The sequence below is a fragment of the Esox lucius genome, chromosome 2 (genome assembly GCF_011004845.1).
Source record: "Esox lucius isolate fEsoLuc1 chromosome 2, fEsoLuc1.pri, whole genome shotgun sequence".
In the NCBI taxonomy this organism is placed as follows: Eukaryota; Metazoa; Chordata; class Actinopteri; order Esociformes; family Esocidae; genus Esox; species Esox lucius.
In genome coordinates this window covers 8791800-8863888 of record NC_047570.1, presented here as the reverse complement: position 1 = coordinate 8863888, position 72089 = coordinate 8791800, and the positions used below count along the sequence as shown (strand labels likewise).

The window sequence follows — 72089 nt, the reverse complement described above, 5'->3', positions numbered from 1 at the left end:
ATGCCCAGAACTCTCTCAACATGGAACATGACCAAAACATGTGAAGTAGATCTGCTCTGTCCATTCTACATCTGTCACAGATGGCATCCATGCCAGAGTATATTTTGGCCAGCTTAACCTTACTATAGTGCATACGGTGAAGAACTTTAAACTGAATCAGATTCAAACGTGCACAAGAAGAGGTCCGATTTCACGTGATTTCAGTAGCCCGTCTGGGAATTTGCAAAAGCATGTTGTAATGCGTAACAGCTATTTATTTGTACTGATGGATATAAAGTGTAACATCACATTTCAATGCTTTAATAACAATGACCTGGACTCCAGATTGACAAATAACACAGTAGATGGTGTGGGGATACTTTCCTTAATGTACATATTTCCTTAAAGTACACACTTTCATTTAGGCCTTTTGGGTGGGTATCGAGGAGTTATTAGGCAGGTCATTTCAGCTGAACCTGGCAACCTTGCACTGTTTTCTAACTTGCTTTGCCACAACTACCTGATAATCATATATTTTAGCAAAAAAGTGATGTTTACCAAGTTTTATAACTTCTTAATATATAATGCAGTCCGGTTAAGCATAATAACAACTGTATGAGCTTCTCAAAACTGTATGAGCTTCTGGAATCTTGTTGTCTCTACCAGATGCAGTAAAGCATATCTACAGCACTGTCAATCATTCCCCATATATCACTGTGGGAAGTGTGTTGTTTTCTTTGAATGCTGTATTTAGTTGTTGCTAAACATAGGAAGACCATACTGCTGAATGCAACACAAAAGCATAAATTCTTCTGCGGAAGATTTTTGTGTGTACCAATTAAATAACATTTGAGCTCCTTCTGATGCAGATCTTTTCAGTGTTACTGATGACCAAATCAATTATTTAACGGAAAGAACAACCTCCCTCGAATCAAAGAAGGGGAGGTGTTCTTAATGCTCTGGGGTTGTTTTGCTGCCTTTGGTAGATCAGCTGATTATCAAATAATTTTAAGTCCAATTAAACTAGGTCTTCATTGAAGGTTGTTGGTCTTACAACATGACATCACACTAATATCAACAATCTCTCAGGTAAGCATCAAAATAGGATCATTGACTGTTTTGCAAAAAGTTCAGTTGTGAATCACAGCCAACAACCTAGGCAAGAGCTAACTATAGTTACCAGAACACACTCCTGAAACTGACGAATTAGAGTAGAAAGCTGGTGAAAAGTGGGCCAAATATCAATTTTATGGTTATCAGTGCTTTACAGTGTTTACAGTCATCTTGGCCAAAGACTATGCAATCAAGTATCATACCAGCTCCATAGTGTAAGTGATTTTGTCCATTACATTATTCTTTATGTAATCAATTTAAATTGTAAACTTAAGTGACCAATCTAGAAATTATTCTGTAGGTGGATGCTAAGTGAATTGCAGCAACCACAGTTTACATTTAAACCAACCCTCATTGCTTGTTTTCTCATATTAACAGAAATTGAGTTCACTCTTTAGAATTGTATCAACCAGGAAATTACAGAGATTTTTCACTTGCCCCTGTGTGCCATTGTTCATCGATGTGCTTGAGGAGATGATCACATCTCATAGTGACACCAATTGAAGGGGGAGTGTGGTTGTTTTTTATTCATTTGACAACATAAGCCAGAACAAAGTCTGCATTTTAGGATGCACTTATGGATGAATAAATATTGTGAAACACTATAATTTCACTATTACGGCAGATGTATAATGAACATTTTATGATATTACAATGCAAAACCACAATATAATGCTCCATTAAATTTACAGAAATAAAATGTGTTCTGCAATGTTAAAAATCCAATAATACCTTATTTGAGTAAACATAGTGAATTTAAGAAAAGTATATTTCCCCAGAAGTGTATTACTAGAAACTTGCACTACATTAAATATGCAATGCTACCTTCCTACGCTTTCAACAAATCCAGATATTATCCAGCTTTTCTATTGCCTATAGTACCACAAGTTTCATTACATTTTCTTGCCCATCCATACGAAAAGACATTTAAAAGACTTGGCTATAATCTTGGAGGTGGGGCCGAACTGATAGAATGAACAAAGTAGTAACTAGGGGTGGCTTATGTTGGCTCATAGTGTGGAAAATCAATTTTACAAGGACAATAGCCATGAGTCATTGTCCAGTAGCTTTGAGCGTTCCCGGTCTTTCACTTGACCTTTAACCTCTGGACAGCCAAGAAATACTAGCGTCATTTACATCTCTTTTATGACATGTCACAGTCACCTAGGACTGGGCCTCCTCCCTATCTCACAGCAGCAGTGTTGACTAAGGCCTAAGGGGCCTTATCTATAATGGGCAATTTCTTTAAATCCTCCGCCCCCCACATGTTTGAGAATCAGATAAGTTAGATTAGTACCACGGCTCTACGTGGGGCTAGAGGAGCTCAGGGATATAGTCATTCATCATTTATCAGGGTACTACTTTATTATTAGCCTTTTGCTTCATGATTAATATCTACAACCCCTCATTAAACATGATCAAAATATCCCCACCTCTTTTCTGGGTAAAATAAGTGTAGCCAACAAATTTTCAGGCAACGCCAGGTGTGAATTTACAAATTAGCTTTACTCTCTTAAAGATCATCATTATAAACCATGTGCAGGAAGAACCATACCAGACCTCCAGATCAGAAGAACTGGGATCTGTGAGTTGTAAGCACCAGCAAAAGAAAGACTGTAGTCAGTTGGGATTTTGCTAATTGCCTATTGAGCAATTACCAAAGAACAACTTCTGAAGATGACTCATAACTTGAAGAAGAAGAGTGAGAAAAGAAAACCATAAACTGAAAATATATATGACATAAACTATCAAGGAGACAAAGGAGATTTTTATTCTATGCTGCTATGCTTCTTTATAACAATCTTTATGGAAATGTGCTCCTAAGCCAAGGTACCTCAGTTTCATTAAGGACAAACAAAGGTGTGTTGTTATGCATACTTAAATTGGTTTTTCATCTGTTATTCTTTGCTGTGGTTGTTTATAGTTTATTTTCTCTATCAGATATGGATCAACTTTGTAGCAAATTTAAAGGTGGCATATAAAATAACAATGAGTATTTTTAAAACAAGGTTTCTAAGCTTGGTCCTTGGGACATACAGCAATGTTTGTTCCTGTTCATACAGCTCCTTAACATCACTGAACTAATCATTAAACATACAGCTCTAAAAAAAATTATAAGACCACTGCACCTTATTCTTTCCTTTCCAAAAAAGTTGAAAAGGAAAGTTTTGAGTGACGAACAGAAGTGTTGAATTTGCAGTGGTTTCTTAATTTTAACCCTTCTGTTCCTTACTCAAAACCTTCCTTTTCAACTTTTTTGGAAAGGAAAGAAAAAGGTGCAGTGGTCTCTTTTCCGGAGCTGTATTTCTCTGCTGCTCAATTTGCTATATATGTATGTTAATATTTTATTAACATATCATTCCTGTACACAGTTCCAAAATCATCGTCAAGTTTGCAGACAACACCACAGTGGTAGGCCTGATCAGTGACAATGCAGAGTCAGCCTACAGGGAGGAGGTCAAGCGCCTGGCGGCATGGTGCACTGACAACAACCTGGCCCTCAATGCAAAGAAAACCAAGGAGCTCATTGTGGATTACAGGACGTCTAAAGTCTCCAGTCATGCCCCAGGTCTCATCAAAGGCACTGTGGTGGAGCGTGTGCCCAGCTTCAAATTCCTGGGTGTCCCCATCTCCGAGGACCTCTCCTGGACCCTCAACATCTCAACCCTGGTCAAAAAGGCCAGGCAGAGCCTGTACTGTTTGAAGAGGCTGAAGAAGGCCCATCTGCCACCGAAGATTCTTGTGAACTTTTACCGCTACACAATTAAGAGCATTCAGACCTACTGCGCCACAGTGTGGTTTGGCAGATGCTTTGTGGCCAACTAGGAGACCCTGCAATGGGTGGTGAAAACCACCCAGCACATCACTGGTGCCCAGCTCCCAGCCATCATAGACCTCCAGTGCAAGCGGTGTCTGCATGGGGCGCGCGGCATCATCAAGGACCTTTCACATCCATGTCACAAACTGTTCGCCTTCCTACCATGAGGCAGGCGGTACAGGTCTCTTCATTCCCACGCCAGAAGGCTCAGGTGCAGCTTATTTCCATCTCCTGTCACCCTACTTGACTCTGTGACCCATCACTAACCATACCCACCCGCCCACCGCTTAGTATTGTCTCTCAGGGACCTTGTTGCACTACTCTCTTTGTACTACTGGACTCTGACATTGCTTTGCAAAGTCTGATAAGGACGTTTTCAGTTGTTACATGTACATGTCTACCTTGGGAACCTCATTGCTGCTATCCCTGTATTTCAGTTGCACATGCTGACTTGCACCCTCAATTTGCCATTATTGCACATTGAGAATTGCCATTTGACTTCATTGCACGTCTTCAGTTGTTACATATACATGTCTACCTCGGAAACCTCATCGCTGCTTTCCTTGCATGTCAGTTGCACATGCTAAATGGCACCTTACATTTCGTTGTACGGTGCTTGTACAATGACAATAAAGTTGAATCTAATCTAATATCATACATGCCATCAAAATTGCAGCATTTCTGCATTTTACTTGTAGAAACCGGCCATCTATAAATCCTGGTTCTAACCAAACCATAATATCCAGATTTCATAGGAATTCCATAGAATTCATAGCAATTTTCTATCATCAGAAGCAGTAAGTCTCTAGCTACTGTAGCAAGAGCCGAAGACCATGTAAAAGTGGAAACTTCAAAAAGCAAGTGTCAGTCCTTACAAAGCCAAAGAAATTGTGTCAGCCTGTCCATCCTGCAATGTGGTTGCTGAGAGGAACAATGTCCGATGGTCAGGTTTGGGTAGGTAACTTTTTAAGTTATCTGTCCACATTTGTAATCAGTAACATAACTTTTTGACTACTCAAACTCAATAACATAATCTGATTACTTTTAGATTACTTTCATATAAAGGGGCATTGGGGGAAAAAATAGGCATAGCCTATAACTAATTGAACACCTTTTGCAGGATCAATCAATGTTAGAGTTTACATAGGTGGCCAAAAATGGAATTAGCATTTTACCTTATGGGTTGTGTACAGTGCCTTTGGAAAGGGTTTCTAAATCTTTGCTTTCTACTTCAATATGATTGGGGTACATCTCTACATTACACGCTAAAGGTCTGTCAGATAGTCATTCCAATGAATCCAATAACTCTAGATCTTCCAGAATCTGACTTTTTATCTGAACATAACCCAAAATCTAATGATGTGTTAGCATATTCTGTTATTTGTTTTATTCATGTTTTTAATTGCTTCAAAGCTTTTTTGAAAAATAAATGGCAATTACTCAAAAAGGGTATTGACATTGTTGTATCATCATCATCATCTTCCGCTTGTCCGGGGCCGGGTCGCAGGGGCAGCAGTCTAAGCAGAGATGCCCAGACTTCCCTCTCATTGTTGTATATTAAACAAATAGTAGATTTAATTTCCTTTTGTTACAATATGTCTTGGTTAGGCTATAGTTTACAGTGTTGTGCATATTATCGCTTCATTTTTTGCTTAATTCTTACTACGTAGATGTCGGATGCTATGTGACAGGAATTTAATTGTGCAGGATGACGCTTGATGTTTTCCGGTGCATTTGATAAATAAACCAAAACTTAAACCTTAAAATGTCTTACTATACCGAAAAAAACACATCAATTGATAATCCGTCTGTCAAGTCCCCCTTTGTTTAATTCTTTCCCACTTTTTTCATGTCAAAATAATGAATAATAATAGTAATTTCTACATATCGAGTTTTAAATAAGACTCACCAAAATAGGTTTTTGATTTATTTAAATTTTTAAATAGAAATACAAGTTCCCAACAAAACAATATTGGTAGTGTAAGTCCTATAGAAAATAATTATTAACAAAGAAATGTAAATACAATTGCATGTGGCCTCATTTTAAAGTTTAAATATAAATACAAAACTCCACCAAAACAATAACAGCTTTTTTTTTTTTATGCAAATACACTTATCATAAGAATTATGGAACAGGTAATCACGTAATCACAGTATAAAAAAAAGTCAATTAAACTTAAGGGGTATCAATCTACAGCATCCATATTAGGAACATTATCATTCCTCCCCAGAAACTCTGTTCTTCCTCCTACTCATTCATCACCCCTCAATTGGTCAAACGTCACCCCTCCCTTGGTCAAGTATCCGCTGTCGCCTTATCAAACATCACCCCGATTAAGCTTTAATCCTCCCCTTGTCAATCGTCAGTCCTCCTCTTGTCAATCATCAGTCCTCCCCTTGTCAATCGTCAGTCCTCCCCTTGTCAATCGTCAGCCCTCCCCTTGTCAATCGTCAGTCCTCCCCTTGTCAATCGTCAGCCCTCCCCTTGTCAATCTTCTGCCCTCCCCTTGTCAATCGTCAGTCCTCCCCTTGTCAATCGTCAGTCCTCCCCTCGTCAATCTTCAGTCCTCCCCTCGTCAATCGTCAGCCCTCCCCTTGTCAATCGTCAGTCCTCCCCTCGTCAATCGTCAGTCCTCCCCTCGTCAATCGTCAGTCCTCCCCTCGTCAATCATCAGTCCTCCCCTTGTCAATCGTCAGTCCTCCCCTTTTCAATCATCAGTCCTCCTCTTGTCAATCGTCAGCCCTCCTCCAGTCAAACATCAGCGATCCCCTCTCAGTAATCATCCTTTGGCAAAGTGCTTCCCAACACAACTTTTCTCCTCAAATGTTGTGGTGAATTCCATATAAAGTTTTATCTTGAAGGCAGTGCCATGTTACAGCTATATAACTAATTGTTGCCTAATCTATTAAACAATTCCTGTCTAAGTTGTTCGGTGCAACTCGTCCTGGCTGTGTTGATCGGTGCATTTGACAAATAAACCTTGAAACTTGTCATAATTATTTCACAAGTAATCCGTTACTCACCAACTCTGCCGACAGTCCCCTTCACTTTCTGCACATTTTGTTGTGTTATATACTGAATTTATTATTATATATATATATATATATATGTTGTATACATAAATATGTAGACCTTTTATTTAGCAATAAGGCAGAAATCCCAGCTTTGAGTTTTCCTGGGTATGTTTCTACCAGTGGCAAACTGTGACTGTTGGAAAAAGATCTGACATCATACATATGTAGATAAAGAACTCGGATGCTCAGGCCCAGCGCCAGGACCAAGTGCAGAAAATATATACTTTTGCCTATTTTTCTATAGAGTATTTAAAACTGAAACTGGGGGGCAGAAACTGCCCCTCGTGATAGGGGTGTGTACAGAGCGTGACTTGAGACCTTTCTTTTGCAGAGCTATGTAGGAGCAGTAATTCTATGATGACATGATGACTATGAGTCCAAGCTATGCCCCCGCCGTGGCTCACAGAAGCAGCACATGTACATAACGGTTGCAAATATAGATAGCAGTAACCACATTAAATGAAAATACAGTGAGTAGTTTCAAAGAAACATTTGCCAAAACAGTCACTCAAATAGTGGCTGAATAAATTCAACTACTCAAATTGTTTCAAGACCATGGATAGTATGTTGTCAGAGGAAAAAGTATTCGATGTCCAGCATGCAACAATAAAAACATGCACCACACCAAGAAATGTTATGTACCCAGTACTTCTAATTGCAACATCATTACCCTGGTTTTTACCACAACACAACCAGTGATCTAAAGTTGAAATTATTGTATACATTGCATTTAAAATGATATGAACAAAATACTGTAGCAACAAAAAGCAAGCTGTATATGAAAACGAAAAGTCCACTCACCATTATGATTATAATTTAAAAGTCCATTCTCCTGTCCTTTATTAAATGGGTAATGGCGGGTTCATGTAGCTTGTCTTTTAATTTTAAATCCGACAGAAGTTATATTTCAATTGAGATCTAAGCCATCCTTACACTCCGAAAAGCTAGCCAGCTAGCTAGGCTCAGGCGGGCTCAAGTGTGAGAAAACAAGATAAGGCTCATTATTGGCTCTGAATAGTTGATGTATACTTAGACCCTCTAGAGGGCCTTGAGGCATCATACAAATGTCCCACCCATTACAAGACAATTTGTGATAGGTTGATTCTACTGTCATTCCAAAATGCTGCTCTAATAGCTTGTCTGCATATGACGTCACTGCGTTGCTGTGGCGCGAAATGCAGATGGAGGGCAGGAAGTGATTTTCTACATAGGAAGCACTATCACAAACACAAAATGCCTATGTTCTTAAGGGGGAAAAATGTAAGAAATTTACAGAAAAACACTGGAAAAAATGGCTCGCAAACCTCCGTCCGTGGTTGAGAGGAGCCGAGTTGGATACTGCTCATGTGTGTGCAGTGACCACTTTCGTCAAAGGTAAGGTAATACAACTTATGCTGCTATGTTTATGTACCGTTATTAAAGTAATAGTTTTTTTTTTTTCTTTGTTTGAGTTTGTAACCCTGTAACTGAACAAATATGTGTAATGTTAGCAAGGCTCACTACAAAGTGTTTTGCAGGGTACAGCCTTGTTGCTATGGTGTTGTTTTGTTATGTTTTGGAATTAATACAGTTGAGAGTTGACGATTTTTTAAAGCAAGTCTCTTCCGGCTAAAATGAAAGCGATATATGATATATTTTTTTGCATGTAATCTATGGTATAGGTGGGACAGACACCTTTGTTCTGTGTATTACCTTGGAAAAATGTACCGTTACATATAGTCCATTATTCCAAGGTTATGTAAGGAACGTCAGTGTTTATCCATAATTTATTGTTAACTTGACACTGATATCAAGCGTAGTCAAAGCATGGGGATTCCAGTTGCATTTCAAAAAGACAACATTTGATATAGAAATATAAAATATAGATACAAACCCGATTCCAGAAAAGTTGGGACACTGTACAATTGTGACTAAAAACAGAATGCAATGATGTGGAAGTTTCAAACTTCAATATTTTATTCAGAATACAACATAGATGACATATCAAAAATGTATCACTTTAAGGGAAAAAAAATTGATTTAAAATTTCATGGCATCAACAAATATCTAAAAAGTTGGGACAAGGCCATGTTTACCACTGTATGGCATCCCCTCTTCTTTTTATAACAGACTGCAAACGTCTGGGGACTGAGGAGACAAGTTGCTCAAGTTTATGAATAGGAATGTTGTCCCAATCTTGTCTAATACAGGCTTCCAGTTGCTCAACTGTCTTCTTCGTCGCACCTTCCTCTTTATGATGCGCCAAATGTTTTCTATGGGTGAAAGATCTGGACTGCAGGCTGGCCATTTCAGTACCCGGATCTTTCTTCTATGCAGCCATGACATTGTAATTGATGCAGTATATGGTCTGGCATTGTCATGTTGGAAAATGCAAGGTCTTCCCTGAAAGAGACCACGTCTGGATGGGAGCATATGTTGTTCTAGAACTTGGATATAACTGTCAGCATTGATGGTGCCTTTCCAGATGTGTAGGCTGCCCATGCCACACACACTCATGCAACCCCATACCATCAGAAATGCAGGCTTCTGAACTGAGTGCTGATAACAACTTAGGTTGTCCTTGTTCTCTTTAGTCCGGATGACATGGCGTCCCAGTTTTCCAAAATGAACTTCAAATTTTGATTTGTCTGACCACAGAACACTTTTCCACTTTGCCACAGTCCATTTTAAATGATCCTTGGCCCAGAGAAAACGCCTGCGCTTTTGGATCCTGTTTAGATACAACTTATTTTTTGACCTATAGAGCTTTAGCCGGCAATGGCGAATGGCACGGTGGATTGTGTTCACCGACAATGTTTTCTGGAAGTATTCCTGAGCCCATGTTGTGATTTCCATTACAGTATCATACCTGTATGTGATGCAGTGCCGTCTGAGGGCCCGAAGATCACGGGCATCCAGTATGGTTTTCCGGCCTTGACCCTTACGCACAGAGATTGTTCCAGATTCTCTGAATCTTTGGATGATATTATGCACTGTAGATGATGATAACTTCAAACTCTTTGCAATTTGTCTCTGAGAAACTCCTTTCTGATATTGCTCCACTATTTTTCGCCGCAGCATTGGGGGAATTGGTGATCATCTGCCCATCTTGACTTCTGAGAGACACTGCCACTCTGAGAGGCTCTTTTTATACCCAATCATGTTGCCAATTGACATAATAAGTTGCAAATTGGTCCTCCAGCTGTTCCTTATATGTACATTTAACTTTTCCGGCCTCTTATTGCTACCTGTCCCAACTTTTTTGGAATGTGTAGCTCTCATGAAATCCAAAATGAGCCAATATTTTGCATGACATTACAAAATGTCTCACTTTCAACATTCAATATGTTATCTATATTCTATTGTGAATTATATATAAGTTTATGAGATTTGTAAATTATTCCATTCCTTTTTTACTCACAATTTGTACAGTGTCCCAAACCTTTTGGAATCAGGTTTGTAAATATATATATATAAATATATTATTTTTTTTATACTTGACTTGACGCTGATAGCTTACATCCTTAGAAACATGCACTTCATTTAATTCGCACTATTAAAAAAATGATACATGAAAAGCCCACAGAATTATAGCTAATGTAATTACAGAAATGCAATCCCCCCAGCCCTGGGTCGTGTTGTCTGAGCCCTGAGTGTTTTGAAAGTCTGGTGACGCGCCTGGTCTCTACCAGCTTTGCACACAAGGATTTGGGTAGCCTCTCCCTCCCATTCTACCTTACAGATCCTCTTAAGCTCTGTCAGATTGGATGGGGACATTGTGAACTGAGATCTTCATGCCTCTCCACAGATGTTCAATATGGTTCAAGTCTAGGCATTGGCTGGGCCATTCACAGACTTTCCAGCCTTGCCTTGCCTGTGTGCTTCAGGTTGTTGTCATGCTGAAGGATAAATCTTCACCCAAGTCGAAGGTCCTGCTCTTGAACAGGTTTTGCTCCAGAACCTCTCTGTATTTTGTTGTGTTCATCCTTCCCTCAAGCCTCCCTCCCAGTCCCTGCAAAAGTATCTCAGTAGCATGCCGCTTTCACAACCATGCTTCACCGTAGGGATAGCATTGTCAAGTAAGGAGTGGTACTTTGTTTTCCTAAAATAGATACAGAATATCCATCTTTAATTTTAGGGCAATAAGTTAAGTTAAAATAACTGAAGACCTGAAGAAACTGACCGGAAGAGGACTGAGTTTATTCTGCCCTCATGCATAGTGAAGAGGCTGATTCAAGAGGTCAAAAAGTCCAATGATCACAGATAATGGTCAAATGGGTCACAAAGTCTCCAAAACTGACATTTTGGAGACTACCCTACCCTACAACTACCCTACAAGCAATTTGGATGTATTGACAGAAGAAAGCCTGTACTCTCATTAAAAGTTCCACTGACTTGTAATAAACTCCAGGTGCTGACGTTTATGTTTTGACAAAAAGGTTATTAAGTGTTTACCTTGTGTTCCTAGTTACTTTGTTTTACCTAATAATTAGAATGCAGTAAAATGTAGGGTTATTAATAATGTTTGTGTTGTGCACTAGAGGCATTCAAATTCTTACATTGTGGTATTTATATTCCTATCATAAGCTATGGTTAAGACGGATACAACTCTTGATTAGCTTGCTCAGTATATGGGATATTTGCAGGCTATAATTACATTTGACTCTCTCTACTTGGAAATGTTAAGGCCATTCAGAAATTCTGATGCAACGTTGGGCAACCTGGTGGCAGAATCTAGCAGAAAAATTAAGTTACATCCTAAATGTAGCATACAAAGGCAAATAAAATCAAAATGGTTCATATTAAATGCCTTTACCCACACTCCTTTGGCCCAATTCAGGAACACAAAATGCCCCTGGCCATTGCAATCTGTGCAAGAATGTCAAAACAAACATGTACAATTTTAATTAGATGTTTGTGCAAAAACATGTTTTGGGCTTTTAACAGTAAATATGCTTTAATGGTATTGTAATTAGCACAGGCTTACCGTGTAAGCCACAGTAAGGGACACCCAGACCAAACCAAAGCCACGGACATAACACCATCCCAAGCTTAGATGGGGGGGAGGTGGTGGGTAAATTGGAACTGAAGTGAATAATTCAGCAGTCTAGATTTGAATGGAATGATTTATTCATATAAATTGTGTGGATAGATTAGAAGGGATAGGTTGCCTGAGGTTTATGTTTTCTTAAACTTCATTTAAGACATGAGAGAATAAGTTCATTGAGAAGAAATGAACAACCTGTAGGGTATTGGTGAGAGTGTGCATCTAACAGTAAAAAACATTGCAATGACAGTATAAAAGTGTGCCAATGTCTAAAAGTGTGCCAAAGTCAATGGATGCTTTCCATTCCACACCCCTCTTTATTTCCAGGACATAGACATGCACCGGTTTTAAATGAAGATGGCTCCCAGACAGGATCCATTCCAAACCAAGTCTGCCCTAGATCTGAGATTCCTTACAGATCCTTTGGACAACACTGAATGAATGAGCACTTAGTTTTGAAAACGTCTTTTTTGAATTGATAAAAAAAATGTCTGCCTTTATTGTCCACGCTCACTAGTTGTTTAACCTAATTATGGGAATGACTACATTGTTTGTTGCAATTAATTTCTTTCTTACTGAAATGAATAAACTACAATCTTATGTTATAACCTCAGTCTCTGATTTACTTTTACTAAACCAACCAAACCAACAGATCAAAGCCTCCAATAAATATGAGATATAAAACATTTACTATTTAAGAAAATAAAATGTCTTATAATTATAATTAGAAATTATAATATATGTAGTATTAAAATGATGATGAACCAAGCAGGACTATAAGCCACACTACGAGTTGGTAAAACATCTGTCTTGAATTATCGTTGTTTCTAATTTCCCTTTGCGGTGTATATAGGTACATGTGCATCTCTTATCCAGGCTCATTATGCCTACATGATTACACTATTCATCACTACCTGTCAGACCCTTTGTTAATGGCAAAAACCCTTGCTTATACGATGATACCTCTAGAGCAGATGAAATATCTCATTTCCTCATGTAAACTTGACCAAATGAGACATGGAAGTTTTGCAAACACATTATGTTGATCAATTCAATTACAAAATCTCATAAAATGCCCACGTCATTTATTTGTACTCCAAGTAGATAAACGTAATTCGGATCAACTCTCAGGTTGAAAAAGGTGTAGAATGGAGCTTTTTTTTTAAGTTAGCCATATCTTGCTCAGGTCTCTGCTGGCAATTGCTTTTTTCAGCTTGACGCACTTTGAGGCAATCAATGAAATGGACAGAAAGGCATGACGATGTGGATGGTGGATGGGGGAATGAAGGGCTGAATTAACCCAAAAGGCAGTTGCCTTCACATTTGAACACACCCGCAGGAAATATAGAAACGTTAACGCCGCAATTTAGTTTTCTTCTAATATGATATTGTTAAAACTCTAAAATAAATATAGCCTTCTGCGTTTTAAACAAAACACCAATGTCATGGGCATGCATGTTCTGTGTATCAGTAGACATCTACTCTCATATATTCTTGATATCGTGCTCCTAGAATCTTTGTCCAGAAAAGGCAGCTATTATAGTATAATATAGTACGAAACACTTTACATAAACGCAGGGAACGACCTTCCCATGAATCTACCACATTCTGTCTGGCGTCTGGCAGAAAGGTCTGTATTATCCACTTTTGCAATCATGTCTAGACTAAAATGACCGCGTCTCCTGGAGACTCTCAATTGTTATAGCTGCATTCCCTTTGCAAAGAGCTTTCGATTGCCTTAGGATCTGTATTTCCAATGTTTTCTTTGTGATGTGACCGCTACCTCATCTGTACAACAGAATTGTTTGTGCATGTGTTTGTGTGTTTGCAATAAATAATCTTTGTCTGTGCAGCGTTTTTATTTAGTTAATGGATGCATATTTCACATAGAGCTTTAGCAACTCCCTCAGGTGGCACTTGCACCTGCAAAGCTAACTGAGGGTGTCAAGTGAGTGAGCATGCCCTCACAATGTTTGACCTACATAACTTCCTGGTTGGAAGAGCAGTGTGCAAAGAAAAACCCAGAATGGCCTGGCACCAAGAAAGGTCAGGAGAATGGTCTGCCATGTTCTTCAAATGTACTGAATCCGTCGGGAGTTCTTGCAATGTGACGGCAGGAAAATGTGGATACAAACAAATAAGTTAATGAATAAAAAACAAATACAGAAAACACTTAATTAAAGCAATACTACAAAAAAAAACTTGAATACCTAAATAATTATTAAAGCTACAACAAAGAACAATCCCAAAAACTCACAGCTCACTCAACATTGTACTTCCTGGATGGCGACAAACAGGAAATGTTTCTGATCGGGTACAGGGGGAATCTTTTGCAAGATTAGGGACAATTTCGCTGGGGCCCTTTCTGTGACACACACACATAGCGTGACGGGAGTGACAACATGTTGGGGGTGCTGACGCAGTGACAAATGAGCCAGCCGCAAAAATGTTGTGCCCATAGCTAGGAGCAATAACCTGGTATAATGGAAGATGACCTTAAAGCTAACACCCCGAAATCTTCACGTTGATTACACTAACAGAGGCCACGATCGGTTACACCAAGCTCTGCACACAGCCGTGGTACTTGCTGATGCGTTTCGGCTCACTGTAAAAACACTGCCTCACTACACTACTCCTGTAAGAATAAGGGATGGCTTAGAAAAACAAGAGGTTGTTTAAATCTAACACCGTTTCTTCATGCTTTGGCCCATTAATGTCCCTTGTCCCTGTGCATTGTACTGCCCTCCATTTAGTCTTAAAGATGTTGCTGTTAAAGGCCTACTTCTAGGCCCGACAACCAGCCGCTGTGATCCGTATGTTTTTTAACCTAAGTGTATCGGTCACTGCATGAGACAGGGAAAACATCCAAGCCAATGGTGTTGTGAGAAGAGCTGGACATTTGGGAGAACACTTTGCACTGCAAGTAGCTAGCATGAAGTGTGTGAGTCTGCCAAACGTAGCGGCTGACTAAACAAGGGTGCTCCATTTTCCCAGGCCAGAAACAGCCCACTTAGGCTTGAAAGACAAACATTACCATGCGGCAAAACAGCTAAATTAACAAATTGACTTTTAGAATTTGGAAATGCATAACATGTTCCGTTGAAATCTCACATCTCATTGAAGTTGCATTGTGATGGTAAAGCATTCCAGAATCTAAGATTACCCTAAAAGGAAGAGGAACTTACCATGTTCACTCAGACCATGTAGATATATTTTAAGGACATGTGAATTTCCATGTCATTATCCTCTAAGAATGTCCACTAAAGTTATGCTTATGTGCCTATTTTAGAGAAGTTATCATCTTAGATACAGCTTGAACAAAGACACACTGCAGTATTGTTTCCCTTTCAGTAATTAGTTGAATTGCGTCCTAAGCCTTTCAGTGGGAGTACTCTGGAAAGATTAGTTATCCAAATGTGTTTTATCATTGAAGAAACGGCAAAGCTCAAAGTTTTCCACAGTTTGTTAAGTGCTGCCAGCCGTTAGGGCCCTATCCACAGCAGCTTTCCCAAAGAGCTGTGTTTTAAAGAACATGGGAGTGGAGAAAAGAGACAGTAATAAGCAATGAAGCTAATTCTCTTCAAGGTTTATTGCTCGACCTCATTAGAAACAATAGACCTTTAAAAGGCTTTTAAATGCCCAGTTAACTGGTGATACAGATGATCAGTGTCAAATATCTCAAAGAAAGGAGGACACATCTGCTGATTAGAACTAGTGATAAATACTGAACAGAGGAAAGCTAAGGGAAGAAGACTGAATACAGACAAAGGACAGCAAGCTGAAGGTGAATTGGAGCACTGGTGGACACACAAGTACCTACATTCTTCAGAAACAAGGAAAGACATACGGTATCCACAAGAACATCCAGCGAATATCCAAACTGTATTTAACCGTAGGCCTATTTCGCTGGAACTGATTAGCAACCGTTTTCAGAAGAGGGTTACACTCATTAACCAAGACGATGCACAAGAAATTGAATGACTGGCTAGTAACCTATTTTAAAGTGGCTGATATAATGAGGTTGAATAACCTACCTGTCTAAGGCGAACTTCTGCTGACCAGGGCCAACATGGAAGGGCTGACGTTGACGTTTGAGTCATTCAGTGGGCACTCATCCAAAGTCACTTCCAGAGTGCAATACATTTACTAATTTTGTTTTTCATACTGGTCCCCCATGGGAATCAAACCCCCATCCCTCCCTCCACTTCTCCCTCCCTGCCAGCCTCCATTGTTCTTCTAGTCTCCTCTCCTCTTTCTCTCTGTGTTCTATCCCCTCCCCTTTCCCATCCGTTCTGCACTCCATGGCCTTGTGTACAAGCCCACACCTGGGGCCTCTCAGCGCTCCGCAACATATGGCGTCTGGCCATACCCTGTTCATATGAAAAGAAAAATAATGACAAAAAATATAATTACATGTCAGGTTTCCGAAAGCAGCAGCCGTAAAGTCACTGCCTCGCGGTGCTTACATCGCCACCAGGAGGTCATATCCTGGTCATGGCATACTGACAGTGCAGGGTGGTGCAAATTGGGCCTCCCAAGTGCAGGGTTGGTGAGGTCACTGTCAGTTAGAGCTGCCTTGCCTCGTTGCGATGCTTATGGGGGGTCTGGCTCCTGCTTGCTCAGTCATGGACAGTCGGGCTACGACTGCTTTCTCCTCCAAACGCATTGGTACCGGCGAGTGATTCCTGATTGAGCATGTAAGTAGTGTGATGAGAAGCCGAATTACCAGGCAGAAAGTGCATTTGAGGACACGTCTCGACCTTCCAGTCTCCCAAGCCATCTGTTAGTTACAGTGATGAGGCAGTGCAGTAATTGTGAATGGGATACGAAATTGGATAAGATGAAAAAGTGAACTATGAACTCCAAAAGTAATGGGTTTATTAGTTTCTCTTTTCCAGCACTTTGTATTTGACAATGATTAAGGGATTTACAGAACAAATTTGGGGTCACTTGGTCTATTTGAGCTGAAAATACGTTAACCCTGTTGCTTCTATCAGAAGTAATATTATCAGTAAAGACAAATAGGCTACTTACAGTTGCACCTTTTCCTTACGGTCTCTTTCCATATAGACAGGGACTGTTTTGAAGATACAACTGCACTGGAATTGTATTGTAGTGCATTGGTTTATGTATCTGCATGTTGTAAATGGGCCGCATAGCACATTGTGGTTTATACTTGCTTAGTAATCGTGTGATGCAGCTTGGCAACCTGAACTCTATCTGATGGTCCATTCATTCATCCCAAATGCAAATACCAACATAATGTGTTCAATGTGATACCAATATAATGTGTGTGTGCATATTGTATCATCTGTATGAAGTCTCTACTACTTCTCTTGAGGTGCAGATGGAGAGGAAAACTAGTGGCTGCAGCAATTGTTTTTGACGGGCCAGTGTAAACCTTTTCCAGCAACAGAACTGCACACGTAAATCGGTGATGGATATGGGGCAACCAACAGCAGGTTCTTAATCCCATATATTATATCCTTGCCTCATTCTCCCTCAGTCTTATCTAAAGTCAACGTAAAAAGTAAAGTTTAATGTATTCTGCCCTATGTAAATTCACGCTATAGTCCTTCTCTTCCTGATGGAATGGATTGCATTGTATGGGCAACGGTTGACCTTAAACCTGTATCATATTTCTTTATTTATAGGATCTTGCTCCAGCACCTGAACAAGAGCAATATTTCATCTAGTGATTGTTACCTTTTTGTGTACAGAGAAATAAATCCACTGCTTTCTTCTCATTTCTGTTCTGTGACTGTCGCTCCTTGTTTTGAAATACCACAGCAGGAAAATGTATCAAAATGTACGCTTTGCAACTCCGACATAATCCCAGTCACCTTTAAGAAAGAAAAAGAGCGAGCAATATACAATCTTTGTATCGACCAGAACGACTCAATGTGTCATTTTTGTTCCATTGGTTTTTGACGGCTCTGCGACAAAGTTATAAGGAGGGTTTTCTGTCAGTATACACGTTGTACTATGGAATTCAATTATTCCTTTCTGGTTGATCTTAATGCGAAAACAACATTAAAAAAATACATAATGAAAACAGAAGCTTGCTATAAGAATTATTATACAAATAAAGTATGAATTAGAGCTGTCAAAGTTAACATGGTACTGAAAGTCAAAAGTTGACATGTAAAACATGCCACTTTTATTTGTAGTTGACATGTACAAGTCATCTGGTTATTTCATTGGCTGATCCCTCCTGATGACTCCAAATTCAGGCAACATCAGGCAACTCCAATCAGAAGGCATCAGCCAATTCATTTTACCAAAACTGACTACTTTAACATGGATATGGCCTCAACGTATGCAAAACTGGCATGGATAAACCAGACGTCATACCATCTCTGAGACAACCACAATGTGCTCTGTGCTCTTTGCTTAAAGTGTGGCTCTCCCATAGGCACCATTGATTTAGCAGCTGGGTTTGGTGTACTTCCTTGTTCTATGGCAATGAGACGTCACACTTCCTCGTCCATCTCTGCTCACATTCAGCAGCTAGCTGTTCCATCTCTCGTGGTGCTAAACAATCCACTATACATCCAGAATAGAAGGAAAACATACAACCATAGTTCAACCTTAAACTCCAGCTGTCAAACGATTAAAAAAGCCTGAAGCAGATGTTTCTGCAGAGAGTTTACATAACGTCCCATCACATCTGGTATATGATATAATTCTTAAGTGTTATTTTTTACTTCAATTCAGTTGTGGCCAGTCATATAGATACAAACGGTCCCATCCCTTTTACAGTTTTATAACATGAATGCACATCCACAGTAACGACCAGGAAGGAGGTTGACCATTACCTTCAAAGCCAAAAAAGGTAGTATTAACAATTTAAAATTAAGTTAATGTAATGCTAATGGACATTTTTATCATTTTTCCATTTAAGAAGTAACTTTCCTGTGAAAATGTTTTCCGTATTTATTTGAGTGATTCACAGCAAATGTTAAACTTAAATTATTGTTTTACTCAACTGCTGAAGTCCTGAATAATTTAGTTCTGATCTAACTAATTTTGATTTTTCTTTCCATAAATATGTAAACATTAATGTTGTGGTTGTATATTTTTGTTGAAAATGACCAGTAGTGCTTTCCCGTCACCCTGTAGTATTGGCTACACTAGTTTGATTAATGAATGCTACTTTCTTCACAGCACTGCTAACTGATGTGAAAAGGAAGCAGGTGAGATGGGCACTGTGCCCAGGTGTTACCGAGCTCCCTATTGAGTAGAATTTACCAGGGACTATAAAAAGGTATTTTATCAGGGGATGGGGTGAAACTACATCTTGGTAGATCCGGGGGCAGACACGTTTAAAACGCAACTTGTAACTGCTAATTTGTAGGGATTTGCAGTTGAAGGATACCGAGAAATGTTAACAACAAGTTACAACTTTAAAAGGTGAAAAGACACCAGTCAATTTTTGGACCATCTACAGTATACAGAATACCAGTGACAATGACTGTATTATTTATGTTCTAGTACTTTCTTACCTACTGTTTGTCAGGTTAGAACTGCAGCTGCAGATGTAGAGATTGACCATCCATGTGATCAGACCTATAATTGTGACCAGGTATCTAGGCTGTATAGTGTTTCATTACATTTACTTTGTTTAAAACCATTGACGTTAAACAAGTTCACATGTTGGGTTATGACAGAGTTCGAGCTATAGTCATGAGACATATTCGTTATTTTCTTCAATCTCGGTCAATCTCCCTTAGTCTGGGGCTACATGCAAGATCTCACCTGGTGGGGCATTAAGGATCATGAGGAAGGTGAGGGATCAGCCCTACACGGCAGGACCTGGTCAATGACCTGAAGAGAGCTGGGACCACAGTCTCAAAGAAAACCATTAGTAACACACTATGCCGTCATGGATTAAAATCCTGCAGCGCATGCAAGGTCCCCCTGCTCAAGCCAGCACATGTCCAGGCCCGTCTGAAGTTTGCCAATGACCATCTGGATGATCCAGAGGAGGAATGGGAGAAGGTCATGTGGTCTGATGAGAGTTTCTTTTAGCTTTTTGGTCTAAACTCCACTCGTCGTGTTTGGAGGAAGAAGGATGAGTATAACCCCAAGAACACCATCCCAACCGTGAAGCATGGAGGTGGAAACATCATTTTTTGGGGATGCTTTTCTGCAAAGGGGACAGGGGGACTGCACCGTATTGAGGGGAGGATGGATGGGGCCATGTATCGCGAGATCTTGGCCAACAACCTCCTTCCCTCAGTAAGAGCATTGAAGATGGGTCGTGGCTGGGTCTTCCAGCATGACAACGAACCGAAACACACAGCCAGGGCAACTAAGGAGTGGCTCCGTAAGAAGCATCTCAAGGTCCTGGAGTGGCCTACCCAGTCTCCAGGTCGGAACCCAATAGAAAATCTTTGGAGGGAGCTGAAAGTCCGTATTGCCCAGCGACAGCCCCAAAACCAAAAGGATCTGGAGAAGGTCTGTATGGAGGATATGGACAAAATCCCTGCTGCAGTGTGTGCAAACCTGGTCAAGAACTACAGGAAATGTATGATCTCTGTAATTGCAAACAAAGTTTTCTGTACCATATATTAAGTTCTGCTTTTCTGATTTATCAAATACTTGTGTTATGCAATAAAATGCTAATTAATTAATTAATTAATGTGATTTTCCGAATTTTTGTTTTAGATTCCGTCACTCACAATTGAAGAGAACCTATGATAAAAATGACAGACTTCTACATGCTTTGTAAGTGGGAAAACCTGCAAAATCGGCAGTGTATCAAATACTTGTTCTCCCCACTGTATATATTTCATTTAAATGTAGATAATTTATCAGACAGTCTCATCCAGAGACACATACAGTATTGAGTGCATGTATGGTTCAATCTATTTTTTTGGGTTACACTTTACTGCTCTACAGATACTCATCCTATCAACAAACTATCAAAAACAAAGTGGTTAATACCTAAGGTTATGGTTTTGGCCAGGTTTACATTAAGTGTACGCTAAGGATTAGAGAAAGGGTTAAGGTTGTGGATCGGATAAGTTTATAGGTTAGGTTAAGTGGCAGTGGATAATTAAAGTTAATGCTTGCTTAGGTTAAGGTTAGTGTTAGGTTTACAATATATTTTGGGGAAAGGCTTAAGTGTAGGGATAGGGTGAGGTTAGCATTGGTGTTAGTAGATAGTTAACTGAAATGTTATTAATAGCCTGTAGACATTCCGTAAAGCATCTACAGATTGACTGTCCAAATAAATGGTTATCTTTTTTGTACTGGCCTCAGTGTGAATCGAATGTGCCATGCTAATTTATTAAGGTATTTACGTTTGCTGATTTCACAGCCTAAAGCCCAGACCCTTTTCTAAATTAACAGCTACTTTATGTAATGTATTATAATCTCACATTTATGACAGAAAGTCAAAAGAGTATTCCCCAATTTATTTTTCTTCAAACTGCTCTTAGTCAAAAAGGCCATCATCATGATCATCATCATACATTTTTCACTATTTTGGCATTTTATTTTGACCTCATTGTGGAGATCGTCAAATATAAAGCAATTAGGTGACATCATTGATACATTTTACAGTCTACTGCAGCCAACCTGCTAGGGCTGCATCAGTATTAAGTTCAGAAATAAGCTAAAGAGCAAAAGTATTCCTTCCTCTTGTCCGATAATTCAGATTGATTCACACCATGGCAGACCATTACCTTGTAAACTCTACATGCTAGACGAGGCACTTATCTCCATCTTGCCTGTAGTTGTGTGGCCTTGCTCCCTCTCTGCCTGTCTTTCTGTCTATGGCTATTACCACTTGAAGCACACCCCCTAGACTAAAAATGATATTCTTTCATCAGAGATCACGTCCAATAACGTCAAGTGGTGATTTACAACACATGACAGACCATCAGCCAATGAGTAAGGCCCGCATCACCACCTTAACTGTAGTTCTGTATACCCTCTGTATTTCCCTCTCTGTCGGTCTGTCTCTTAATGTTTGTCATTCTCCTGCAATGATCACGATAGCACCAAACAAAATCTTCAAAATACCTTCATAATACCATTTATGACCCATAGTTACCTAAATTAAATTGAAAACATCTCATGTGAAAGCGTTCAAATTGATTACAGTCCTTTGCCCCCCTTCAAAAATACTCACAAGTCTACTGTGTTATGTTATTTTGAGTGGTGGTGGCATGACAGTTAAAATTTGCTGACCCTCAAATGAAAAGAAAAACAGTTATTGCGTGACAAATTACCTTGCTAGCAAGTGTTCTTTGCTTCAAATATTTTTATTATATTTTTTTTTTTACACAGCCAGAACTAATCACCGTTACCTAGCTAGCTAAAAAGTAAGGGAATGTACGTTAAATAAAATCTGATGCAAGTAAAAGTACAAACTGTAGCACAGTTAGCATTACTAACCAACAGAAGGATTCGAGTTCATCCCGTTTGTTATAATAGTCTTACGTGACTTGGTAAGTAATCATGGCACAGTACTTTTCCCTCATTCAGCATCATCATCAATTGTCGTGTATACACACATGCACACACACACTCTGAAAAGGCTTGTAATGAAGGTAAGTGGGGTTGGGGACATGACATTTCAGCAGCTGAGGAAATCTGAAAATAACAGTCAATGAAGTAATCTGGCAACTCAAATTATTTAGGGACTACTTAATCAAATTCACTAATTCAATATGGCAAATCTTGTTTTATATATAGATATATACAGTGGGGAGAACAAGTACTTGATAACCTGCCGATTTTGAAGGTTTTCCCACTTACAAAGAATGTAGAAGTCTGTAATTTTTATTATAGGTACTCTTCAACTGTGAGTAATTGAATCTAAAACAAAAATCAAGAAAATCATATTGTGTGATTTTAAAGTAATTAATTTGTATTTTATTGCATGACATAAGTATTTATGGGTTGTCGCTGGGCAATACAGACTTTCAGATCCCTCCAAAGATTTTCTATTGGGTTCAGGTCTGGAGACTGGCTAGGCCACTCCAGGACCTTGAGATGCTTCTTACGGAGCCACTCCTTAGTTGTCCTGGCTGTGTGTTTCGGATCGTTGTCATGCGGGAAGACCCAGCCACAACCCATCTTCAATGCTCTTACTGAAGGAAGGAGGTTGTTGGCCAAGATCTCGCGATACATGGCCCCATCCATCCTCCCCTCAATACGGTGCAGTCCCCCTGTCCCCTTTGCAGAAAATAATCCACAAAGAATGATATTTCCACTTCCATGCTTCACGGTTGGGATGGTGTTCTTGGGGTTGTACTCATCCTTCTTCTTCCTCCAAACACGGCGAGGGGAGTTTAAACCAAAAGCTCAATTTTTTTCTCATCAGACCACATGATCTCCTACCATTCCTCCTCTGGATCATCCAGATGGTCATTGGCAAACTTCAGATGGGCCTGGACATGCGCTGGCTTGAGCAGGGGGACCTTGCATGCGCTGCAGGATTTTATCCATGACGGCATAGTGTGTTACTAATGGTTTTCTTTGAGACTGTGGTCTCATGAGGTGAGATCTTACATGGAGCCCCAGACCGAGGGAGTTTGACCATTATCTTGAACTTCTTCCATTTTCTAATAATTGCACCAACAGTTGTTGCCTTCTCACCAAGCTGCTTGCCTATTGTCCTGTAGCCCATCCCAGCCTTGTGCAGGTCTACAATTTTATCCCTGATGTCCTTACACAGCTCTCTGGTCTTGGCCATTGTGGAGAGGTTGGAGTCTGTTTGATTGAGTGTGTGGACAGGTGCCTTTTATACAGGTAACGGGTTCAAACAGGTGAAGTTAATACAGGTAATGAGTAGAGAACAGGAGGGCTTCTTAAAGAAAAACTAACAGGTCTGTGAGAGTATTCTTACTGGTTGGTAGGTGATCATATGTCATGCAATAAAATGCAAATTAATTATAAAAAATCATAAAATGTGATTTTTGATTCCGTCTCTCACAGTTGAAGTGTACCTATGATAAAAATTTCAGACGTCTACATGCTTTGTAAGTAGGAAAACCTGCAAAATCAGCAGTGTATCAAATACTTGTTCTCCCCACTGTATATATATATAATATTATTTGTTTATATCATTAACTGTGTTTTAGTCATTACCAATGGCAATGTCTTTGTGCATCCCAAGGCCATTAACCTAATTGGCATGTCCTTGTGGTTCTTTGACATCAAAACAGTGACCATAATTCCATTTTAGTTTTTTTCTCATCCATTGAAATAAACAACATTTTATAATTAGCACCCACATGGTCATTCCAACTCAACAGGATAACTATCTATTTAGCTAACTATTAGGCATCCGGTGTGAAGTTTGACATCGTATGCGATGTCAATATGTGACATCGATTTGACATTTGCTGCATCCCTTCGAGCCATGATCTGAGAACATCTGTGGCGCAGGCAATGCAACTTCTGGTGTGAATGTTACTGTCATGGCTCCAAAATATTCACAAAATATCCGGAAGGGCGCGGAGCAGTAGTCCAGCAGTCACGCTCCCATCTCCCTTGCACATATACGACTCCTTGATGCTGAGAAAAGTGTGACTCCTCTTCATGTCTCCACATTCCAACGATCAATAAATTACATGAAAAAATAATATAAAAACATTCAAGAAGAGTAATTGTCCACACGCCTTTCAGAAAAAAATCCGGACAGTGCAATGTAGAGTCCTTTGCTAAATGAACTGGATTACAATGCACAGCAAGTGTTTTATCCCTATTGATGTGACAAAAGTGAGTGGCAGTTTTGGGGAAAAACGTCATGGTAATCACGGAGGAGAATCTCCAGACTAGTTTAAGCTGACACAAAGGTCCAAAATACTATAAAAACAACCACTTTACAACAGTGGTACGCAGAAAGGCATCTCTGAAAGCACAGCGCGTCGCAACTTACATCGTATGGAGGCAAAAAGGGGCCCTACCCGATTCTAGAAAGGTGGATCTAACAAAGTGACCAGTGAGTGGGGGCCCCTAGCTAAAACTGGAAACAAAATAACAATTTATTAATTCCACCTGATGGTTGAGGGAGAACTGTATCAGTGATTTTGACAAGGTATCAAGATATACAGAGACTGTGCACTCACCTAAAGGATTATTAGGAACACCATACTAATACTGTGTTTGACCCCCTTTCGCCTTCAGAACTGCCTTAATTCTACGTGGCATTGATTCAACAAGGTGCTGAAAGCATTCTTTAGAAATGTTGGCCCATATAGATAGGATAGCATCTTGCAGTTGATGGAGATTTGTGGGATGCACATCCAGGGCACGAAGCTCCCGTTCCACCACATCCCAAAGATGCTCTATTGGGTTGAGATCTGGTGACTGTGGGGGCCATTTCAGTACAGTGAACTCATTCTCATGTTCAAGAAACCAATTTGAAATGATTCGAGCTTTGTGACATGGTGCATTATCCTGCTGGAAGTAGCCATCAGAGGATGGGTACATGGTGGTCATAAAGGGATGGACATGGTCAGAAACAATGCTCAGGTAGGCCGTGGCATTTAAACAATGCCCAATTGGCACTAAGGGGCCTAAAGTGTGCCAAGAAAACATCCCCTACACCATTACACCACCACCAGCCTGCACAGTGGTAACAAGGCATGATGGATCCATGTTCTCATTCTGTTTACGCCAAATTCTGACTCTACCATCTGAATGTCTCAACAGAAATTGAGACTCATCAGACCAGGCAACATTCTTCCAGTCTTCAACTGTCCAATTTTGGTGAGCTCGTGCAAACTGTAGCCTCTTCTTCCTATTTGTAGTGGAGATGAGTGGTACCCGGTGGGGTCTTCTGCTGTTGTAGCCCATCCGCCTCAAGGTTGTGCATGTTGTGGCTTCACAAATGCTTTGCTGCATACCTCGGTTGTAACGAGTGGTTATTTCAGTCCATGTTGCTCTTCTATCAGCTTGAATCAGTCGGCCCATTCTCCTCTGACCTCTAGCATCAACAAGGCATTTTCGCCCACAGGACTGCCGCATACTGGATGTTTTTCCCTTTTCACACCATTCTTTGTAAACCCTAGAAATGGTTGTACGTAAAAATCCCAGTAACTGAGCAGATTGTGAAATACTCAGACCGGCCCGTCTGGCACCAACAACCATGCCACGCTCAAAATTGCTTAAATCACCTTTCTTTCCCATTCTGACATTCAGTTTGGAGTTCAGGAGATTGTCTTGACCAGGAACACACCCCTAAATGCATTGAAGCAACTGCCATGTGATTGGTTGATTAGTTAATTGCATTAATGAGAAATTGAACAGGTGTTCCTATTAATCCTTTAGGTGAGTGTATACAGTATGTTACCATATCACCTGAACAGATGAAGCCACCTATGTAACCTCCTGTGGTTATGTCTGTTTATTAGTATGTATGGTAGTGTACAGTGGTTATGTATATGCTTAGTTTCAGTAAAAATGTTTTAGGGGAAGGCCTAAAACATTTTTACTGAATTTCACATCATTATGATTCACATCACTTCTCATATTCATCAGACCATTCAGTGACCCCTCATGCCCTTTGGATGGGCATTGTCATCCTGGAAGACACCCAATAATGAAGCCTCTTTGAAGACACTTAGATCCTTTTCTCGACTGGTCAAGTGGGTCTGCTTAGCATTTTTATACATGCGTGATAGGATATTAATTGCAAAATTAAGAGAATTAAGTACACCTGTATGGAAGCATCTGCATTGATTATGTGCTGCCACTACTTTTTTTATTTTTTTGAATTTTAGTCACCCATCTGTATATCTCTAAAGTGAGAAATGCTCAGGTTGTTGTGACATGTAAATTTGTCTGTTTCCAGTTGTCAACAAATCTCAAAAGATGTGTTGCCATTTATAGGAAAGTGTGTTATTTTACTTCAACAAAAGATTCAATATTGATATCCAACTCTATATGTGGAGAAACGCCACCAAGCGATATCTACCAAGAACTAACTTGCACCGAGAATGTGGGGGACACAATGCAGATGCACACACTTAATTCTTCTCTTCCCCCCATGATATCGACTCCGATTCCAGTCTTCAAAGCTACTCTGATCAACCTACTCTGATCAAGGACAGAGTACACACAGGCCTTCCAAGAAAACTGCACCATGGAAGAAGAAGCAGCGGGGGACAAGAAAATCTGCTCTTAGCAAAGGCCTCTCATTTGTTGCAACTACACAGTAGTTCGTACTTAAAGTTTAAAGGACTTTTTTGCTACAAATGATTCTGGGCCTCTTGCCGAAATCACCGGTAGCAATCATAATGTAGATATAGCAGTAATAATAAAAGAACAGTTGACTCAACCAATAAGCAAGTCCCCTCTATTTAGAGCTTTAATGCCTCCGAGAAGAAATGCATCATTAGAAACGTATTGCAGACTTCGAAAAAGTCAATCAAATACTGAATAGAAAAAGGGAGTATAAAGTAGCTAATAACATGTCGAAGGAACAAAGACAAGCCCTTATGTCTTTGAAAGAAGACTTAACGGTTATAATAAAACCAGCGGATAAAGGAGGTGCCATAGTGGTACAGGGTCTGAAGGATTATGAGACCGAGATTATTAGACAATTATCTGACACTGTTTCTTACAAAAACACTTGGTTAATCCCACTTTCCAACTCAAGACTTGTATACATGACAAACTTAAGAAGTTCCTTGATGGTGGCGAAATATAAAAAAATTAATTAGAATAATGAAGGTTGATTATCCGGTCACACCTGTCATATATGCACTACCCAAAATCCATAAATAATTTACGTAACTCATGGTAGCTTGACAGAGAAGATATCTACAAAAATCCAGAATATCACATTGTATGATTTTTAAGTAATTAATTTGCATTTTATTCCATGAAATAAGTATGTGATCACCTACCAACCAGTAAGAATTCCGTCTCTCACAGACCTGTTAGTTTTTCTTTAAGAGGTCCTCCTGTTCTCCACTCTTTACCTGTATTAACTGCACCTGTTTGAACTCGTTACCTGTATAAAAGACACCTGTCCACACACTCAATCAAACAGACTCCAACCTCTCCATAATGGCCAAGACCAGAGAGCTGTGTGAGGACATCAGGGATAAAATTGTTGACCTGCATAAGGCTGGGATGGGCTACAGGACAATAGGCAAGCAGCTTGGTGAGAAGGCAACAACTGTTGGTGCAATTATTAGAAAATGGAAGAAGTTCAAGATGATGGTCAAACTCCATCGGTCTGGGGCTCCATGCAAGATCTCACCTCCGGCCGACGGAGGGTCAGGAGTCGGCGGAGGGACCGTAGAGGGCACCGCTGAGGCTGGGACCGGAGAGGACGCCCCACCAGTCCTCACTCCGCCCAACCTCCGGGAAGGCCACCGGGGATGGCAGCCGCACCTAGGGTTCCTCTGACCGTCCCCACAGCACCCCCCCAAAAAAATAATTAGGGCTGACTCACGGAGGGTTGAGTACGTCGCCTCCGTCGACGTCTCCCCCGGGGTTGGTACTGAGCTGGCCAGGTTTGCAGCAGGGGACGGTAGGGGTTCTCCTCCTCTGTGTCGCTATCAGGCCAACAAAGGAGTTCCCCTACCCTCCATCTCTGCCATGTCTCTTGTAGGTGGTTCATTCTGTCACGCAAGAGGTTGTGGTAGGACATAGGCGCAGAGTCAATAAAGTGGAAATAATCCATGTTTAATGCAAAAAGAATGGCAAAACAAAGCAAACGCAGCAACCAGTGATGTGGGCTATCCTATACAGGGACAAAACCAAAATGAACCACGGGTGTGGCTTAACAAGGAACATAAATAGGGTCCCCAATTGGAGGCAACGATCAACACCTGCCTCCAATTGGGGAGACCAAAAGGGTCGGAGGTGGCTAGAGATGCCACCTCCTGTCCTGTCTTGACTAAACCCCCAGCGCAGAGATGGCTAGGGGCATGGCCAAGATGTGACAATTAGAAAATGGAAGAAGTTCAAGATGACGGTCAATCTCACTCGGTCTGGGGCTCCATACAAGATTTCACCTCGTGGGGCATCAATGATCATGAGGAAGGTGAGGGATCAGCCCAAAACTACATGGCAGGACCTTGTCAATGACCTGAAGAGAGCTGGGACCACAGTCTCAAAGAAAACCATTAGTAACACACTACGCCGTCATGGATTAAAATCCTGTAGCGCACGCAAGGTCCTCCTGCTCAAGCCAGCGCATGTCCAGGCATGTCTGAAGTTTCACCGTATTGAGGGGAGGAGGGATGGGGCCATGTATCGCGAGATCTTGGCCAACAACCTCCTACACTCAGTAAGAGCATTGAAGATGGGTCGTGGCTGGGTCTTCCCCAAAACACACAGCCAGGGCAACTAAGGAGTGGCTCCGTAAGACGCATCTCAAGGTCCTGGAGTGGCCTAGCCAGTCTCCAGACCTGAACCCAATAGAAAATCTTTGGAGGGAGCTGAAAGTCCTTATTGTCCAGCAACACCTGGAGAAGGTCTGTATGGAGGATCTGGAGAAGGTCTGTATGGAGGAGTGTCCAAATACTTATGTCATGCAATAAAATGCTAATTAATTACTTAAAAATCATACAATGTGATTTTCTGGATTTTTGTTTTAGATTCCGTCATTTAAAGTTGAAGAGTACCTATGATAAAAATTACAGAATTCTACATGCTTTGTAAGTGGGAAAACCTGCAAAATTGGCAGTGTATCAAATACTTGTTTTCCCCACTGTACTTGTTCCCCTCACTGTACGTCTTTACCCTGCTTTACGAGAGATTAAATCGATATGATTAATACTTTGAAGGTGCTCCCTTTGGTTAGTGACAATACTATCTTGACATGCTTCGATCTCGAAAGCCTGTAAACATCGATACCACATCAAGGAGGACTACAGGCATTATCCTTTTATTTGGAACAACCCCCGTAGACAGCAAGCTGCTGTTGGGCCTGGATCATAACCTTCGCTTGAAGCTGCGATGCTGCTCCCATCATTGTAACATCAGATCTATCCATCTTCTCATGTTTTGTTACTTAAGCTAGCTATCTTCCACAGTTAAAATCTTTAGCAAATGAGCCGACAAGATCTGACGTTACACTGACATTATACTGCCCAGCAACCTGAGGACTCAACATAAAAACTGCACAAACGCTACTGCTTCTATACATATAAAAAGTCTACACATCCCTTTTAAAATGCCAGGTTCTTGTGATGTAAAATAATGAAAGCCTTTTTCCACCTTTAATGTGACCCATAACGTGAACAATCCAATTGAAAAACAAACTGAAATCTTTGAGGAAAAAAATTAATAAATAAAATCACAATAACTTGGTTGCATAAGTGTGCACACCCTTATACTAAAACTTTGTTGAAGCACCTTTTGATTTTATTACAGCACTAAGTCTTTTTGGTTAGGAGTCTATTAGCACAGCACATCTTGACGTGGCAATATTTGCCCACTCTTGGCAAAAGCGCTCCAAATCTGTCAGATTGCGAGGACATCTCCTGTGCACAGCAGATCACCCCACAGATGTTCAATTGGATTCAGGTCTGGGCTCTGGCTGGACCATTCCAAAACCTTAATCTTCTTCTGGTGAAGCCATGCTTTTGTGGATCTGAATGTGTGCTTTCGGTCGTTGTCATGTTGAAAGGTGAACTCCTTCTTCATTTTCAACTTTCTAATGGATGCCTGAAGGGTTTTGTGCCAAAATTGCCTGGTATTTCGGAACTGTTCATAATTCCCTCCACCCTGACTAATGCCATGGTTCCAGCTGAAGAAAAACAGCCCCAAAGCATGATGCTGCCACCATCATGCTTCACTGTGGGTAAGGTGTTCTTTGGGCGATGTGCAGTGTTATTTTTGCGCCAAACATACCTTTTGGAATTATGTCCAAAAAATCTACCTTGTTTCATCAGAACATAACACATTTTCCCACATGCTTTTGGGGGACTTGATGTTTGTTTTTGCAAACTTCAGCTGGGCTTAGATACTAACTTTGGAAGAAAATGCTTCCGTCTTGCCTACCCCATAGCCCATTCATATGAAGAATACGGGAGAGTTTTGTCATATGTAGCACACAGCCAGTACTTACCAGAAATTCCTGCAGTTCCTTTAATGTTGCTGTAGGCCTCTTGGAAGCCTCCCTGACCAGTTTTCTTCTCGTCTTTTCATCAATTTTGGAGGGACGTCTAGTTCTCGGTTATGTCCCTGTTGTGCCATATTTTCTCCACTTGATGATGACTGTCCTCACTGTGTTCCATGGTATATCTATTGCTTTGGAAATTATTTTGTACCCTACTCCTGACTGATCTTTCAACAATGAGATCCCTCTGATGCTTTGGAAGCTCTCTGCGGACCATGGAAGTTGTTCTGAGATGCAACTAAGAAAATGTCTGGAAAATCCTACTAGAACAGCTTAACTTTATTTGTGATTAATCGGTCACTTTAAAAGATGACAGGTGTGTAATGACATCTATTTAACATGAGTTTGAATGTTATTGGTTAATTATTATCAGTTATAAGAGGGTGTGCACACTTATGCAGCCAGGTTATTGTACGTTTTTCAGTTTGTTTTAAAACTGAATTGTTCACATGTCACATTAAAAGTGGAAAAAGTTCTGACAGGATTTATCTTTATCTTGTTCTTTTACATCACAAACAAACCTTATATCCACTGTAGGTCTGTTTTTTGCACACCAAAAAGCCCACATATTACATCATAGTATGGACTGAAGGAAAAGTCCTTTGCTAAAAGTCCATGTTGTACCGATCATGCTTCAAGTCAATTTTATATGTAATCATTGTTGACATTGATTGACAGAGCCATCGCTTGTCTTGTAGCAATGTTAGTATCAGCAGATATATTGATAATTGTACCTGGTGTCATCATTTTTCCTACAATTTTTCCTACAACTCTACAAGCCATTATTTTCTGCTTTGACATTGTCCCTTCATTTTTTAGCGACTTTGAAACCAGAGGTGTCAAACCTCTGGTGATTCCATGTAGGGCTAAGTGTCTGGTGGATTTTGCTTTCACCTTGTACTTGAATAATTACTTAGGTCACTAATTGGTTAGTTTCTACCCTCACCTGGTTGTTTCGGTCTGAACTGGGAACCAATTCATTGGAAAAACTAAAACCCTGCAGAGACTCTGCCTTCTGTGGAACCGGTTTGACTCCCCTGTTATAAACATTATCCTATGGTAAACTGGAAACTGCAAACTAACTAGCTAGAAATATTTACTTTAAGCAGCACAATGACTTATTGTCACAGTGTCATGTTTGGAAAGCATCTCACATTGTGATATTGAAGCAAACATGTTTGAACCGGAGTAGACTACTGTTGAATGGATTTGGAAGACAGTGTTATTATTGGGATTTTCCTGCCTTGTGAAACACGTTCAAATACGTATTGAAGAATGTATTTACAAATTACATTTGGACCACAACAGTTTAAAAGGAAGGCTAGCTCTCTAAAGCTAGCAACCAAGAAACCTAAGCTAAAGTTAGCAAGGCTAAGAATAATGTCAAACTCAGAGGTTTTGTTTTTGTGACTGGCAATTCTATTTTTCATATTATTATTCGGAACTTAATCTTCTGTTGAACATTTTTAGATGCTACATGTACATATCTACCTCGGGAACCTCACTGCTGCTATCCCTGTATTTCAGTTGCACATGCATCATCAATATGCCTTCTTGCACATTTATAATTGCCATTTGTACTTGTATTTGCCTTCACTGCACATTTAAACATCCCACTTGTAACATACATTATGCTTAATACTTGTACATTTCTGCCCTCTTCTATTTGCACTACTGTTTAGATGCTAACTGCATTTTGGTCTACTGTACTCGTACTGTTCAATGACAATGAAGTAGAATTCTATCTAATCATTGGTGCGGAACTGCTTTCTGACCGGTTATTAATTGCAACATTTTGTAATTTTTATTTTTTTCTGAAATCCTGCTTAGTGTAGCTTTAACCATTCAGATCTGTGGCCAGAACTCAACTGCATAATGTATTAAACAAAGGTCAATGCAGTTACTTTGTTGTTATGCAAACTACTATCTGAACATTTAGTACAAAAAACATTTATGTCCTTCATAAAACATCAAAATTTAGCAGAAACTGGTAAACATTTTGTTTGGCAGGCTATGAATTCTAGAACTTGCAGACCATTACAGAGGAAGTACGGTTTATGTTGAGGACTTGTGTTTTTGTCACATCATTGGTAACATAACTACATTAAGTCTTTGTGCTATGGTGAAATTCCTCCTTTAACACAATTAAATTGGCGATGAAAGTGTCAGAAATTCGTAATATATGAATTAACTATGTGTTTTATTGTTGCTAGCCAGCTCTTTATATCACGTTATTATTGAACTGTTACAATTAATAATTTTGCACTTAGGCTAGGTTATTTTAAGGAAATGTAACATTCAGTAGGTGACCTAACTGTGAAGTTTATTTGGTCAGTATTGCTTGTGTAGCCAGAGACTGGTTGCTTTATGTTGAGGTTTATTTTTCTTTTTACTTTTGGTTCTGAAAAAACAGGTTTCCATTTTGTTACTTCTTATTTATCCATCCTGGTCAGGTAGGAAAGACATGGTTTTATCAAACATGTTGTTGTATCCAACGGTTCCTGTATCATTTATACTGTGGTTGTAATGCTTTGAAACAGAAGATGTTGCAACTTTTTTAAGTACTAGAGTCAAGTGAAAATAGCTTTTACTTTGGAGAAGGTGGTGCATTTTCTTCTTAATGATACCTAGTGACCAGCCCCTGTATTGATATTTGAGAGAAAGAGGCCTTTTGTGTACATAGAGAAAGTCTTAGATCTTTGAGTTCAGCTCAAGATAAATGGGGGTAAAAACAAAATTGTTGCATATATAATTTTGTTCAGTGTATATACATTTGTTGTAAATGTAGCTATATGAAGAGTCTGCTTATCTGACAATCCTCCTGAGATGTGCACTTTCTTACATTTAGCTGAAAATCCTGTTTAGTTATTCATGACCTTGCTGCATGGCTGGCTGTTGATGCTAGAGTGGAAGAGGGGGACTGGTGTCTGGGTGCTTCTTGCTTAATTCATGATTTCAAGTATATGATATTAATGTGGGCAGCAAGTACAACTGTGAAGCCGTATATCCAGTGATAGGGAACATGGCTGCATTCTCAATCCTCACAGAACACTGAACATATACTTTTATTTTAAGGTATGTGAATTTTTAATAACTTTTAATGACATTGATCGTGATATTGCAATTGCATTTATTTTCAGATTGTTGTTATTGTTCTGTAATTTGTTTGACTATAAAAGCATATAATGAAAATTAAATGAAAAATCCCTGTAATTGGAATAAAATGATGACCAAATAGCTGTGTCAACCATGAAATTAAAATACATCTATCATGCTTGGAAACAAATTTGAGATTTAAAGAAAACCGAGCATATTAATAGTTTGTTTCATACATGTTTTATGGTTTCTTTAAACACCTAAAAATTGAATTTGCACTAGTAATGTGTATACTTGTGGAATGCTGTTGACATAAAAAATAAAATAAATCTGAAATTTCCCAGTGTCTAGTTACAAACATAGTTTTTTTAGGTATTGTCTTCAAATTCCAAACTGATGTAATGGAATATTAACATTGAATGTTAATATTCACCTTTCATTATGCATCTACAAGCATTGCTGTAGCATTATGGTTATATTTGCCCGGATTTGGACTTTGTTTAAAATAATTAATCAAAGGATATGTTAGGACCATCAATTCACTATTAGTGGACAGACCATGTTCCCCAATTTCTTTTTTCTGTGCATTTGGTGGTTTATAAAGTTTGTTACAATCCCTAATTTTCCACTCATTCTCGTAATAAACAATATTAAACACATTAGGTTATGTTGAGAAACTCTTAAAGACCATATGCTCTCCTGTAAAAATATGTACATTTGAATTGAACTACATAAAAAAATCCATGAATAAAAATGATACTCTCTTCTTCTTAAAAAATTGACTACATACTTAACAACTTTGAAATAGTTGTCATTAACCCGAAAAATTTGTGCCCTTGTATCTCTTATATCTGATAGGTTGAATAGGCTGGGATACTGTATATCTTATTGGTTGTTTGGTTTTATATTTTTTGTCCTTGACCTCACCAAATTCAATTTATTTACTTCATATTGGACAACTCAATTCCCAGACAGAATCTGTCTTAAATTTCATTGGAGTATGTTAGATGTGAGGTCAAAAGTAAAAGAGGGAGAAAGAATTAGAAAGAGAGAGGAAAAGAGCAGGGAGAGGGGGAAAGACAAAGAGAGAGAGAAAACGATTTATCTGATGGTATATGTCTTCATAACGTGAGATGTGTGTCTACAGCTTTGAGGAATAAAGCTTTAGCTAATCATTTTCGAGTGTCACACATCACACCCTACCGGTTGATACACTGTCAGCAGAAGGTGGTCTGTTCTCTTTGTTATACATAATTGAACAACCCCATTGCTTGTTTTTATGTCGAGAATACCCCTCGTCTTCAAAAAAAACATTCACAGACAAAACAGCAAAGGCATTTCAACACCAGCAAGGGAGCAAAGCACTCTTTCTCAAAGCGCTAGCGCTGTCTCCGAGGCATAGAGACTAGTGGATACGAGTGGAAAGGAGAGAATTATATATACCTGCAATGCTGCAGAATTCAGTAGCTGTCTCGATTAATTTGCTAGTTCAGATCTGAAGCATTTCAGAGCAAGATCACTGGGACAATTAAAAGAGTTTACTGACAGTTCTACTGACTAGAACCCATGCATCCAGAAATTCACATTCTGGATTCTGCTGAAATTAAACTAAATCATCAGGTCTATCCCTTGAAATGTAAATATTTTGAAAGGAAGATGACTTTGAAATGCAAAAGTCTCAATACTCAAGATAATTAGTGTAGGTGCAGCACATGTGATAAGAATGGAAAAGTAACACAGTCAAAACGACAGCAACACCTTTATACCTCTTATTACTAAACCTATGTACATAATGCATTATACAGCGTTATAACCCTTGTGGTTCCTTTCCTGAACCCTGATTGGCTGAATACTTTTATAGCTATGATATAAAATTGGTATGACTATACAGTGGGGAGAACAAGTATTTGATACACTGCTGATTTTGCAGGTTTTACCACTTACAAAGCATGTAGATGTCTGTAATTTCTATCATAGGTACTCTTCAACTATGAGTGACGGTATCTAAAGCAAAAATCCAGAAAATCACATTGTATGATTTTTAAGTAATTCATTTGCATTTTATTGCATTACATAAGTATTTGACACATCAGAAAAGCCAAATATTTTGATTTTGGCCCACTCCTCCATACAGACCTCCAGATCTTACAGGTTTTGGGCCTGTCGCTGGGCAATACAGACTTTCAGCTCCCTCCAAATATTTTCTATTGGGTTCAGGTCTGGAGACTGGCTAGGCCACTCCAGGACCTTGAGATACTTCTTACGGAGCCACTCCTTAGTTGCCCTGGCTGTGTGTTTCGGTTCGTTGTCATGCTGGAAGACCCAGCCACGACCCATCTTCAATGCTCTTACTGAGGGAAGGAGGTTGTTGGCCAAGATCTCGCGATAAAAAAAGCTCTATTTTTGTCTCATCAGACTACATGACCTTCTCCCATTCCTCCTCTGGATCATCCAGATGGTCATTGGCAAACTTCAGACGGGCCTGGACATGCGCTGGCTTGAGCAGGGGGACCTTGCGTGCGCTGCAGGATTTTAATCCATGACGGCGTAGTGTGTTACTAATGGTTTTCTTTGGTCCCAGCTCTCTTCAGGTCATTGACCAGGTCTTGTTCTGGGCTGATCCCTCACCTTCCTCATGATCATTGATGCCCCACGAGGTGAGATCTTGCATGTATCCCCAGACCGAGGGAGATTGACCGTCATCTTGAACTTCTTCCATTTTCTAATCATTGTGCCAACAGTTGTTGCTTTCTCACCAAGCTGCTTGCCTATTGTCCTGTAGCCCATCCCAGCCTTGTGCAGGTCTACAATTGAATCCCTGATGTCCTTACACAGCTCTCTGGTCATGGCCATTGTGGAGAGGTTGGAGTCTGTTTGATTGACTGTGTGGACAGGTGTCTTTTATACAGGTAACGGGTTCAAACAGGTGCAGTTAATACAGGTAATGAGTGGAGAACAGGTCTGTGAGAGGCGGAATTCTTACTGGTTGGTAGGTGATCAAATACATATGTCATGGAATAAAATGCAAATTAATTATTTAAAAATCATTCAATGTGATATTTTTGGATTTTTGTCTCTCACAGTTGAAGAGTACCTATGATAAAAATTACAGACCTCTGCATGCTTTGTAAGTAGGAAAACCTGCAAAACCGGCAGTGTATCAAATACTTGTTCTCCCCACTGTATATAAAGGTGCTGGTCATTAAATTAGAATATCATCAAAAAGTTGATTTATTTCAGTAATTCCATTCAAAAAGTGAAACTTTTATAATGTATACATTCAAATTTTCTGAGATACTGAATTTGGGATTTTCATTAGTTGTCAGTTATAATCATCACAATTAAAAGAAATAAACATTTGAAATATATCAGTCTGTGTGTAATGAATGAATATAATATAAAAGTTTCACTTTTTGAATGGAATTACTGAAATAAATAAACTTTTTGATGATATTCTAATTTTATGACCAGCACCTGTATATATCATATATACTGCATCCTCTCATTCCTAATTATTTTATAGAGTGCAGAGTCAAGGCAATGTGCCAAATGTGAGGTTTATTACTTTAAAAAAAAGATTGGTTGATAAAAACCCTGAATATTTCCATTGCATGAAAAGCCCCCTAAAGAAATTGTCTGTCTCATCAAACAAGGGAGATTCTTATACTTTAATTTCAAAAAAATAATTTCATAAACACAAAATATTTTAGTGTTGCGTAGTCTGATTTCTTTCTGCAAAACACAGGTTTCAAAATAATTGAAATAAAACCAAAATGTCTGTAATGGAATTTTATGCTTTTTAGTTGTCTCAGTCTCCAGGAACTTTATTGATGCCTTTTAGCTGTTCCTGTTTCCTTGGGGTATAAATATGAGGTGCCATGTGAAATCCCTTTGACATCCATCGACATGGTTAAAGCAAAAGAGCTTCAGCTGAAAAGAGACAGATGGTTGTTGACATACACAGATCAGGTAAAATATATAAAAAATACATAAACAGATGAAAATACCTCTAAGCATGTTCCGGGCAATCAAAAAGTTCCAGAAGTCTAAAACAATTGCTAATAAGCCAAGAAGAGTATGCATGTGCATATTGTCCCAGAGCGTGTTGAGGAAAATGGAAGCCAAGAATAATTTCAGAACTGCACAGTCTAGAGGAATCTTGGGTTTATCAAGGCTCAAAACCAACTTTAGAAGCCACCTCCATATCAACACTACATTTGAAATAGTCAGAAAAAATACCCAATTCCCTGGGAACAAACCTATCAGATCAAGACGTTTTCTGTGTTACATGAATTTTCCTGCTATCACACATTGCCCACAATCACAACCATGGCCAGCAGGAGAAAGTGCATGCCAAAACAATTCTTATAAGTATATTGTAAATGTTGTCAGACTTAGTGTTTAATAGGTTGGAAAACATATTGTCCTTTTACAGAGAAACTGGTTGTCCTTAAGGGAGACCATCTCTGTAGCACTTCACCACTCAGGCCTTGATGGTAGATTTGCCAGACTGAAGCCATTCTTCTGTAAATGGCACATTACAGCCTGCCTTTTTTGTTCCCTAATTAGGTGCCTCTTAAAAATTTGATAGCTTTTTTTTTAACTGGCCAAAGAAACTCAACACCTGTTTTTGCTTTGTTATTGATGATCATTTTATTTATTTAAGAAAAATGTATAATAACTGGCTAGCTTGGCGGCTAACTTTTGCAAAGTTTGTTGGTTAGTGAGACAAAGCTAACAAGCTGGCCATTTTCTTCTCCTTACTTTTTCTTTGGTCCAAAAGCATTCTCAACCAGGAAGTCTTCCTGGTATACCCAGAAGTATTGTTATGAAACATGAAACATACAGGATTTTGAAATAGTGAGGCAAGAAATGTCATGTACATTTGAATGGAATAAAATTGTTCACCTACATATGTTCAGTCTTGGTAAGTCACCCTTTTCTCCTGTCACATGTGCATTTTATTGTATATATATTTATTTACAATGGTATTAACAATGTACCCAGGAACGCACAAAGGACTAAGCAATGGAAGGGATATCCTTTTCCGATTAAAATTATTTGGGGTTACAGTTAAATAAATAAAATGCATGAAAATTGGATTCTCTCTCCAAAAACCCATCGAATGAGAAGGCCAGCCATGTCTCCCATAACTCTGACCCTCTTCTCCATTTGTTCTCAAGATGCTGTGTTGCGTGAATCCAGCTGCTAACACCTTGCTTGCAGCATGGTAAATTGGCACTATTTAATGTTTTTGCTATTATTAACTAATCATTAATGTAATTGCCACTTGCATTTCCACCAAAACACCAAACTTTTGCATTTGTCTGAATCTGGGAATCATTGAATAAAAACAGTAAAGTATTTGGTTGTGGCTAACCAGCCAATAGGATGGCTAATCTTTACAGTCCCCCACCTGAGCCCCATTCTACATTTCATTTTAAACATCAGAGGACAACACCTTGAAAAGTGTAGGTGTGATTCAGTGTTGGATCAAATGCCTGCAGACCCTGCAGCTCTCCAGATAAGAGAGGCTGATATGTGTTTTATACAGTAGCCCAACCATAAGGGGTCGGTGCGTAGAGGATCGGGCGGCAGTCGAAGGCGGGGGCCTCGACAACCTGATCCCTGGACACGGAAACTACTTCTAGGGATGTGGAACGTCACCTCGCTGGCGGAGAAGGAGCCTGAGATTGTGCGTGAGGTTGAGAGGTTCCGACTAGAGATCACCGTCGGGAGTCGGGATCACCTCTATGCACGGCTTGGGCTCTGGAACCACACTCCTTGAGAGAGGATGGACTCTTCACCACTCTGGAGTTGCCCATGGTGAGAGGCGGCGGGCTGGTGTGGGTTTGCTTATAGCCCCCCAGCTCTGCCGCCATGTGTTGGAGTTTAACCCAGTGAACAAGAGGGTTGTTTCCCTGCGCCTAGGGGTCGGGGATAGGTCTCTCACTGTTGTTTGTGCCTACGGGCCGAACGGCAGTGCAGAGTACCCAACCTTCTTGGAGTCTCTGGGAGGGGTGCTGGAAAGTGTTTTCCGACTACTGGGGGACTTCAACGCAAACGTGGGCAACGACAGTGACACCTGGAGGGCCGTGATTGGGAGGAACGGCCCCCCTGATATAAACCAGAGCGGTGTTAAGTTATTGAACTTCTGTGCTAGTCACAGTTTGTCCATAACGAACACCATGTTCAAACATAAGGGTGTCCATCAGTGCACGTGGCACCAGGACACCCTAGGCCGTAGGTCAATGATCGACTTTGTTGTCGTTTCATCTGACCTGCAGCCGTATGTCTTGGACACTTGGGTGAAGTGAGGGGTGGAGCTCTCAACTGATCACCACCTGGTGGTGAGTTGGATCCGATGGCAGGGGAGGAAGCTGGACAGACTCGGCAGACCCAAGCGTACTGTAAGGGTCTGCTGGGAACATCTGGCCGAGTCTCCTGTCAAAGAGATTTTTAACTCCCACCTCCGGCAGAGCTTCGACTGGATCCCGAGGGAGGCTGGAGATATTGAGTCCAAGTGGACCATGTTCTCCACCTCCATTGTCAAAGCAGCCGCTCGGAGCTGTGGCCATAAGGTCTCCGGTGCCTGTCGAGGCGGCAATCCTGAACCCGGTGGTGGACGGAAGTAAGGGATCCCGTCAAGCTGAAGAAAGAGTCCTATCAGGCCTGGTTGGCTTGTGGGACTCCTGAGGCAGCTGACGGGTTCCGGCAGGCCAAGCGAACTGCAGCCCGGGTGGTTGTGGAGACAAAAACTTGGGCCTGGGAAGAGTTCGGTGAGGCCATAGAGAAGGGCTATCGGCTGGCCTCGAAGAGATTCTGGCAAACCGTCCTGCGCCTCAGGAGAGGGAAACAGTGCCCCACCAACGCTGTTTACAGTGGAGGTGGGCAGCTGTTGACCTCAACTGGGGATGTCGTCGGCCGGTGGAAGCAGTACTTCAAGGATCTCCTCAATCCCACCATCACGTCTTCCATTGAGGAAGCAGAGGCTGAGGGCTCAGAGGTGGACTCGTCCATCACCCGGGCTGAAGTCACTGAGGTAGTCAAGAAACTCCTCGGTGGCAAGGCACCAGGGGTGGATGAGATCCGCCCTGAGTACCTCAAGTCTCTGGATGGTGTGGGGCTGTCTTGGTTGACACGCCTCTGCAGCATCACGTGGCGGTCGGGGACAGTGCCTCTGGGATGGCAGACCGGGGTGGTGGTCCCTCTTTTTAAGAAGGGGGACCGGAGGGTGTGTTCCAACTACAGAGGGATCACACTTCTCAGCCTCCCCGGGAATGTCTATGCCAGGGTACTGGAGAGGAGAATATGGCCGATAGAATAGAACCTCGGATTCAGGAGGAACAGTGTGATTTTCATCCGGGCCGTGGAACACTGGACCAGCTCCATACTCTCTACAGGGTGCTGGAGGGTTCATGGGAGTTTGCCCAACCAATCCACATGTGTTTTCTGGATTTGGAGAAGGCATTCGACTGTGTCCCTCGCGGCATGCTGTGGAGGGTGCTTCGGGAGTATGGGGTCCTTTGCTAAGGGCTGTCAGGTCCCTGTACGACCGAAGCAGGAGCTTGGTTCGCATTGCCGGCAGTAAGTCAGACTTGTTCCCAGTGCATGTTGGACTCCGGCAGGGCTGCCCTTTGTCACCGGTTCTGTTCGTAATTTTTATGGATAGAATTTCAAGGCGCAGCCAGGGTGTCAGGTTTGGGGAACACACGATTTCGTCTCTGCTCTTTGCGGATGATGTTGTCGTGTTGGCCACTTCAAACCAGGACCTTCAGCATGCACTGGGATGGTTTGCAGCTGAGTGTGAAGCGGTTGGGATAAAAAGTTCCTGCCTCAAGTGGAGGAGTTTAAGTATCTATGGGTCTTGTTCACGAGTGAGTGAAGGATGGAACGGGAGATTGACAGATGGATCGGTGAAGCTTCTGCAGAAATGCGGTCGATGTATCGGTCTGTCGTGGTGAAGAAAGAGCTGAGCCGCAAGGCGAAGCTCTCGATTTACCAGTCAATCTACGTCCCTACTCTCACCTATGGTCATGAGCTTTGGTTCATGACCGAAAGGACAAGATCCCAGATACAGGCAGCCAAAATGAGCTTTCTCCGCAGGGTGGCTGGGCGATCCCTTAGAGATAGGGTGAGAAGCTCGGTCCCCCGGGAGGAGCTCAGAGTAGAGCCGCTGCTCCTCCACATCGAGAGGGGTCAGCTGAGGTGGCTTGGGCATCTGTTCCGGATGCCTCCTGGACGCCTTCCCAGGAAGGTGTTCCGGGCCAGTCCCACCGGGAGGAGACCCCGGGGAAGACCTTGGACACGCTGGAGGGACTATGTCTCACAGCTGGCCTGGGAACGCTTCAGTGTCCCCCCGGAAGAGCTAGAGGAAGTGTCTAGGGAGAGGGAAGTCTGGGCATCTCTGCTTAGACTGCTGCCCCTGCGACCCGGTCCCGGATAAGCGGAAGAAGATGGAATGGAACAGTAGCCCATCGTAGCTGTTTTTGTACTTGCTGCCTTTATCAACAGAATAATGGTGGGAGATGGTAGAACTGTGATTCTAGACCAACCACCTCCTATTTAAATTTACATGGGTCACATATGGCTGCTGCCAGTTATTTTAGTAGGTTAAGGGCCGACATTTAAGTTGCATTTATTTAATTCCAAGTCAAGCACTGTCCATAGTTTACATTAAAACATAGCATTATATATAGTAATATGTATTATATAATGCACTGCTTTAAAAACAGAAAAGTGTGTATTAAATGCACGTGTTTAACACATTCAAAAATGTAGATTAATTGCAAATAACTACAGAATATTTTGGAATAATCACAATTAAATATTTGAATCATATGACAGCACTAGTAATTACATATCAATACCTGTACAACTACTATGTTGTTACTACTGTCATTGTTGTGTTAGTTACTCAGTCATTAAGGCCACTTAATATCAATTGTTAGAATTTTGCATGGATGTCTGTTTTCTTTTTGTCTGTTTTCTAAGAGAGAACACATTGTGATATTTATTGTCAGTGGAGAGTCCCTGATTACTACCATTTGTTCTCAGCATGGGGAAACAAAAACAGCAGGCCCCCTCCTTGCCACTGTATCATACTAGGAGTTGTCTCTCTGTTCAGCAGACTGGCTTTTCTTCTCTTTCTCTTTACCCCTCTCCTTTTCACACTATCCATCTTGGTCTGAAGCTCTTTATCTTGCTGTTCTGTTCAAACTCCTTACATACCCACAGATTCTCCTGTGGAAACTCTAACTGCACCCTACGTCTTTGTTCATGAAACTCAAGTTATCAGCTTGTGCAAAGTATGGTCATAACTGTTCACAGTGTTATGCCCAACCTCAAATAAGTTAAAATGTGTTTAACAACTTCTTGGTTTTCTAAGCATGTACAAAGCATACCACTGATGGTGAGAGCACAGTTGTTCCATTCTAAGTGGGCCACTCCACACTCACCTCTACTATTTCTATCATAAATTGACACCTCTTATAGAGAATGCATTCTACAAAACAGTGTCATAGTTGAAGTGGTTTGGATTTAGTCATTAATAGAAACATCATTAATAGATGACATGAAATGAATGACTTCTTTCTCAGCTTTTGTTGTCTTCAGATAGATCACACCTAACAGTCTAACACCGTTTGAATCATGTAAAACATCCCAATACACAAATCATACAGTGCCCCTTGGGTGTGACTGTTGTCCTGTCAAACATTTAAGTCAGAAAAGAGATCTGAGATAACACTACACAGGAGATGTAAGTGCATGAATTACATTTTTGCAGAAAAGGTCATCACTAGAACAAAAATGATGAGTCTGCACTTTTTATAACTTTTTTTATGACTAACTTAGGTGTAGCTCCAATATGCATATATTGACAGGCATTTCAATGTGCCTCTATGCTGGCATAATTGAAGAGAGATGTTGGGTTCTGCTGAGTGTTGAGGATCGGAACCTCTCCATCGTTAGGCTTCCATCCAATTGGCGACAGATTTTTATGCAAGTATTAAAGAATCCACTTAAAGACAATATGTGAATTTTCTCACCGGTGATGTTTTCACCAAACCCATTTGTTATGGCCAAAAGCAGTGTGCGAGGACATAGTGCACATAAAATATACACTTTTGTTTACTCTTTAATATGGAATGCAAATCTACAGTTCTTCCTGACGGCAAGGTTATTGTTGGAACTGCATTTTAAGATATTAATAAAATGAATTGAACCCAATCTTCGAAATTATTCCATACACCTTGGCATATTTAATCCATACATTTCTATTTCCCCTGAATGGCGCAGTGATAAAGTCAATGCCTTGCAGTTAGCTATGTCATAAACAGCCAGGGTTTCCATTCCACTCACAGATCTGCCCAGGATTCTTGCGGAGTGCTATGCAATTGTCCAGCACTGTTCGGGGGGTGGTAATCAAATAGGGTTGCCTGACCTAACTGCGCTCTAGTGACTCCTTGTGGCATTTTAGGCGCCTGTGTGCTCAGCTGTGATTGAAGGCCGGATAGCGTGTTATTTCTGTTATGTGCAGTACACACCTCCAAATGGGGAGATAAATAAGTTGGGGAAGAGGGTCCAAACTTTTGACTGGAACAGTCTGTATTCCGGTGTCAACTTCCTGGCTGAGCAATGTAATGAGAACCAGAACTGCATCTGTAGACACTGACTGTTCCAAGTCCTTTGGGATGTGCAGTGATATAGCAGGGCCTTGGATATCAGTAAATGTGGGAGTACAAAATTGAAAAAGTAACCAAAATCTTTTTTTTACATGAACTGTAGTTTGGGGGGCTCAACTACTGCACAGTTGATATTTTACCATGCCACTGAAAAAGTCGAAAGCTGTAATAAATGAGGGTGGTAACTCCATAATTCACTTGTAAGAGAGAAACTCTGAGAAAGAATTGAACAAGGCTTTATAAGCAGTGTACTATTTTAACACGTTTCCAGTGTGTACATGGGTTGGGAAATTTGATATAAATTAAATGTTACTCCCAAAGTAATAAATTTTTTCCAGACACAGTTCAAGTTTAATGTTAAGTTAAACCTTTATGGAGAATACAAAAGAAAATAATTTGGCCATCAATCAACTATGGCCAAAGTAGGTGAAATGTCATGTTAATTAGAATTTTTCACGTAACTACATGCAGTTATAAACTAAGCTGTAGTTGAATATCCCTACATTGTTTAGCCTTTTTTGACAAACCAGAATTCACTTTATCAAATTCAATTCATAAAATGCTGGTAAAAACTGAAACACTTTCTGCCACACTAAACACTAAAATGCACAAAGACTTCCAAAACATTTAATACATAACAAAAGTCAACTGCTTCCATTAAAATGTAAAACTTATTTATCTGAAAGTAATTTCAAGCAACAATTTATACATGCAATGTTGGAAGTCTTGCCTATATGAAACTTATTATCAAAAATGGTGAGTTATTTTAAATTAAATGGCAGCCAGGCATCCATGTTTCTGTCCCCAATTAGACACCTTAAATATTTTGAAAAGGTTTAGAGGATATTATGATTGTTAAATAACTTTTTCATTGAATCTGACATGTACTTGACTTTTAAAATGTATGTGTATTTGCCAAAAACAACCAGAGTTAGTCCCTTTAGCTAACAATACACCCTGGCTTGTCCTCGATTTAGGATGTGTATCTTCAGTTATTCAGTTATCAAATATTGAAATGATATATATTGATTTTGGCCATGATGGGTTTTGGGAGCATTAATAGGTTTGACAAGCATTACATGCAAATGGCTTTTTTTGACAAGCATTACATGCAAAACGTCTCACATGTCGCAGCTCATGACTCATTGACTGTCATGACTCCACACCCCTATTTTGTGAGCAAAACAAACACAGGCTTTACAATCATGCCTTTTTGCAATACTAAACAAAGCGGATCCTTCTTTGCACAGTTTACTTGTTTCTGGACGCATCCCAGTCATGTTGAATCAAACAGAAGGCCCTTTCAGGTCCTATGATCTCCCCACTAAATAGTCATTGCTTTTTCATGTGTTTCCACTTTGGATAATATGTGTTAGATCTTCAAAGCCTGCCCCTCATCTGCAGCTCAATACCTAGTCTTGCTCCTTCCTCTGAGGCAAACGTATAATATTATCATGACAAAGCCACGCCACGGCTTCTCTGTGCCCAACCACTCATTTGCATTTATATTGATGGCGGCAGTTCCCTGTATTGCTAAACTTAGCACATATGATTCTTAAAACGGATGGGCATTGGAGTAGTAGGAAGACAAAATGTATGTTTATGGCTATTAGCAGGCTCTAAAATACTGGGATTAACTAACACGGCTAATAAAAATCACTGCTAATAAAAAGTCCCAAATTACTGATAGCAATGCTATCCGTCTGTTAGTTTCAAAAGCAAGAAAATAAATGAAATGTATACACAAAAAAACAAAAAAAAGGACATCAGTCTCACACATTCTCTTAACCTAAATTTTGCTTTTGTTTGACCTCTGACGTTTGAGTCGCAAAAACAACACTGAAACAGCAGAAGCTTTGCGAGCAATGTAGATGCTATGCAAATTTAGCCTCAGAGTGGGCACAATTAAACAAATAAGATATACTTTACTGAATTATTTTCTCGGCCAAAAGCAGAGGCAGCCCAATTCTGATCTTTCTTATCACTTATTAGGCTTGTGGCAGGCTTTTCAAACTTCCCGATGACAATCCTGTGAAGTGTTAACAGGCCTCAAATGCCCTGGCTAACATACACAATCACATACAACATAGGTTAGTGTGTAGCACTGTAAACCAAACACCGCACATCTACTAGAGGAATGCAAAAATACATGCAGATTCTCAGCCAAAACAGCAAAACCCCATCACAACATTTCTGCATTCATTAATCACACCAGAGCACGGAAAGCAGAATAATTCGGAGAATGTATTGCCAAATGTACTGTATTTCATTTCAGGCCTCATTACTTGATCAAGGCTATGGAGCCAAACCAGCAGTGCACCTTAGCTATTTGTATTGCTGTGACAGCGGGTTGGGGGTGGCTACCATGGGCACCAATTGATTGGGTTCTGGCCCCTGGTCACAATACTGGCATATGTTCAATGTAGGCCTACATGACAGACAAAGGGGATGGGGGGAAATCATCATCAATTTCTATTGCACTCTTTATTCAGACAAAATCTCGCTGATGAAATGTGACACATATGCCCTTTCTCTCTGAATGATTCACTGCCTTCTAACATTCATCAATGGAAACAGTCCTCCGTGCGGTTCTACCTTTGAGACGGATCATAAAATAATTAGGCAAAAGACCTTTTCAGACTGAATAATTCCTGAATCCCCCTTCCCAAAAATGAGGACTTGTAAATGTGTAGTGTACCCTGACACAAAAGAACACTCCAACTAGTGCATAGTGGGAACAGGAGAACTGGGAAATTAGAAAAACTTTTTCTACGGTTCTAGTTGCAGAGTATTTCACCACTTGCTTTAAAAACATATTAACCTGGCTTTTGCTCCTTATTATATCTCAGTGAGAGGAGATAGAATTGCCAGCCCTCCTTAAGGCCTACTTTAATCTTTACAATCATTAGCAGGTTAAAACACATTTAATTGACTTACCCCTTTAACTGGCGAAACTTTACACAATTCAAAGTTGGAATTTTACAAAGATTCCCGATCCAAACACATTTCTGGGATGAAAGGTATATTGCATACTTGTAAGCTTAGACCATGTGGGTCGCGTAAAATGAGCAGGTCAAAGATTGGTCAAATATGTACAATACGGGTCTTGTGTTCTCCCTGGCCAAAAATAACTCACAAGAAGGTTTCTGACAAGTCTTACATTTTCTGTTGTAACGTCGTGTGCAGTGAAGGATTTTCTATGATGTGACTTATGCAACCTGTCCATGGATGCTCTGCTCTATTCACTGTGGACAAGGGGTAATATTGTCCCTTCTGAAAGCCACAGGCATCATGACATGTCCTTAAATCACAGGACACAGTGGTGTCTTGACAGGCCACAATATAAGCTAACTTGTTTAATGAGAAAATGTCGGTTGCTGATTACAGGACAGCAATTTGTATAAAGCAGGTTCTACTGTCAGTATAATTGTCCATTTCCTATGTATGACTGGTTTAAAAGGACAGAACAAAACATAAAGTATGAAGTTGGAGTCAGTTTGTCCACTGGGGATACTGATGGACTCCTTGAAGAAAGGGACGTTTTCAGGTTTCTTGGCAATATTGCACATATGCACCTGTCTTACTCACTCCGTGAATGTGGAGTTGGCATGTCAGAGCTCTAACACATGCCAGCCACTCTCAGTTACAGCTCAGTGAACCTGGAAGGCCCCCTCATAATCAGGCAAACATGTGACATCACCTCTATATGTCTCTATTTACTGGCGGTTATAAGACCTCACAGGATGCACCCATATATACTTTGACCTCAGTGAATGATGACTAAATCCAATCATTGCCTCGGGATGAGGTAAATCCGGATCTGACTGGATAAGCCAGGTAAAGCATATTGTTGTAGGTTACATGCTTACAGCATGTGTAAAATTTCAGTTAGTGAGATTTAGCCAGGAGAATTGGATCACAAAATATGATCCATGACCCATTTAAAACAATCTCATTTCATATCCTGATGACAGTTGGCCTATACTGAATGCACTGGGAAGCAGAGATCTCAGTCATTGGACATTCACGTTAAGCCACTACCCCTGAAAACCACATCTGAATTCCAACTCCTATAGTTGCTTTTATGGATTGATATTTTTTGTGTGTGTGATCTGCAACACAATGTGGATTTTGTCAAGAGGCTGCATACCAAGAGAATCCAGGGTTTAGACATCTTTTTTATTTTCGTACATTTGTTTTATTTTAACCTTTGTTCAACCAAGCAAGTCAATTAAGAATACATTCTTATTTACAATCACGGCCTAGCAAGAGGCACAAGGACTCCTTTAGGGAGACAGCATATAAATAAAATAAAATGTACAAAACAGAAAACTCAGACAGACAACACTGGCAACAGTACAAATAAATTATTGAATATTAAAGCACTTAACCTCTCACTGAAAGCTTCACTCATTCAGAAGTTATACTTAAACCTGTTCTCCAAAAGGTTATTATGAAAATTTCACCCCTTTTTGCCTTAATGCCTTCATGCAGACTTTCCATTTCAGGTTAACATGAACAAAGCATTAATCTTCGCATGATCAGCAAGGTCGGCAGATGTCAGGGGAGGGGTTCTTTAGGCTTCATTGGACAAGGAGAATAAACATTTTAAGCAGTAACACTGTTCCTGTGGATGTCATCTAAACCATTTATGTTACATTAAAATGCAAACCAAGTTGGGCCAACCTTAACCTCTCAAAACTACATCTGGAACAAATAGATTAAAAAGAGTTCTAGTCTTTAATTATTGCATTTTAGTAGTATTCAAGTCTATTGCTCTTTAATTTATCAATACACATTTAATTTTGTTACTGACATTGATTTGTGATATTGTATAAAACATTTATATGCTATCAAACTGTTGAGACCAATTTTCAGACAGTGCTCTGAGACAGGGTTTGTGTCAAGGCACAGATCTGGAAGGGGTACCAAAGAAATATCAATAGCATTGAAAGTCCCCAAGGACACAGTGGCCTCCATCATTCTTAAATGGAATACATTTGGAACCACCAACACCCTAGAGCTGGCCACCTGGACAAACTGACTAAGAATCTCATGGTCACTGACAGAGCTGCAGAGTCCCTGTGTGGAGATGGAAGAAACTTCCAGAAGGACAACCATCTCTGCTGCACTCCACCAATCAGACCTTGATGGTAGAGCGGTCAGACGGAAGCCACTCCTCACTAAAAGGGACCTGACAGCCAGCTTGGAGTTTTCTAAAAGGCACGTAAAGAACTCTTAGCAGGCTGTCATGTGTCTTTTACTGAGGTCTGATTGGAGAGATGGTGCTGGAGAGATGGTTGTCCTTCTCACCCAATTGCTCAGTTTGTCCAGGCAGCCAGCTCTAGGAAGAGCGTTGGTGGTTCTAAACTTAGTCATTTTAAGAATGATGGAAGCCACTTTCTTGGGGACTTTCAATGCTGCAGATATTTTTGGTACCTTCCCTAGATCTGTGCCTCGACATAATCCTATCTCAGAGCCCTACAGACAATTCCCTCAACCTCATGGTTTGATTTTTGCTCTGACAGGCACTGTCAACAGTGCAACCTTATATAGACAGGTGTGTGCCTTATAAATCCTGTCCAATTAATTGAATTTACCACAAATGGACCCCAATTAAGTTGTAGAAACATTTAAAGGATGATCAGTGGAAACAGGATGCCCCAAAGCTCAATTTTAATTATCGGAGAAAAGAGTCTGAATATGTGTAAATGTAATGTTTCAGTGGTAAATTATAGCTTGAGAAGTAAATAAACATTTCATATACTCCAAAGTTTTTTCAAACTTGTTGGTGAAGTGGTCCAAAAAAACACCTTTTTAATGACATGCTTAGAAATATTGCTCTATCTTTGGTTGCACAGAAGATATCTCTCTTCTGATTTCTGGTAAAAGTAGCAGACTAGTCAAAGGAAGCTTTGTTTACATAGAATTAAATATTGTATGTTTGGCTGATTTTAAGCTATGGAACCTTTTGTATGTTGAATAAATTCCATGAAAATGTACACTTTCAGAATACATTAAGTGGAAATTCATTCTAAATAATTTGAAGTCAAAAAAGTATGTTGAAAATCTATAGTTGGGTTTCTTATGTTTACGGCTTTGCAAGCACACTTATGAATAACAAATACTGCAAACCTAATAATAATAATAATTCAATAAATGTTGAGATGTGCATTGCCTTGCAAACACACCTTAACATAGAATTTGTTGTTTGGTATAAATTTTGAAAATGAATCAATTGCTGTTAGAGGTTGGGAGCCCTTGTGAAACGAACACTAGGAAAGCTACAGAGGTCAATGCTCATACCATAAGAGCAATGCATTCTGTCCTCCTCTGGCTCATGATGGGTGTCGATGAAACAATCAATAGGCCTTATTCGAGGTCAACCCTACATAATGGCTGGTTTTGAAGATGTGGATCTCCAGCGACTCTGCTGAGGACTCGGAATGCTGAAGATTTTTCACAAGATCCATCTTATGGAATCAGTGTCTCGACTCAAGATGCCCTTTGTTATTCCGCTCAGGCTGGTCTTATATTGATATTTCTCTACTGTCAAATAAGCCTAGAGACTTGCAGTTTGGTGTAAAGCGGTTTTACAATGAGGTAATCGATGGCACAGTATGAAAATGTACATTGATTGGATAAACATATTTACATTAACATGCTTTCAAATAAAGATAATTTTCCAGATTTATGTTTTACGTTTTTGCACTTTGGTTTGAGCATTGGTAAACACTAGGCTTATATTTTGTTCATGTTTGTGTGGCTTCCTGCAGATTGTCTGATGTGCCACTAAATCAAGGGAGAGGGGTTCTGGTTAACTCATTGTCAAAGGAGAGCACCAACACTGCACCCCGGAAACAATTCAGACTGAAATTGACCTTTCAGCATAACCTTGGACTGTTGTCTCTTTATTCAAAATTAATTGATCGCTACTGTTGAAACTCCAGTGGAAACATCGCCTCTAGCCAGATAAAATAGAGCCATCATTTCCCACCCCAACCCACTCTCTCTAGCTCTTATCTCCCACCCCCCCAACCCCCCCACCCCACCCCCCAACTCTCTCTCTGACTCCAGCACCCCTACACTAGCTTTGGGTGAAGTGCTAATGGGAAGAATTCAGTGAACAAGCAGTGCATTATTGGAAGCTTGGCAGCTGGATGGGCTGTTTTAGGATTCAGCCAGGGGATCTGTGTGCTGCGACATCCAGGCACCTCGGAAAGACACTGAAATAAAGCAATAAAGGTGGCAAACCACAATTGGCAATACTAGATTGTACCATCAACTGGTGTGCGTCTACGTCGGCCATGTGTTAATATTCAACAGAACATTTCAATGACATAGTCTCAAGACCTAAAGACCTGCAATATGCACTTAGGTCCAAATGGTGTGTCTGTGTGAGAGTTTCAAAGGGCATGGAAATAATCCTGCAGCAACAGGACATGTGAATTATAATGTGGATCATAATACAGAACAATGTGTAAGGGTTGACATTCTAAATTCAAAATAACATGTTTTAAAAGCCTTTATAACATTGATTACACAATTCTTTAGCTTTTTTTCTTTGCTAAATCAAATTTAGATAAGGCATCTGTAATATTGTTTTATAGCCAGTGTTCTGGGTGTAGGCCCTTCATATATATCTATATCTATATATATCTATCTCTCTATATATATATATATATTATTTGTTTTTAAAAAAATTAAGCAGAACTAAAAGACTCACTGGAACATTGTTATAATTAATTGTCAAACAATACACAGTTATTTATGTTGACATTGATATAATTTAGGATTTTTCAACCAGGGCTTATTTTATAAACAAATAAGCCTAGCCCCAAACATTTTAAATGATAAAACACCAGCTTGCTTGCGCTAAATGGTTCAGTATCACAGTGATCTGTCTGCGGATTTTAATCCGAATTACCACATAGTCTGTTTGACGGAATACAGATTATCCCGGTGGTTTTAATACCGGAGGCTTTTCGACTGTCGACGGATACGGAACAAAAAATATGAATCTGTTATATATAATTATTTTTTTACAACAGAAAAGCGTACGGTCCAACCACAGCTCAACTGCAACTAATTTTAGATTGGTTTATTGATTTTGGTTAGAAGACACACACGCATCATCTTGATTCTATATGTTTTAATGGTTGGCATTTCGTTTGGACGTCAGGTTGTGAAAATTCTCCTCATAGGTTGAGCTGCGCGTTGATTTGAGGGACTTTGGTTAGGTTCCAATCCGCGTCAGGCTATCGGTGGCGTCGCGCGCATGCCACGCTGAGTTCGGTTTGGAAAGGCAAAAGCGTCTCCACACTGACATGCGCTCGCACACATAGCAGAGATCCGTTCGAGAACCTGGGAACTATAGACTGATCTTCCAGGTCTTAGTACAACACACGGGAATCTCGTCCCCGACAGGACCTCTTTATGGGAGCGGACAAGGATTGTTATGTGATGGGTCTTGGAGAAGTGCCCGGGAACGCTTCCCTTCATGTGGAAAGCAGAATGAGCAGGTTTATTTCAGTCGAGAAGTTTGGTTTCGACTTGAAGCAGAATCATATTGGGAAATAAGGAACTACAGATATAAAGGGATAATAACCGAACATAGAGCAGCTGCAGAACATTCCCACTTACCAAGAGGGGTTAATTTGGTCCGCACCTTTGGATTGTATGTTTTTTGTCTGACTGGCAGGAAAACATTGGAGTACGTTATTTGGATCTTTTGAAGTATCTTCAGTCTTTGGAAAAGCCAACGAATACTCCAGCTGATCAGAGATCAGCGCTTACTAATCTTGGAAATTGAAATGTTGCTGTTTTAAAGACACAGTAAAGGTCAAATGACCGTCTTTACACGCTCTATAATCTAACTACCGTATCTATGAGATGGAAAAACGGGGACTGTACGGCGTCCTTTATTATTTAATTCTTAATGCACCCTTGTTATTCTGTGTAAATGGTAAGTCAACTTCTTCAGTTGTGGTATGCAGTGGTGGTCCACAGAAATCCTATCAATTGTTGAGCCACTGCCGTTTTCATATTTGATTAAGCTGTTTTGATATGGACCGGACCGGGTCATTATTTGAAGTCAAGCGCATTATTCTGATGCAGTTACTTGATCGTCATTAGAAAAATAAAATTTAATTGGCGATTAAATAATACATGAGTGAGAGAATAGATAGGCTTAAAGTATTAGTCTCACACATGTCAAGATCGTGTGAGTCTTTCAGCAGTTTTGCATAATATCCAAAGCTTTTCAGTTATCTAAAGCCTAAATACTCGATAAACAAGACCTCTCGAAACACATAAGGCGACAAAAGCCTAATTAGAATTATAAGTATGGTGACCAAATACTTTTCTTCATTATGTTACAGGTTATAACACATTCGGTGGTTATCTTGATCCATAGTGCACACCATTAATAAAATCGATTAAGTCTTTTAGGATAAGCTTACTTTTTCGTAATTCATTCATGGTATATTTTCTTAAACTGATCTTTTACACTGCAAATCTACGATTGCATTAGGAAAGAAAATACTATTTGCGTACGGATATCAATAAGCTATAGCCCCTTTAGATTGTCTGAGTCATCGACTACGTCATCTCAGACCTTTGTTAACTTGTCATTTCGCCAAATTAATCTATATTCCGTATTTTGTCTTTTTCCAATGTTAGCTACATTCACTGAAGTGCCCAAAGATGTGAGTGTCGGTGAGGGTGAAGACGTTGAGATGCCGTGCGCCTTTCGGGCCATCGGATCCTCGCCCTTCTCGCTTGAGATCCAGTGGTGGTACCTAAAGGAGACGACAGCTAAAGAACTTGCACATGAACTGCAAATAAGTGCTCCGGCGAACAGAGCCAAGGTAAAGCAGTCCATGACTGGGAGAGCAGGGTGGGCTGCTCCCGGGCGACTAATCAGCGGGGCTCTGTTTTCGAAGTTGCACCAAAAATGATTGACGACTGTGTGCAATTTCTCTTTTAATAATGGCATCGACATTAATTATGTGCGTATCGCCTATATTTCCACTGTGTGTTTGATGGACTTATTTGCAACATGTTGCATACTAAAAGCATATGAACGGATTTGCTGGAAAGGAACCCTGTGTATTCATTAATATTAAACAGAGGCGATGTTTGGACTGGGTTTGGAGGAGGGCGGACCTGTCACACCTAATGATACAAAGGGCACTTGTTGGACAAGTCAGTTCAGGGAGAGTTCTCATGCATGCAGCGGAAATGCCCAAGGAATATTTAATGCAATTGGATAACTGTGACATGATTACGCGAGCTGTGTTTCTATTTCAATCTACACAGAGACGAGGCACAGCCGTGTCTGTAGTTTTTCCTGTTTCAAAACACCAAACATGTCAAATAAATGGCAGCCGATTATCAATGACAGCTCCAGAGCTAGTGCATTTGTCGCTGTCCGTGGTTCTGACGTTTTGCACGAATACATGAAAACAAGATTTTAAAAGCTTCTTTAATGCTCATACAACTTCAATGTTTGTGAGCCTAACATCGTAACTTGTACTTGCCACAAACAAGCGTCTTATGCAGTGTTTTGTCTTTGGCTGATCGTAACAATTCGACTGATGACTGATTTCTGGTTTCAGGTCGCTACAAAGGATGCCACAAAAATAAGCGTAAGTCTCTGTTTCTTTCGTCACATTCATACTTTTCAGCAGAAACAATCACGGTACATCTATCTATGCAATTTGTGTTCTTTTTTCTTTTTCTTTTAAATGCTTGACCTGTGTCTGCAGGGTAAAAAAAACATAATTTGAGTAATAGGCCAACAGCATGATCTTTCGTTGATCAAGATCATATGAAACAATATGTAACCAAGTACTGGTGAGGTCGATGGCAAATAATTTGTACATTGGGGGCTGATGGGCCTCTGGTGCAACTGGCTATTATCCAAGCCTCGACTATGACTCCATTTTGTACAGTTGGCTCCGACCTGGCTCACCGTTACCATGCCTTATAATATAATATAATCTTGTTTTGAAATGAATCCAGATACTTGCAACACAACAGGCTACATTAAATCTGCCATGTTTAGGTCCAGCTCTAAATTGCGATGTTATTGCATTTTCCTGCCAAGAGGCAAGTTAATTCTCTATTGAGACTGCATCCACACGTTTTAGCATTTTGGGATTTTGGCCTAGTGAACGCATTTGTTGGTTTATTTGGACAGCTAATCTTTTAAGGGCCCAAAAACTCAACAAAATAGACACTGGAGGCAAACAAAACATCACCACATACATACAATCATAGACATCATCAACGTCGACATTTCGTTGGTCAAGCCCCAATTGCCATGTTTTTTCGATGTGTGGCGTAGTCTAATGACTGGTCTAAACTAGGGCTACTTTAATATCGTCGTGTCAAAGTCAACAGGGTTTTTAAGTGCACTGCATGTAGCCATTTGAAACGTGCGTCTGTTTGTCCCTGTAGACTGTGAGAGTGCAGGGCAGTGCCATATCCCACAGGCTTAGCCTGTCCAAGGTGCGCAAGGAGGACGAGGGCGTGTATGAGTGCCGGGTTTCTGACTTGTACTCTGACGAGACTCAGGAATACAAGGTTCAAGCCACCCTCCGGGTGACCCCACGTGACGGCATGGTGGCCGAGGAGGCCGTGTCCCACATCCAGAATAGATGGCCGCTGAGGAACAGCAAGGAGGTAGCAGCAGGGGGGCGGGCTACCTCTGAGCCGGATCAGGGAAAGCCCCGCGTGTCTCTTCCAGCGGGACCCGGGCCCCTCCCCGCCAGCACGACGACCACAGCCTCTGCAGCAAAGTCCTCAGCTTCGCCGCGGCCCGGCAATGCGGCCATCCTCCGACAGCAGCACGGAGCTGGTAAGTAATAGCGCAACAGTGACACCTACTGATAGAGGTTGAAACGATGGCAGTTAGGGTGTCTCCTGTCAGACCATCAGGAACATTTCATTCGGACCAGTGATTTTTCCGTTTGAGTTGAGTGATAAATTACACAGAAATCTTTTCTCTGTTTTTCAATTCATATAATTCTATTGACAAATAATATAGGGTGATTTAATGGTGCTTGAATTGAGTGACACCTTTTTGGAATTATATTTGACAGGGATGGTTGTCTGTTGGTTGTTCCATCGTACCTTATTGAAATACGTAGCCTTTTTCATATTGGGACAAAGGTATGTAGTGTGGGGCAGAGGAGAGTCACATGTTTTTTGCTTCATGGTGTCCACCACATACATGGAGAAATAATGATAAGATGCAAACTAGCCAAAGACATGTTGTTCCCTGATTACTTAGGACAATTTGTCATTTGGCAGAGCGACTTAAGACACCAAATTGTTCTCTGTAAAGGAAGAAATCTGCAAATTATTTTCTCATGGAGAAGAACCAGTGCATGATAGAGCTTTCTTGAAGTATTTTTTACAAGCGAGTTTCAGATGTTTTCAGAAGATGGTCTGGAACTCTACTGTCTTATCATCGGTGGATGCCAGTTCCACCATTGTGGTGCAAAAACAGAGGAGCACTTTGGTTGCACCCAACGGGAACTGGTCTTGCACAGGGGTCGGATGGCCAAGATAATGGAGAAGGCAGAGCAGACTTCTTGGTTTAGCATGCAGTGTTTTCCGGCCATAGCCTGGAGATATGGCAGGGCAGTTCTACTGGCTTCTTCATTGCTAAACACCGTGGAAACAAGCTCTGGCTAAGTTGTAGGGTTTGTTCTTACAAGCTGGGAGCTCTGCCAACAGACATTTGCAGTTGTCCAGATGGACTATGACGAGTTCCTGGATTAAGAGCTGAGCCGCTTCCTGTGTGAGAAAAGGTTGTACCCCGCGGACGTCGTGGAGACTGAACCTGCAGGAGCGAGTCACTGCTTTGATGTTTGCAGAGAATGACAGGGTGTCATCCAGGGTCACGCCGAGGTTCCTCGCGCTCTGGGAGAGGGACACCATGGAGTTGTCAACTGTGATGGAGAGGTCTCGGAGTGGACAGGCCTTCCCCGGAGAGGAAGAGCAGATCCGTCATGTTAAGGTTATGGTAAAGGTTAGAGGAACTCAGCCTGCTTGCTAACAGACAGGCAGTTAAAAAAGGTTGACGTAGACTAGAAAATACACAGGGGTCAGAAGATAAGTGGGTTACATACTTAAGTGCTTGTGTGAGATCCATGTTTTTATTCTGTGAATAACGTGGCAGTATGTCTTTGTTTCGGCAACAAAGCTTCACCAGACCAATGCTTAAAGCTTCTGCTGAAAAAAGTGCCAAAAAAGTAACATTAATTCTTATGTGGCAGGCAGAGGTGAAGGACATTCCTCTTAGCACTGATTAATAATTCCCTAGCAGAGGTGAACAAAAATAGCCTACGGAAAACACACCCATGAATTCCCCAAAAGTGGTCACCAAATTCTCCTGAAGCCCTTCACATCAACATTCCAGCACTTCCCGGGCCATTTACAGAGAATTCCGTTGTTCAAATCAACGACTTAAGCGGGCTACCAGGTAGAGGGGCAGCAATGAACTAGAATTAATCTAATCAGACTGTACCAACAAAAACCCTCTACTTCTGCAGGAGTTAGACGTCTTCCCAGGGCCACAGACATACTCGTCGTAGATCTCCGCGCTTTAAAGTGAGAATGCCTTCAAGCACCCCTTGGAGAAAGAAAGCGTAGAATGATCTCGCACGCCGGACTTGCCGCTGATCGATGAGGCACACTCTTGAATAATTACATCCCACAGAGTCTGCAGGGGGGCTTAATTTGCCGTTCTGCCGTATCAGATGTACGGCTGCTGACACAGTGGTGCTGCAGCATGGAAGACCGGTCTAGGCAGGCGCGTGGGCGGATACATTCTTATCAGTGTGCGAGATCTCACAGATGTCGCTTTTTTGTGTGTTAACATGTTTCCAGTTTTAATGGTCACACGCATGGGATACGCAAGGACACATGCATAGGATATATACCTGTGTGCGTGTGGCTGAGTCCGTGAATGTATAATTTGAGGCAGAGTGTCAGTGGTTGAACCGGGTCAAGTGATCAGCGGTCTGATGGCTTGCAGTTAGAAACTGTCCCTAAGCCTGTTAGAGACCCGACCATTTGGCATAGTCCCTTCAGAGTGATGGTAGGTGGAGGAACAGCTAGATAACGCTTTCTTCCAGCGTAGATTTGGACCGATGTCCCAGATAGCACGTCCCTGGGTACGCGCTAGGTCGTCTTCACCCGTCGCTGCAGAGACACCCGGTCACGTGTGGTGCCGTTACCGTATCAGGCTGCGATTTCGGCTGTGTCTGCGTGTGACAGAGGTGGCCTGAGTGGGAGACCACGTTCATTCTGTCTAGGAATAATTTCTGCAGAGTTCTCCTCAATCTGTACTGTTATTGTCAATATATGCTGGGTGATGTTTTGCAGGGGGATTAAAGCATAAAGCTGGCTGTGTATCCCATGATTTTGAATGGCAGTTTTGACTCAGGTTGGTATCCAAAATACAACCCTGCTATCACAGGTTCTGACCAAGGCGTCACAGGTCAGATAGCGTTAGCTTGGAGAAGTTGCATATTTATGGATTCTGCATTCAAATTGCAGACTTCAAGATGACCAAATTATGCAGATGGTTTATATAATGTGTCCTCTCGCAACATTAAGATGTTTATGCTTAACTAATGTCCAGCTTCAGAGGGTGATGAAGAGCATGCACCTTTTGATGGCACTGTGATCCTTTTGCCAGGGTTTTGTCATCCAGAGTGGTTCATTTTTAGAAATACTTTGAAGGCACTGACATTACGGATAGTTCCATTCTCTGATGCTTCCCTCAGAGTCTTTTGGATTCAGTCTGGCGTCTACTTGATGTGTGTTGCTGCCGCTTGACAGGGAGGGCTGTGTCTCTCGGCTCTGCCACCGTGTCCCCGGGGGCAGATGAGGATAGCTGGTTGGCCAATGGCTTGATGACTGGGCTCCAGAGGAAACAGTTCTACAACTCAACCTGCGTCCTTGAGCACGAGCTTCACCTTGATCACAGTGCTTCTTCTCAGCTTTCACAACTTCTCAAGTCGCAGACTTCTTGGGTCTTCTTGAAGCCAATGGCACACAGCACATTGAGTTCCACGGCAATGTGCCATTTTAATTGAAATATTCTATATTTACTGAACCCGTGGATCATTTATCTGACCACTTATCCTAACGGCCTGAGATCCATTCTGACTTTTCTACTCTATTTAATCCCTTGCTCTGTGAATGGTGGTAAATGCCATCCAAGCTGGACTCCTGTAAGCAACACCAAGATAATGGAGTGCCACTATCCTTTTAGCCCTCCTCACGTTGAGCTGTTCCTAACACAGACGCTGCCATCCTGGACATATGCTTTAGACGTGAGAATAGCCTGGGGCAAGCTAAATTCGTTCTCCTATAGGACTGGTGCCGCGGATCAGCATGCTCGGCCAGCTACGTCCTCAGCGAAGCGAGACAGGCAGGCAACCACTTGGCGAGAAAGTCAAACAATACCACTGCCAGTTTAATGACTCTCGTCCTCCCTCTCTCGCTCTTTGTCGCTCTCTCTCCCCACATCTCCCTTTCTCTGTTACTCTGCTTTTTCCAATTACTTTTTTTCGGTAGCTTTTTTTTTTTTGTTGCATTGTTTGGTTCAAAAGACAAAATAGTTTTTGGTTATTACAGCAAAATAAGTGTAATTGATTTCCAGTGTTACTGTTAAGCTCAAATGTAAAATAGTAAATTAAGAATCCCCGTCACTGTTTAATTGGTGGGCTTGAGTATAGCATATAGTGTACATTTTGATTACTCAACAATCCTTTGTTCAGGCAACAATTGGATTGACTCGCCAATATTTGGACAGTTTCTGTAAATCTCACTGAACAGTAATAACCTGTGTTCTCCAGTTCTAAATACTGATTTAGAATAGATAAAGAAGGTCATCTGAGGATGGAGGTATTACCGACTGATCTCTGGGCTTGTTATCTAAGCACGATTGTTCAGGACAGACCAGACAAGTTCACCTGTCGATTGTAGAACATAAGATGTGATTATTTTTATTTTTTTTCGTTTGCTTATGGCTACTATTTCTTCAAATTGGCCGGCCAGTATCTGCTTCTCAGTTTCTCTTCAAGTATCTCTGCCAGACTACATCCAATACAGTAAGTGCCCGCTTGACACTTTTACACTGACAGAGGGACACAGAATTCGTATTGGCATTTTTCTTATAATTCTTTATTTATTTCACAGAGTGAACCCTTCAACATATTTGTCAACAGATTGTGAAGGTTAGAAAGCACCCCTGACATATTTGAAAGATTGTCCCTCTTCTGTCTTACCACAACAACGACAGCTGAGCTGGTCGGGGGTGGGGTGGGGATGCGATCTACCCGCCTCACGGAAATGTGTGCATCTGTCACAGTTTTGCAATGTCATCTGGCTGAGTGGCAGAAACAATTAATATTGAAGGGGAAATGCCACGGGCATGTGGCAGATAAGCCTGGCCCTCAGCACACTGTCAGGTGTCTCAAATTGCCTCTCACATTTTTAGTTTTCATCGGGGGTTTGGTGGCCTTGCTGGGATAACAGATAAACCAACGCTCTCCGATGCCTCAAAGGGAACCCAGACACACAGACCCATGGAGGGGCGACAAGTAAAACTAGGGACAGGGGGTTGTCTGGTGACAACAATGAAATCACAGTGGGCTACACAGATGTGAGGATTCTTCTTAGTGCTCCAATCACTGAGTGTAAGACTAAGGGAGATATCAAAGAACGGAGAAAGGAAGCTGCATGAAACTGTTAAACATTTCCTTATCGAAACTGTTAATGAACCTACGATTCACAGAATCCCGTCAGTCGTCCAGCATTAGAAAGAGAATATTAGCTATTCACTAGCATGGAAGATCTTCACCTCGTTGCATTCATCAGTCTGTGGGTGTGACGGCTCCCAAGTATTTATATAATATATATTTTTTCATTAATAAGAAATATTGTTTTACCTATTGTTTTACATATTTAATAAAAAGGCTGGACTGACATAGAGGCCAAATCAAGGTGAGCTTTTTGTTTAATGGATTGTGAATATATATTGATTAATCATAAAAGGAATTGACGTGAAAAAGTATTAATTAGAAGTATATTGAATATCTATTGATTGCTCCCTGTTTGATTACTGCAACTGAGCAGTTCAGGAGGTGAATTTGTCTGGGAGTGTGGGGATGATGAGGCTGGCATATAGGAAGACAGGAGGCAGCGAGATAAGGCAAGCTTGAAGGAAGCAGAAGAGAAGACAACAAGACAGGATACAGCAAGACGGGATACAGTAAGAAGACAGCCGGATAGGACACAGCAAGACAGGATACAGCAAGAAGACAGCAAGACGGTATAGTGCAAGACAGGGAATAGGAAGGCAGAGAAATAGCTGAAAGAATACAGGAAAAAGAGGACAGGGTAATCAAAATGGCATATGGCAAATATACATATGGTGTATATTTTTATATAAAGTGTTTTTGTCCATGATCTCTGTTGGAATTTATTGTAAAAAATCACAACATTGGCAACAATGTAAACATCAGGAGAGGGGCTAGGGTATGACTGGTTACTGCCATTTCCCTATAATTGAAATGTATTAAAATCGCTGGCGAACACGTCTGTTCCTGACTACAGTCACTGTTAATGGACAGGTTAGGCAATGGTGTAGTGCTTCACTGCATTGCTTATGACGCTACCTTGTCTAGTTTAATTTATGCTACTGCCTAACCTATCCATGCTGATGGATAAACCGTCCCTATGTGTTCGTGTGCAGATGTTTTGGCATTGGCATCCACTTAGGGTCCAGTTATGTTCACAAAGTTGGCATAAAGAATGACCTAACAGAATCTGACTGACAATCGGAGGAAGTCTTGATGGTGTGTGGTCCAGTGGTCTGAGCCACTGCTTCCAGTGTACTGATGTAAAGGTGCTATTTCATTAAAAACTATCCTTCATCTTTCAACACTTTCATGTCAAATAAAGGCATTAAAGGAAAGGATATATTAAAAAAAACATCTGACATAGGCCAAATGAATTAGCATATCTATGTTAAATGAAGAGTATAATATCTGGTTCCAAAATTACAAAACTGTCTTTTACCATTGTAGTGAGACAATTTGAATCTAACTGGGTGCAAATAATCGGAAGGTTTGCTGTCATTTTTCAGTGGCTTGCCGTTTGCATTCTGGTCACTAATGTCTACTGTATAGTACATTATACATTCTATCTCTGTAATTTGGCATAAATCCTAGGATAGCTTGCTGTCTTCATGGAACAACAGCAATATGCTAGGCTAGCTTGTCTGAAACTGTGACTAGAGTCTAGTGTGCTGCTTCTGTATATCATCCATATATTGGTCTTTACTTTAGATGGTCATGACTGTCAGTGGAACTATGTGCATGAATTTGTAGGAAACATGGTCAACATCTAAGACTATTGCTTGTTTAATCACGTCCTGGACAGTTGGCGTTGAGTGTCCTCCAAAGAATATCAAATGTTGTTCTGGTTCTTATCAAGCTGCCTGCTCAACCAGGAAGTATTGACTGGAATTTTTACAGGGCAATGGAAATGCATTATCTGGTCTTCTATCTGGTTTAAACTCACAGGCAGCTAAGCCGCCACAAGGAGTCGGTAGAGCGCAGCGATGCAAGTCAACCATATTCAATTACCAACCCCCCAAACCCAGACAGTGCTGGCCTTTTGCAAACCCCTTCTCTGAACCCTTAGGGTAATATGTGAGCAAGATACGAACCCCACGTTCTTGCGATGACGCAGGTCACTGCGAGGCAGTGACTTCACTGCGGTCACCATTTATTTGTGAGTGAATCTGGTTTGGATAATAGCCAGTGCCTACCGGTGACCACAACGCATGCCTACTGGATCAAATTTACAATATGCCTACTCACAGCCACAATGCAATGCTCCGCATCCTAGGTGACCTTGACTAGAGTATTTGTCTCTGGGTGGACAGCTGTCTCCATCCGTCATGAAACAGCCAGTCTCCCTCATTCTCTGTGTACATGTTAGCTGTTAGCCGAATTACTGTTTTAAATGCGGCTGAAATACATTTCGATTATTGTCCAGTATATTATATTGTCCAGTATAAAAGGATATTATCTCTGTCAGTTTGTGAATGCTCATGACATCCTGTCAGTCCTTGATTATGGCTTATTGTCGGGCGGGCAGTGGGCACTGTCCTGGGTTGGTGCTCCCAGTGACAGATGACGGCTGGAGGGTTATGGGGAGTTTGGGTACTTTTCATACCCCTCTACTATTACCTAGCCTTTGTGTCACTGCCTATAACTCAGATGAGACCATGAGTTTAGAAGGAAAGTCATTGAGCTGTGCCAAGTGTTCACATTCACGGGTGGTGGGCAAGCCGTAATGTTAGATCTCTGTTGCCTTTATTGGAGATATTTCAAGGCACCAGTCATGCTGAAATGATTTCAGTAATAGGTAACCTAATTGTTAACTAGTTCCCAGATTTATTTCCAAACAGAAATTAACGCAATTACCAGTGCAAACCACTTTTAAACGATATTTCAAAAAAGTTGATGAGGTGTTTTGGACATCATACATGGGACAGCAGCATTTTAGAGACCCGTAGGTCAAACTTGATATTTTTTAGATAGGGATTAAACTTACCTAGACAGCAACTGCATGACACGAGAGTACAGGAAAAGGGGTCTACTCACTGTAAGTGCTTCCCTTCGAGGTACAGAAAAATCTTGATGTTTGATTAGATGCTAATGCAAAACTAACTAATGCTAATGCAAAAACGACACAGAAAATCAATGTGGAAAATACACTTAGCTGTCTTTCCCCTGTTGAGAAATAAATATGTGTTTGTTGTTTTTAGAATGATATATGTTGATTTCCACTACAGGTGGATGCTATTTTGGTACAAAACAATTGTGCCTTGTGTTTAATATGCTAAATGACAACCGTCATGAATAAGTAATGTTTCATTTCTTTGGGAACAAGCCATGGGGAAAGTAAACTGGAATTGTAAGGGGTTACATATTCTCTTTGGGCAGTACCCTAGAGAGAGCTGGTTGGATAGACAGTAATGCCATGCTAATGTATTAAATTATGCCCATTATGTATTTGCTAATTTTTTGTCTTTAAACTTTTGTATTTAGTTGACCAAGTTATTATGCAACCAACAAAGTAATAAGGACAGTAAAAAAAGACATAGTGGCTCAGTTGTTAATTATCCTGTTGGGTAAAATCAGATTTTAAAATGTTTAATCCTTATTACAAAACAATCACATTCCTTGATCCATTTGTCTAATAACTGTTTCTGGAACAAGCATATTGCCAAGCAGTTACATAATATAACAGTTAACCTTATTTCTTATCATTACTATTTAATCAATATCATAATAGCACGTACGAAATGTGCTTTTAAAACGTTGGCATTGCTTAAGCTCTTTTGTATGAGCAGATTCTTTTTTTTAACTAAGTAACATGCAGGTTCCAACAGGAACAGCTGGACAAACTGATTCCTTAAAAATGTAAAACGCACTTAGACAATGAAAATATTAAATACATGACAAAATCAAGTACTTGCATCCACAACATGCAATCTCCTGAAACGTTTTTTAAATCAATGATTAAACACTGACCCAATAAATACTAACTACCACTATTAATACACTAGCATTGTTACTATCTCATGTATGTATGTGGCACATGTTGAAACTCTAATTATAATATGTACCATAAAAGGCAAATTAATAGATGATCACAGCCTGGGCTGTATTTCAATTTGACTGAAGATGACCAATATAGAATGTCACCGAGCTTTTTCTATTTTTTCCTTAACAAACGCTCTGTCATATCAGGGATATTCAACTTTTTCCTGACAAGTTCTGGAGCCTGCTGGTTTTCTGTTCATTAATTCCATCCACGTGGTGTCCCAGGTCCAAATATGTTTTTGATTAGGGGGATTGCAATGTAAAAATGGAGTGGAACTGGCTTTGAGGGTTAGAGTTAAATACGCTTGTGCTATGTAAAGAGAATACTAATAAAATACACAAAGCTAGCCAATCAGTGCAAAAACAAAGCAATTTCAAATAAAAAATGACACAGGTTGTTCTCTATACTGAATGGCATTGTAACTTACCTATGGTCATTGAATATTTTTACTACGGACGGCAGAGTTCCTTTCTCCAGGCCATGCTAGTTAACAAGGTCAATAATTGTGTTATGGATTGGCAAATAATAAGTGAACTCTTTTGTGCATCAAAAAGGACTGATTGCCTATTGTGCACGTGTTTTGCAAAATAGGTTCAAAGTGATGGGAGTTGTTCAGCTTTGACCAAATGCTTTAATTTTGGTTGACATGATTTATTCAGCTTTGTTTTGCACGGGGGAGAGGTTGTAGAGAGCATTGTAGTATGGGGGGGGGGGGTCAACATTTGCCCCCTTTTCCCCACCCCCCCAAACAAACAAATGTGCCTGAAAGTAGATCAAATGGAGATTTTTGTTTCCTGTTTGGAAAAAACATACTTTGTGTTGACATTGTGTGTTATAGCAATGAGAAAAGAGTGTTTTGCAAAATACCTCTGTGCTCACTTGGTTATAACGGAGATCAACCAGTAGCCAGTTTCCTTAAAAGTATATTAGCAATCGAGAGAAACTGTAAGACATTTTATCTGGGTTTTGCCTTTATTTTGGGAACCACCAGTATTCCTTTGTTTGTGCAGCTGTATTCTACTACTTTGTAGTGAACTCTCCAATAAGGCACTCAGTGCTTAGATCTCTTCTTCACCCTCCTGTTTTCAGCTGTTGTGTTTCTCCTCCAGTTATACTGTATGTGATTCCTAGTCAAACCCCTCTATTCCGTTGTCTACCAGATACCAACTGTGAACAGCGATGCTATTGGCTTTTATTGGTCGATATCTGTTATTCTACAGTGACTCTCAAATCAAACAAAATGATGACATTGTACTTCCACCTCAGGGGTCCTGCCGGGTAAACATTGTCAGTGTGCGCTAATGTGAAAGAGGAGAGAACAAGAGAAAGAAGACGAGGAGAGCGATAGATAGTGAGGGTGAGACATTTTGAGAAAAATCAAGTGTTGAACCTTCCAACCTCACAGCGCTGGTGAACAGTAATTATTCTGCAAACAGGGCATGTTAGCTGAGCCATAGCGGTTTCTGCTTCAGTTTGCCCTCAACAAGCTGGAATGTGATCTCCAAATAATAGGTTAGGCCTAACTTCAACACCCCCACATCATACACTGCGGATGGCTTTTTAACACAATTTCCAGGGTGTAGGTTCACAATATTTAAATGTGGTGGGTTGTATAAAGCAGAGCAGATTGTCTGCCGTTAAATATACAGTTTCATAAATTGTCAGGTTGATTTCACTGTTACAAACTTGCATTTATATTGGATTATCTATTGTTGAAAGAAGAAATTGAAGAATTTCAAAAAAATATATTTTGAGGCATTTCCCACCTTTATTTGATAGAGACAGTGGCAAAACGTGGAATCTTTGCGCTGGAAGAGCAGCGATACAGATTCCCACCCATTCTGCGGCCCTACCTATGAACCAGAGGCAGAAGCCTAGAGTGCTGGACCACTCAAGGCCACTTATATTGTTTTTGTTCGGATAAGTGTGTACTTTGATTCAAAACTCCGTGGAATTTAATCAGAACCCCCGAGGCAAAGTCATGTTAATCCTATGAAGAGATATCCACCGATACAACACCATGGTTTAAAAGACAGATTTCAACAGACTGCTGTGTGAGTATGGAGTTAGAGCAGCGTCTGCTCCCGTGAGGGTAAAGTAATATCCTCTTACGTAGTGCCGCCAGTCGCAGGATTAGTGGTTAGAGTAACTCCTCGGTGTTACAACTTTAGTGACTGCTGTGCGAAATGTGAGGCGTGATAGTGCCATACAATGGTTCGTGGCGAGGCTTTCAGACTTCAGCCGATTGGTGCAGGGTTTATTCGTTTAGTTGTCTTCACGGCTCTGACCTCTGTATTTAACAAAGTTCGTTTAATGAATTTCATGTATTTGACCTCAATTTAATGGTTTAATTGTCTGAGTAGGAGATGGTCAGATCAGGATCACCACGTGGGGCCGTGTGTAAATCAGCTCTTTTAAGCTAGTAGTGGATAGAAAATTACAATGACTTTCCTTTGGACTGGTTTTAATAGAACAGACCTTATAGAATCATTTTGTGCCAAAGCTGTTATAGACATGTTATAGGTGTGGGATGTTATTCATCGAGCCATGTGACAATACGTTTTGGGGGATCAATAAATGAACATGTGTTGACACTAGTTACGAACCATATGTGGTGACTAATCTAGCTCCATAGTTAATCTCAGGCAGCCCTCTGGCCCTAATACCAGAGCTGATAACCCTGCTCCGTTTCAATCACGGAGTGCTTTCTAACACCCCAGTGGTTATGTGTTATCAAGATTTCCAGGCAGAGAAAAAAGAAATTCAAGAAGCAAAGCTTGGGCTGGACATTTTAAAGGTTTCTTTGACAGCCCCTGCCAGAAGGAGTGATGGTTAGGGTCTGGCTTGGGCCTGAGATGGGGAGAGGCACTATGGCCCGCAGCATGATGGACAGGGGCCGTCAGAGCTGCCCGTTTCCTGGTAGCCTCAAATAAACACCTGTCACCACTATCCTTGGCGGGGTGGGTCAGATAAGCTGCCCTGTCCAGATGCTGTCCTCACCATCACTCCACAGCCCAGCCACTCGTTGACAATGGAAGACAGAGAGAAGGAAGAACAGGGTGAAAGGAATGGAAGACAGAGAGAGAGAGAGAGAGAGAGAGGGAAGAACAGGGTGAAAGGAATGGAAGACAGAGAGAGAGAGAGAGAGAGAGAGAGAGGGAAGAACAGGGTGAAAGGAATGGAAGACAGAGAGAGAGAGAGAGAGAGAGGGAAGAACAGGGTGAAAGGAATGGAAGACAGAGAGAGAGAGAGAGAGAGAGAGAGGGAAGAACAGGGTGAAAGGAATGGAAGACAGAGAGAGAGAGAGAAGAACAGGGTGAAAGGAATGGAAGACAGAGAGAGAGAGAGAGAGAGAGAGGGAAGAACAGGGTGAAAGGAATGGAAGACAGAGAGAGAGAGAGAGAGAGAGAGAGAGGGAAGAACAGGGTGAAAGGAATGGAAGACAGAGAGAGGGGGAAGTACAGGGTGAGAGATACTGTAAAGGACAGAGAAAGAGATGTGACATGAATGAAAAGGGAACTGGAGAGATGAATGGTGACGGTTTAAAGATAGGTACCGGTGCTGAAATAAGGAGAGAGTGAACGGAGGGGAATTCAAAATTTAAACAAAAGGAGTGGAATGAGCGAGGAACAAGGGGAATCGACAAGGAGATTAACCACAATCTGCAAATCAGCATTTAGTGAAGAGAGAATGAAAAGCGGTCCAGAGCTTTCTCTGACACTCCATTTTGCCTTCCATTTCATGGACGTTCTGGTTGTGTTTAATAGTGATGGGTCGTTCGTGAACAAACAGCACTTTTTGAAAACGTCTCTTTTTGTGAACATTGGGAACAAACATCATTGGTGAATGGAGCCCCGTTTGGCTCCATGATTTCCTTCGTTTTTTACTATGAACAATTATTTTCAGATAGGTTACAAAGTGAGTCACTAAAGATTCCATATCCGCCCTGCAGAAAAGACACAGTGTGGAGAGCTTATCTTTCTTTTCCAGCAGGCTAACATGAGGAAAAGCAGGCAATCAAATAATTAGGACAGGTTAGATATAACCTGCATTTTACACTAATTCTAGCCTACTGTTTTGACATTGGAGATATGCTCTTTTGATCCCTTTGCTCTGGGGTTATTTTTTAAGCATTTTAACCAAAGAGCCGTTCGGTCGTCAAATGATCCAAACTCTGTCAGTTGAACGGAAACCACAACTCGGCTCACCGAAAAGACCCGGCATGCCAATCACTAGTGATTCATAAAGCTGGCCTGCCTCCGGGATCATCTTGTAATACACCGTTAATCATCTGCTCAGCGCCCGTTTCTGTGTGGTAGAGTTCATGTGGTTACGTTGTGGTTCGTGTGGTCTTCACACCATGTCACTGGGTTGGGGATGGTGGAAACGTTGGTGGGAGTGTGTGGATGTGTGGTGGGGATTGTCCCCGGGCAACACGAGCGTAGAAAAACAGACGGCTGCCCCGCTCTGGAGATGTCAAGGAAAATTCCAGCCCTTTTAAATGTTGACTCATTAAGCTGGTTCCTGTGTATATAATCAGCTAAATCCATCTGCCGCTGATTCTGGTATGTTGGGGTCTGGTGTTTTGGTCTTCCGTGAGGGTGTGTGTGTGTGTGTGTGTGTGTGTGCGCATGTGCCAGAGTTGTTTTTGGTCTCTGTGTGTACTCCCCCTTGTTCAACCTGATAATGAAACAGCTTTTAGGCCATTGCTTTACGGCTCAAACAGGAAATGAAGCGTGTCCGGGGACACAAATGGCATCCAAGGGCCGCTGTTCCTCATAGCCAGGTTTTCTCTGGATAGCTCCCCCTCTCCTGTAACAAAACCATCACCATGAGTGATGTCGCCATTTCATGGACACAAAGGGAAGCAAGGCAATATGGACGAAACTCTCCCCTCACTCGCCGTAATCTGGAACGTGGCAGCAAAAAGCGTGAACCAAAGTCAATTTAAAATTTTCCACAACTGCCATTTTGTGAGCCAAAATGGTGTGAAATATGGCCAGGGTAATGCAGAATTCTACTGACTAAGTTGTAACAGATATCATAAGGTACGCTGAGCAGTCTTAATTCAAGGGGAGCGTCATTGCTCACATTCACCACAGCCAAGCATCCCTGGCTCTGTGTTTTAATGCCCTGTTTATATCTCTCTGATTCTGTGTACAGCCGTGATTCTTAGTACGAAGACTTACATTTTTCTGCTGAGCTTTCAACCCCCTTCTTATTTCTGTGTCACCAGGTTCCGGAGCCATTTCAACCACTGACCCTTTGCTCTTCATCACTCTGCTCATCCTCCATAAGCTCCTCCCCTTCCTTTTTGCCCAATAAGTGACTTAAACCAAACGATGACCCGCAAGTTTTCACTTTATGTACCAAACAACGAAAGGGAAATATATTTACCAGTACGGCACATCACTACGGATGAGGAAACCTATGTCTAAAAGAGAAGGATGGACTGATGATGTAAGGACTGAGTGAAAGGGGAGGGGCAGAAGAAGGCCGGGGTCTTCTGACCTGGACTAACAGAAGACACTTCTTAACACTGGATTGTATACAGTATGGGTTGTATGAGAAGCATGAAACAAGGAATCTATGTGAATAAGAGCTTCACAGATTCATCACACACACACACACACACACACACACACACACACAGACACACACACACCAATATCCACTAAACGCTGCATCCAGTTTCCAAATAGTATATGCCCTGCTACATGCATGGCCTTTCTTATTTATTTTTTTCAATGGATATCTTGCTTTTTATTTTATTTTTTCCAATGCATTATATATTTGTATTACATTTTCAGTTACATGGGTTTTTGTTTAGAATTCCCTTTTCAGGAGTTTGAATAAATGTTTTCATTATTTCTGCTTTTATTTAAGATATCCAATCATTATGTTTGTTTAGGTTGATTTGCATGAGCTGTTGAAAAGTAACCCATCCTTTTTTATTTCACAGGGGTCTTATTCATGTTTGGTCCTTTCATGGAGACTGTGCGTCTATGTAGTTCTGTTCCTCCACACTCTCACTCTTTCTCTCGCTTATGATTTCCCAAACGTTGTTTCATGATGTATACAAATATGATCATATATATTTTGATTAAATAAGGCACACATTACCATAGTTGTTGTTAGTCACCTTCAATAATGTTTATTTTTATTAAAGATGGTGATCAAGGTAAGACATTCATTTATATAAAAAGAAAAACGTATTGGTATGTTGCCAACACCAGTTGAAATAAAAGTTGTTGTTTTTCTAAATAAAATGGACCTCAAAAGCATCATATGTGAAAATGTAATCTATAAAGCTTTCTTTGACCATATAGGGAACCAATATGGTTGGCCATATAATCTGATAAATATCTTTCCTTGAACTAGATGTGAATTATCTAGGTCACTGTCCAGATTAATCTTTATATCCAGTGTGCGCTCCACGAACACTAACGTTTTTTGAAAAGCCTGCGTGTGTTCCTGTCCAAATGG

At 40.7% G+C, this 72089-nt stretch overlaps 1 protein-coding gene across 1 annotated transcript; it reads left to right on the top strand.

Moving 5' to 3' along the window:
* Positions 1 to 52938: 52938 nt before the first annotated feature.
* vstm2b (V-set and transmembrane domain containing 2B) lies at positions 52939 to 71887 on the top strand. Its single transcript, XM_010891419.4, has 5 exons — positions 52939 to 53859; positions 54576 to 54763; positions 55514 to 55543; positions 56358 to 56757; positions 70840 to 71887. Exons 1-5 carry the CDS (start codon positions 53787 to 53789, stop codon positions 70926 to 70928), a joined length of 780 nt encoding a protein of 259 aa, XP_010889721.1. The 5' UTR covers positions 52939 to 53786; the 3' UTR covers positions 70929 to 71887.
* The last annotated feature ends 202 nt before the right edge of the window (positions 71888 to 72089 follow it).

Bases quoted from the DNA above. Each gene is read 5' to 3' on its own strand.
- vstm2b (XM_010891419.4), top strand. From the start codon at position 53,787: ATGGAAAAACGGGGACTGTACGGCGTCCTTTATTATTTAATTCTTAAT. The intron at 55,544-56,357 runs GTAAGTCTCTGT...TTGTCCCTGTAG, and splicing joins AGGATGCCACAAAAATAAGC to ACTGTGAGAGTGCAGGGCAG. The intron at 56,758-70,839 runs GTAAGTAATAGC...CTGTGTCACCAG, and splicing joins CCGACAGCAGCACGGAGCTG to GTTCCGGAGCCATTTCAACC.